The sequence below is a fragment of the Molossus molossus genome, unplaced genomic scaffold (assembly GCF_014108415.1).
Source record: "Molossus molossus isolate mMolMol1 unplaced genomic scaffold, mMolMol1.p scaffold_m16_p_10, whole genome shotgun sequence".
NCBI lineage: Eukaryota > Metazoa > Chordata > Mammalia > Chiroptera > Molossidae > Molossus > Molossus molossus.
The window spans coordinates 32189015-32261103 of NW_023425345.1; the positions used below are offsets into that span (position 1 = coordinate 32189015).

Consider the following 72089-nt stretch of genomic DNA (forward strand, 5'->3'; position numbering starts at 1 on the left):
TAAGGTTGTGGGTTTGATATCTGGACAGGGTACATATAACAAGCAACCAATAAATGCATAAATAAGTGGAACAACAAATTGACATTTCTCTCTCTCTCTTTTTCTCAAATCAATAAGTAAAAAAAAATAATAGTCATATGGTAATCTAATATTCTTTCTTTTATATCATTTCTTTTTTTCACATTGATGTTTTCTGCTGACATAGAATAAACTGCACATAGTTAAGGGATATGTGGTGTGCAGAATCCTCTGAAGCCTCCCAAGGCTTCTACACCTGTATATGCCCTGAACAGTTCCCTCTGTTATGGGCTGAATGTCTCTGCACAAAATCCGTGTGTTGAAGTTCTAACCCGTAATATGATCATATTTGGAGAAGGGGCCTTGGGGAGTAATTAGGATTTGATTACATTGTGAAGATGGGGCCCTCATGACAGGGTTAGTGGCCTTGTAAGAAGAGGAAGAGAGCAGATGGAAAGACTGTGTGAGGACATAGCAAGGACTGGCCATCTGTAAGCCAGGAAGAGAGCTCTCACTAGGAACCAAATCAGCTTATGTCTTGATCTTAGACTTCCAGCCTTCAGAACTGTGAGAGAATAAGTTCCTGTTGTTTAAGCCATATAACCTATGGTATTTTGTTACGGTAGCTCAGCTAAGACATCCTCCCTTGAGGGTGGGTGGAACCTGTGAATACAGTGGAAGCGTCTCTCCTGTGATGAGGTTATCTTGTATACGTTTTGATCAAAGAGACTGGAGAGATCCTTCTGCTTTGAAGAAGTAAGCTTCCATGTTGTAAAAGGGCCACATGACTACTACACCTCGAACCTGAAAGCAGCCTCAAGTTGCTAAGCGAATCCCCGGCTGACCACTGGCACAATAGCAGGGATCTTAGTCCTACAACCACAAGACGCTGAGTTTTAAGACATGGAGTCTCAGATGACATCGCAGTCCTGGTTGACGCCTTGATTCCAGCCTGATGAGCGCCTCACCTAGTTAACCTGTGTTTGGACTCCTGAAGCCTCAGCAATGGTAAGATGTTACATTTAGGTTGTATTAAGACACTAAGTTTGGCCCTGGCCGGTTTGGCTCAGCGGTTAGAGTGTCGGCCTGCGGTCCGGAGAGACCGGGGTTCGGTTCCCGCTAAGGGCACGTACCTCGGTTGCAGTTTGTCCCCGGCCCTGGTTGGTCGTGCAGGTGGCAGCCACTCGATGTGTCCCTTCACGTCTATGTTTCTCTCTCTCTCTCTCTTCCTCTCTCTCCCTCCCACTCTATCTGTACAAAAAATGGAAAAATATCCTTGGGTGAGGATAAAAAAAAAAAAAGACACTAAGTTTGTGATAATTTGTTTTGTTATGCAGCAATAGAAAATTAATGCAGAAAACACTTTGATAAATTTTGACATATGTACACAGGAAATCATAAACAAAATCCAGATAATGAACATATTTATCATCCCCTTACATTCCCTATACCATTTTGTAATCTATCTCTCCAATCCCATCTCAGCTTCTTCTATTCTCAGGCAAGCCCTGATATGCTTTCTGTTATTATAAATTAGTTTGTATTTTCTGATAGAAAACACTTTTTAATAATAGGATCATAAGTATGTATTTTTGTTGGTTTGGATAATTTCACTCAGCATAATTACTTTGTGATTTATCTATGTTATATTGTATAATAATCATTCAATTTTATGGCAGAGTAGTTTTAATATGTATTTACCACAATTGGTTCATCCATTCAAATGTCGATGCATATTTGAGTTGTTTCTAGTTCGTAGCTATTACACTTAAGATGCTATGAACACTATGTACATGTTTCTGTTTTGACATATGCTGTCACAGAACAAATTCACCATGTTTTTGACTTAATATGAATTAGATCTTATAAACTTGCCTTAGTAAGTACATACAAGTTTACCAAAATGCATAGATACCTAAAACCTTGCTGATCTATTTTTTTCCCCCAGGAATTGTGGATAATAAGCAATACTTAGGCTGATTTCTACTATCTTTAGTAATGCATACTAATGCACATGCACATTCACACAATACTTACAGACATACCTAAGTTATCATTTGCACAATTTTTTCCCCACTAATTCTACATTCTATGATAGCTTTGTTCAGAACAAATAGCAATTACATTTTAAAAAAACTAATACTCATATTTTTTATTTATTTACTTTTCTTTATTGATTTTAAAGAGAGAGGAAGGGAGAGGGAGAGAGAGATAGAAACATTGATGAGAGAGAACATTGATTGGCCACCTCATGCATGCCCCCCACTGAGGATGGAGTCCACAACCCAGGCATGTGCCCTGACCAGGAATTGAACCAGCAACCTCTTGGTTCATGGGTTGATACTCAACCCCTGGGCTAATACTCATATTTTTAAATAAATCTGTTTTTGGTGTCTTTATAGGTTTGAAGTAATCATGCGGCATGTATTTCTACTTGTCTTGACACACACACACAAAAACAAAATATTGATATATTTGCATTCTTCTTTTTTTTTTATCCTCATTCGAGGACATTTTCCCATTTTTTGTTCAGATAGAGTGGGAGGGAGAGAGAGAGAGAGAGAGAGAGAGAGAGAGAGAGAGAGAGAGAGAGATGTGAAGGGACACATCGAGTGGCTGCCACTCACACAACCCAACCAGGGCCGGGGACAAACTGCAATGGAGGTACATGCCCTTAGCAGGAACCAAACCCAGGTCTCTCAGGACTGCAGGCGGATACTCTAACCACTGAACCAGACCGGCCAGGGCATCTGTATTATTCTTAAATTCTAGCAATCAGACTATGTAATTTAAAAACTAGAGAAAATATTAAAAAGGTGGGAGGATCTAGGAATATGTGCCTAGTTCTCTGTGGGGAAAAGTTGTCTTTAACTTCCAAAATGCTTTTCTCTTCCAGGAAGAACATTTCTAAGAAGACATGACATTCTGCACTACTGGAATCATTACCAACTGCTGTGATGTTCGGGGGGGGGGGTCTTTTCCCCTCTAGATCAGGACAAATGTTTTGAAATTTGCACTAGCAGAATTGCAGAGTGCTTCAACACATGAAGACTGAGCCAGATGGCCTGGGTTTGAATCCCAGCTGCATTGCTTGACCACTAGATTTGTGATCACTATGCTTTGTTTTTTCATTTATAAAATCAGTACCAGAAGAGTGCTTATCTCATGGGGATGTGCGAAGGATTAAAGATCTTTATACATATGAAGTGTTAGAAAAGTGCTTGGCTCAATAAATATTGAACATTGTTATTGATTAAATAAATTAATATATTAAATTAGTATTTATCACACAGTTCATCTTCTAGATCTCATTTTTGTTATTAACCTGATAGTCCTTAGTGTTTTAGATCTAAAAATGCCTTTAGGAATAATCTATTTCAACAGTCTCAGTTAAACATCAGGAAGGAAAGGTTGAGGAAGGTCAAATTATTTGTGCTAATTGTCCAGCTAGCTAGTAATAAAGCTAGGATTTTAACCAATGTTTTTTTTAAATCTGTATTGTTTGAGGAGCATTGAATAGTTTAATTATAATTGGGCCTACCAGCAAAAGGAAATACAAATTTAAAGTAGGCACTCAGAAGTCTTAAGGGTAATGCATGTTTCACTAAATAGAACTTTCTACTTTTCCCCCCATTTTCTGTCTTCCATGTTACTCAGGGCATTGTATTAGTTATTCATTTTGCTGGTTATGGATGCTTTGAAATGCATTTTTAGTTTTTTGCATAGTTTTTATTTGTTACTGATTGCTGCTAGTGCTCAGAAGAGCAGACATCAGAGCCTGGCTAAAGGACTTTCTTTCTTAGGTCTGAGATGCCATACCAAGAGTCCTCAGCTTCTCTTGCTTTTCTCAGAAAAAGAAATGCTAGCCAAAGACATTGTAATCAGACAGGTTAATGGAGCACGAAGTGGAGAGAACTATTTTATTTAATGAAATCAAAAGAGACAAAATGGCTATTTTAGACTTCAAAATGCAGGCATACTTTGTTTTATTGTGCTTCGCAGGTGTTGCGTTTTTCACAAATTGAAGACGAGACCCTCCACCAGCAAAACGATTACCACTTGCTTCATTGCAATACTCACTTGATTGCAGTGGTCTGGACTGAACCCGCAGTATCCTGGAGGTACGGCTCTATGGATTTCTCATTTGTGCCCATTAAGCCTGTGGATAAAATATTCATAGAACAGCTTTAATGTTGCTCTACAAATGTCTCTGTCCTAGGAGGAGCAGCTATTCTCAAACAAGACCAAAAAAGAGAGAGAAAAGAGCAGAAATGGTATGCTGCACTATTCTTTTTAAAAAGTCTTGATTTTGCCCTGGCCAGTTTGGCTCAGCACTTAGAGCGTCGGCCTGTGGTCCAGAGAGACCTGGGTTCAGTTCCCGCTAAGGGCACGTACCTCGGTTGCAGTTTGTCCCTGGCCCTGTTGGGTTGTGCGGGTGGCAGCCAGTCGATGTGTCCCTTTCACGTCGATGTTTCTCTCTCTCTCTTTCTCTCTCTTCTTCCCACTCTATCTGAACAAAAAGTGGAAAAATGTTCTTGGGTGAGGATAAAAAAAAAAAGTCTTGATTTTGTGTTAGAGAAAGAGAGAGAGAAACAGAGAGAGAGAGAGAGAGCGCCCAAGTCTAAGCCTCCATTTTCTGGAAAAATGAATTAAGTGCTAAAAATTCAATAAAAATTTATTACCAGTTTATTAGGTGTCAGGCCCTTTACTAGGCATTCAGGATACAGCGATGACTAAGACAACATGTCATAGCCAGGAGGTCTTGGGATCAGGATTCAACTCAGCTCAGCTAACTCTAGAGTGTGCTCCCTTCCACTGCCTCTTAAAATCTTCCTCTACATGAAACTATCATTCATTATTTTTTCATTAACAGTGAGGGATAAAACTGTGTGGATGCTTCCACAACAACATTTATCATAAAAGTAACAAACAGTGGTATCTTGAGATTGCATCTTCAATTATTCAAAATATCTCGGCAAAACTTGGAAATGATGTTAAAATGTGTTGTTTTATTAGTTGTGTCTCAGTTTCTACACTATCTTTCTAATGGGCAATTCAGTGTACTGATTTTTTATTTTTATGATATTAGATAGATCTTTCCAAGCACTTATTTGGAAAGCACTTAACTATTCTTGGCCCAAGCTGGATCCCAGCTCCTTCTTACTGGAGCAAACTGCTTAAGAGCATGGGATTGGAATGGGTGGCCGTCTGTCCAGCTGGTGCTTGGATGTCTCATCTCTGACAAGTGACTTATTTCTGTTACACCTCAATTTTTTTCATCTGTATAATATTATATATCTCATAGAGATATCATTTACCTCAAATTATTATTTACCTTATAAACAAAGTACTGTTTAACTGAAGCTTGACCTTAGATTGCATTCAATCAATGTCAGGTACTGTTATAAAATGAGGGGGCAGGCCAGGAGGTTTCTAGGTCTAATGTTGTAGAATCTGTGTCCCCAGAGACCAATAGGCTTTCACCCAGTGGTCTGTAAGGTATCTTATACTATTTATTCATTTATTTTTAAAAACTATTTCTTCTTTACTGATTTTAAAGAACACAGAAGGGAGAAGGAGAGAGATAAAAACATCAGTGAGAGAGAACATCAATTGACCACCTCCTGCATGCCCCCCACTGGGGATTTGGCCCACAATGTGGGCATGTGCCCTGACCAGGAATCAAACCAGTGACCTCTTGGTGCATGGGTCGACTCAACCACTGAGCCACATCGGGCAGTCTATCTCATACTATTTAGACTTTTATGAATTCAGCTGGAATCTCCTATGTTGGAACATTTTGAATATTAGTTTTGAATGTCTTCTCAGCCTGCTTAAGACCAATTGTGTCATTATGCTTTCACTGTCTTCTTGTTGCAAGATAATAAAAGTAAAAACTTGGTGAGATTAAGTATAAGATGCCATTTCCCCAAGATAATTATCAGAAGAGCTAGAGTTCTGGTCTCCAACCCTTCACGCAATACTCTTCCTGGCACATTGCATTGCTTCATTATAAAAAGATCCAGTGAGAACAAGTCATTTCTGTAGTACACTCAAGACATGTATGGGAGCCCTGGCCAGTTTGGCTCAGCGGTTGAGCGTCGACCTGTGGACCAGAGAGTCCTGGGTTCAGTTCCCGCTAGTGTCGACCTGCGGACCAGAGAGTCCCGGGTTCGGTTCCCACTAGGGGCACATACTACAAAAAATAAAAAATAAAAAAACATGTATGTGAGAGGCTCCCATAAGTCTCTCTGGTGTGAGTCTCTCTGGTGTGTAACAATGGGATAATAAAACTCAGGGTTTGGAACCCACTTTGAGTCTTCTCTTCTCTCCAGACCTTTGTGATTTAGAATGTCCATATGTCAAAAAATCTCAGGCTGATTCAGGAAGACCTCCTTTAAGTTGGAGGTTGCTAGTGATCTCTTATTTATTTGTTTCCTCTTATTTTTTTCTCGACTAAGATTTTTCACAGGACTTCATATAATTTTTCCAGCTTTTCTGGTATAAACCATCTGCGGTCATTTCGCAGAGTCTTTCTAGGTCATGGGAAAGTTTTGTCTTTCCTGCACAGCACATATACAAGTCCTGCTCACCACAGCCACTTTCAGTAGTAAATAGTTCCACTTATCTCTAAGGAATTTAGATGTACTCACAATGCCAGACTGATTGCCTTGTGAAAAGTTTTTTACAAGGTTTGTACATTTAAATAACTCATTTGTCAGTTTTTAAGATGAGTTTTTGCCTCTTTCTCAAAGAAACAGGCTCTTATAGAAACTCTCAGAAAATGAAAGTTTTCACATGCTCTTTCTGATATGTTAGGAGTATATTTGTTAGTGTTCCAGACACCTTACATCTTTAGAATAACCATCAAAGGGTAGAGAATAGGAAGTATGTTGTCAGACATTTGTCGGCATCGTCTCTTGGTTATGTCATGTCCAGGCCTAACTGTTTCTTCTCAGGTCGTCATCACTTACTTTTTCTCATTAGAGAAATTCTTATCATCCTTCAAGACCCAGCCCTGGCACCCTCCCTTGACTACTGTAATCCACAAAGGCTCTAAATTTCAAAATACAAATTATTCTCTATTTTGATTTTGAACATAACCTGTCATATATATTTGAATTTCCTTTTATGTACAAGGTTGTATGGAATGAAACTATTAGCTCCTTGAGGGCAGGAGGACCATCTCATATAATTCTGCTGACGTCCAGACATATGTCTGGTGGCTGCAAACATGTTACTTTAAATAATAGTTTCTAAAAATAGGAATATTTACCCCTTGTGGATATTCTGGGCATGCCAAGATAATAAAGCAAATCTGAAATGATAAAAAAAAAATTGCATGTAGTATATTTGTCTTTCTTTTGTTTTTCTGTGAAATGTGTATGTAAACAAACTAGGATCATATTATATATTGTTTTGATACTTGTTTTTTTAATAACTCATCATGAATTTTCTGTTATGAATATTATCCAAATGCACAATCTTGTTAACCATCATTTATATAATCATTTACCTATTGGACATTTAAGTTGTTTCAGTTTTCATTTGATTTTTTGAAATGTTTTCATAAAACATTTCATCTTATGAAATGTTTTCATAAAATAAAATGTTTTCATAGTGCTTGCTCACTTCATTTTTGCAGCTCTAGGCATTATCGTTGTGTATACATATCTATTAAAAATTATAGCAAAGATTTTCATATTATTTTAATTACATCCTTTGTTTATTAGGGAGATCAGCAATTTCCTGAGTTTAAAGGACATTTAAATTCTTTCATTTGTAAACTGTCTACTTGTGATTCTCCCAAATTTTATTTGGTGTGTGACATGTTGTTCTTAGGTTCATAAGAAATCATTATATGTTAAGAACATTATCTAAATCCATACATACTGTGAATAGTTTTACAATTTAGTGTTTATCTTTTAATTTTGATAATGGCATTTTTTGATAGTACTTGCAAATAATCAAATTTAATCATTTTTTCTTTGTGAGTTTTTCCATATAAAGCATTGAAAATATTTACTTTTTCTCTTAACTTTGATTTTTCTGCTTTGAATTTTTAATATTTAACTTTATAATTAGCTTGAAATTACTTGCTTTTTTCTATCTCAAATAATTGCTCAATTTCCCAGAACCATTTATTGAATAGTTTTTTAAAAAATGTATTTTACAGTTTCTTAGTTATTGTATATTTTTTACTGATTATACATTTTCTTACTGATCACACGTTAATCATACATCAATTTCTTATATAACTGTATTTTGGGGGCTCCCTACTATATTCCATTGGTCTGTTCATTCTTGTTCTAGTTCCACAGTTTTGATAAATATAACTGTATAACAAATGTTAACTTCTGGTAAGATAAAATTTTCATGTTACTATTTTGTTCTTTATAAAAATTCATTAGTTGTTCTTACCCATCTGATCTTTAGAATTACTTGCCAAGTTAAAAATATCTGTGGGACTTGCCCTGGCTGGTTTTGCTTAGTGGTTAGAGCATCGACCTGCGGTCCAGAGAGACCCGGGTTCAGTTCCCGCTAAGGGCACGTACCTTGGTTGCAGTTTGTCCCCGGCCCTGGCTGTGTTGTGTGGGTGGCAGCCACTCGATGTGTCCCTTTCACGTCGATGTTTCTCTCTCTCTCTCTCTTCCTCTCTCTCTCTCCCACTCTATCTGAACAAAAAATGGAAAAATGTCCTCGGGTGAGGATAAAAAAAGTATCTGGAATTTTACATAGAATTGAACTAAGCTTTAGCATTATTTGAGATGCCCCACAGAACACTTCATAGCATTCAGTATGTTCCTTTTTTTCAAGTCGGACTAACATTCCTCCCAAGCTGGAAGATAACTAACTAACCACAGGCTGCACCTTAGTCTAAGGGTATAAGAACTAGAGTGTTTGTTAGTATATCTGCAAAGCACATTTTATAAAGAGATTTTCCGAAGCAGCTCTCATAGTTCTTATTTTACTTATCTGCAGCTTTTCCTTAGAACACTGACATGTGTTTTTTTTCTCATCAGTAAATCTCAACCAGTTATTTTAATTCAGAGATTTTTATTTTTTGCACATTAGTGGCCCCCGTTAAGCCAATGTTTATTAAAATATTGAAATAAATATCTCAAACAACTTTTCTATTAAAATGAGGTTTAAAAATTTACCATGGGAAAATTGCCTTAAAAGCTTGTTGTAACACTGTAATGATAAACAACAAAAAATAGTTTTTATTCATCTAAACCTCCTTATCTGTCTATTGTTTTTGGGTTCCATTCAGTTTTTCTTTGTCTCAAATGCATGTGTCCTTGTTTCCGGTGGGAATTCTTGCTAAGTGAGATGTGTCTTTCTCTTCCTTTGGGATTTGAACTATCCCAGAAACATCTTTCCTCTTGTTTTCCCATAAATTCTGCTCCTCAGATGACAGTGTTCGTGTTTGGTTTCACAAACATCTGAATGAAATGCGTTTGTTTTCCTTTAGAAATATCTATTGTAAACTGAGTGCACTTTTGTTTGTAGAAAAGTTCAAGGTGATAATTCAAGGCCTAGATAGACAGATAATTTTATGTTCATGGTAAGTGCAAGAAGAGTAGCCTTATTTTCCAAAACTGTCCTTAAGAACAATATCTTAAGATGAGAAAGAAATTCAATTAGTTTGAATAATTCTATGCATTTATTCATTTGGCTTTTTATCAATAATTTTGAAGCAAAGACTTTCTATTATTAAGAAGGGAAATTAACCCCTTATCTGATATATCATTGGCAATGATGTTCTCCCATACAGTGGGTTGCCTTTCCATTTTGATGATTGTTTTTCACTGATACATCACCTAAGGCAACAGAAACAAAGGAAAAAATGAACACATGGGACTACATCAAACTAAAAAGCTTCTGCACAGCAAAAGAAACAATCATCAAAATGGAAAGGCAACCCACTGTATGGGAGAACATTATTGCCAATGATATATCAGATAAGGGGTTAATTTCCAATATATAGAGAGTGCTCATACAACTCAACAAAAGGAAGACAAAGAACCCAATTAAAAAATGGGCAGAGGAGCTGAATAGACACCTCTCTAAACAGGACATACAAATGGCTAAGAGACATATGAAGAAATGCTCAACATCACTAATCATCAGAGAGATGCAAATTAAAACAACAATGAGGTATCACCTCACACCTATCAGAATGGCCACCATCAACAAATCATCAAACAACAAGTGTTGGCGAGGGTGTGGAGAAAAGGGGACTCTAATACACTGCTGGTGGGAATGCAGCCACTGTGGAAAACAATATGGTGTTACCTCAAAAAATTAAAAATTGAACTTCCATTTGACCCAGTGATCCCGCTTCTAGGAATATACCCTAAGAAGCCTGAAACACCAATCAGAAAGAATATATGTACCCCCATGTTCATAGCAGCACTATTTACAATAGCTAAGATCTGGAAACAGCCCAAGTGTCCATCAGTAGAAGAATGGATAAAAAAGCAGTGGTACATGTACACAATGGAGTACTATGCAGCGGTAAGAAAGAAAGATCTCTTATCCTTTGAGACGACATGGAGGGACCTGGAAAGTATTATCCTAAGTGAAATAAGCCAAGCGGAAAAAGACAAATACCACATGATCTCACTTATATACGGAATATAATGAACATAACAGTCTGAAGAATACGGTAGACCCAGAAACATGGGAGTAAGGCACAGACTCACATCCGTCAGAAGAGGGGGTGGGGGGGGGGTGGGAAGAGATAAACCACAGAACTTATATGCATGAATACATAACCAATAGACATGGACAACAAAGCCGGGGACGGGGCGGGTGTGGGGTGGGGAGGGGGTGCCAATGGGGTAAAAAAGGAGAAACATCTGTAACAAAAAATAAATAAATAAATAAATAAATAGGAAAAAAAAAAGAAGGGAATTTTTCTTAATACTTATTCTATGTTCTTATCAGAATAATAATCTAGTAACAAATAAAAATATTTCAGTGTTGGTGACTGTGGATAATTGTACGGTGTTGATTTGCAGAAGCATTTTATGTTTTAGGAACTCATTATTGTCTTGGAAAATTTTTACATTTTTTTATGACAATTAGAAAAATAAAAATCTTGACATCTCATAATAACTTCTATCAGAAACACAAGGAGGATGCTTTTAAGACATAATTTAGAAGTACGGAGATGAGATCAAATTACTTCAGTAAGAAACCATTTTGTTTTAGTTTCAGGACAAGCTGTAAAATTTAAAACTTTTATGCTAGTTTAAAATTTAACTTGAGTAAATTACAGACCCTGACATTTTAATTTGAATACGTCTTTGGAAGCAACACTACCATCAGTGACACTGGAAACATGGTAGTAGGACGGATTGCTGAGAAGCATATAATTTTCCTTTATTTTGACCTAAAAACTTTAGACTTTCATGGCAGTGGGGTGCTGATGGTATTTAGAGAAATAGTCCACTCGAAATCTCTATATAAGAATCCATGTGAACTCCTACTCATGATGCATATTTGAAAGCCTGAGATATGTACATCTTCTATGGTATATTACAGCAGAAATAATAACCTTTTTTCTTTAGAGTGTGAACAACTTCCCTCAGATGAATGAATTGCTATTCTGAATACTTACTTTTAATATTACTTTATTTTAAAATATTAAACATGGATTAGATTATTTCAAGTTTGATTCATACTTAATCAATTTTTGTTTTTTAAGAAAATATTATTCTTCCCAGACAAGAAAGTGTTTATCACCACCAACATTATAAAAAATGTTAAAGGGATTCCTTCTTCTTTTTTTTTTTTTTAATCCTCACCCAAGGATATGTTTTTATTTATCTTCAAATAGAGTGGAAGGGAGAGAGAGGGACAGAGAGGGACAGAGAGAGAGAAAAAACATCCACGTGAGAGGGACACATTGACTGGTTGCCTCCAGTATGACCCTGACCAGGGCCGGGGATAAACTGCAACTGAGGTACATGCTGTTGGCCGAAATTGAACCTGTGACTCATTAGTCCGTGGGCCAACGCTCTACCCTTGAGCCAAACTGGCCAGGATAAAGGGACTTCTTTAAGAAGAAATAAGAAAGTTAAAAAATATGAATAATAAAATGGCAATAACTACACACCTATCAACAATTACTTTAAGTGTAAATGGATTAAATGCTCTAATCAAAAGACATAGCGTGGTGGAATGGATAAGGAAACAAAACCCTTCCATATGCCGTCTACAGAAGGCTCACTTCAGATCAAAAGACACACACCGACTGAAAGTAAAGGGATGGGATGACATAGTTCATGAAAATGGGAATGAAAAAGAGAAAAGCTGGGTTAGCAATGTTTATACCAGACAAAATAGACTTCACAACAAAGGTTATAACAAGAGACAAATAAGGACCCAGCAATTCCACTTCTGCATATTTATCCGAAGAAACCAAAACATTTGAAAAGACACATACATCCATTTGTTCACTGAGGCATTATTTACAATAACCAAGATATGGAAGCAACCTTAGTGGCCTTCAATAGATGAATGGATAAAGAAGTGGTACAAATATACAATGGAATATGACTCAGCCATAAAAAAGGATGAAATCTTGTCACCTGCAACAACATGGATAGACCTAGAGGGCATTGTGCTGTGCGAAATAAGTCAGAGAAAGAAAAATGCCATATGATTTCACTTATATGTGAAATCTAAAAAGCAAAATGATAATGATATGCCTAACCACAAAACATAAATAATTGATTATATAGTTTTATAAAGAAAATGATCAAAGACCACTAACTGTTTTTTTTCTTTTTTTCAACATTTCCATAGTAGACACTGCTGAAAATTCTACCCAAACATGAAGAATTACCTCTTAAATGATGAAAATATTGTCAGTTTGGTACTGATCTACCCATGGCAGAATATCACAGAAAAAGATGCAACAAACAAACAAAAGAATTATGCAACATTGAATCATTAAATATTTTTCCTCTTTAAAATGTTAACTGATTACTTACTATTAAACAGAACTTTTTTTGCCAACAAGGAGATGGCACTCTACATGGTAGACTCAGGAAACAGACAGGTACCATACGAGGCAGGTGTTGACAAACCATGACTCACAGACCAAATTTGGCCCCCTGGGTATTTGTGTAAATATGGTTTTACAAGAGCACAATCCTGCCCATTCTTTTGTATGTTATCTGTGGCTGCTTTTGCACTTACAAGGACAGCATTAAGTAGTGTGGCAGAGATGAGACCTTTGGCTCCCAAAGCCTAAAATATTTACTATCTGGCCTTTTACTGAACAATTGGTTGACATTTGATACAACGTGTTGGTGGCAATAAGTGATTTTAAAAAGGCAGAATACATTTTCATATAGAGTGATAAGGAAAGAGGTGTGTGAGAAGGTAATAGTACTTCCTGCTGAGTAGACCTGAAAAAGGCAAGGAAGACAGCCCTGCAGATGTGAGAGAAAAGAATCCATACAGAGAGAACAGGAAGTGCAGATGAAGTGGGAGTGTGCTTGTCAGAGCTGAGGAACAGTGAGGAGGCGGTGAGGCCAGAGTAAGGGGGAGAGGGTAAGAGGGGCTGGCAGAGACAGCAACGGGGAGGTAATGCAAGGCCTTGTCGATTCATAATAGTGATTTTGCTTTTAATCTAAGTGACACTGGGGCACTGGAAGAATGACATGATATGTCTTATATTTTAAAAGGCAATGTCGACTGTATGTGGAGGGTAAACTGGACGGGAACAGAGGTGGTAGCAGTAAATTCACTTAGGAGGCGAAATTGTGACAGTCCAGGTGGGTGACAATGGTGGATCAAACCAGGGTGATGGTGGTAGGGGAAGTAAACAGTTAGTGGATTTAAAGTACATATTTAAAGAGTAGTCAGCAGGATTTGCTGATGGACTGAGTGTGATGTGTGAGAACAAAGGACAGCTAAGAATGACTCTAAGGTTTTTTTGTTCCAAGCAAATGAGAGAAATAAAATGCAATTTTCTGAGATGGGGTCCACTAAAGGAATAGCAGGCTGTGTTGGAAAGAATCAAGAGTCATTTATTTATATCTTTTCATAGCTCTTATTTTTAGTTTAATAAATCAAGGGGTAGAGTTTTTTTTAACTCATCTTTATTGTTGAATGTATTATAGATGTTTCTCCCTTTTCCCCCCATTGGCCCCCTCTTCCTCAGTCTCGTTCTCCTCCTGCCTTCCCCACACTATTGTCAGTGTCCATTGGTTATGCATATATGCAAATAAGTTTTTTGGTTTATCTCATCCCGTCCTCCCTCCCCCCCTTCCCTTTGAGGTTCATCAGTCTAACAACCAATTTGTACTTCTTAATTCCTTCACCTTTTTCACCCATCTGGCAAGCAACAGAAAGTTCTCTGTATCTATGAGTCTGTTTCTGTTCTGCTGCTCATTTTGTTTGTAGATTCAATTGTTGATAGATATATATTAATTGCCATTTTATTGTTTATATTTTTGTTCTTCTTCACCTTCAAGATGACCCTTCAACATTTCATGTAATACTAGTTTGGTGGTGATGAATTCCTTTAGCTTTTTCTTGTCTGGGAAACTCTTGATATGTCCATTGATTCTAAATGATAGCTTTGCAGGATAGAGTAATCTTGGTTGTAGGTCATTGCTTTTCATCACCTTGAATATCTCTTGCCACTTCTTTCTGGCCTGAAAAGTTTCTTTTGAGAAATCAGCTGACAGTCTTATGGGAGCTCCTTTGTAGGTAACAAACTGCTTTTCTCTCGCTGCTTTTAAGATTCTCTCTTTGCATTTACCTCTGGCATTTTGATGATGATATCTCTTGGTGTGGACCTCTTTGAGTTCAACTTGTTTGGGACTCTCTGTGCTTCTTGGTCTTGTATGTGTTTCCTTCACCAAGTTAGGGAAGTTTTCTGTCATTATTGTTTCAAATAGGTTTTCAGTTTCTTGCTCTCTCTCTTCTCCTTCAGGCACCCCTATAATGCAAATGTTGGCCGGCTTGAAGTTGTCCCAGAGGCTCCTTATACTATCCTCAATTTTTTGGATTTTTTTTTCTTTTCGCTATTCTGGTTGGGTGTTTTCTGCTTCCTTATATTCGAACTTGATGGTTGACTTCTTGGCTTTACCTACTCTACTATTCTACTCTACTATTTACCTACTCCCTGTAAATTATTCTTTATTTCAGTTAGTGCATCCTTAATTTCTGACTAGTCCTTTTTTATGTTGTTGATGTTCTCACGAAGTTCCTTGGAAGTCTCCTTAAGTTCCTTGAAGGTCTCACTAAGTCCCTTGAATGTCTCACCAAGTTTTTTTAGCAACCTTATAACCTGTTTTCTGAACTCTGCATCTGATTGATTGCTTATCTCCATTTTGTTTAGTTCTTTTCCTGAAGTTTTGTTCTTTTTTTTCATTTGGAACATGTTTCTTTGTCTCCTCATTTTGGCTGCTTCTCTGTGATTGTTTCTATGTATTAGGCAGAGTTGCAATGTCTCCTAGGCTTTGTAGGGTGGCTTACTGTTATAGGTATCTTGTAAGATCCAGTGGCACAGTCTCCCTAATCACCCCAGCTGGACCCTTGAGGTACACCCCTAGTGTGGACTGTACACCATTCTGTTGTATTTGAGCCTTGATTGCTGTTGGCACATCAATGGGAGGGATTTACTCAGGCTGATCAGCTGCAAGGACTGGCTGTGCTCACTAGCCACTGGCCACTGACTACCTTGGAGGATCAGCTGTGTGGGGGCCCACCACACAGAGCATGACTTACGTCATCAGGGCTCTGGTACCCACTGAGTCCACGTATTGAATATATCACTTGTGGAGGTAGTTGGGTGGTGGTGTTTCAATATGATCTGAAGATGTTCACTGGGTGTGCTGGCTCTGGGCAAGATCAGCCACTGCCTGTGTTCTATCTGGGACCACCCAGCATAAGCTACAAAGTGATCTTCTGATGGCTGCTTCTTGTGCTGGGCTTGGAGGTGTCCAGGAAAAGCCAAGTTATGAACCAAGGCTGGCTACTTCTAGTGCCAGGCCTGGGCCACTTAACAAGAGGTATGGGGCTCGCTGAGCCAAGATGCTGCTTGTTTGAGAGATTTTAGGAAACTCTCAGGCAGGATCCAAGACAGGCCAATGCTACGGTAAAGCCTTTGGAAACAGCTTGGGTAGGCCCGAAAGTTGGGTGGGGTGGGGCCTCATGGAATCACCAGGGCTGGGCCAACAGTGTGAGCCTGGTTGCTGGAGTCCCAGATAAGGCAATGTCTGCTGACCTGGGGAAGGGCTCACCAAAGGAACATCAGCCTCTGCCAGCACATCTGTCCAGGAGAAAGCCGCCCCTCCAGCCCTCGTCCTGAGGCCAAACAGCTCAGTTCTTCCCTGTATGTCTCTGGCGTCCCTCAAGCTGCCTCCCCTCTGAGCTCAGAGGGAGTTAGTTCAATAAGTCCATGCACGGGCCCTTTAAGAGGAGCTGCCTGGGGCTTCCCCAGCTGCAGCCTCCCTTAGCCTCAGTTCCCACTGGTTTTATAGCCAAAAGTTATGGGGACTTTTCTTACTGGCACTGGGGCCCTGAGCTGGGCACCTGGTGTGGGATGAGGACCCCTCACTCCTCAGGGAGGACCTTCCCAGGTGAGGTGTCCCTCCTGATTTTTATCTGCCACACGTGGGTGTGGGACCAGCCCCTCCACATCACTGCCCCTCCTACCAGTCTCTGTGTTTTCTTCTTTGATTTCATAGTTGTAGGACTCCCATTCAGCTCGATGTCAGGAGGTTCTGAATGATGGTTGTTCCGTAGTTTAATTGTAATTTTGATGTGGTTGTGGGAGGAGGTGATAGCACATTTACCTACACTGCCATCTTGATGGGAAGTCTAGATTTTTTTAATAGAAAAAAAGAGTGAAAACCTCAGAAGCAATTCCTAGAGCAGTAGCTGCTAACTCATATCTCACACCATAGCTTCTACTCAGCTTCAAGACTCTTTACTTGCATCTCTGCCTCATCTTCTCTTCATCAGCTTCTTCTGACCGTTGCCCTCATGAGTCAGCTGCAACAAGGTAGCCCTCATGGATGACATTCACAGGTGCCAAGAGTCTGTTTTTGAATACACAGATTTTGAGATGGCTATTAGCATCAAAGTAATCATATTGCAGAGATAGCTAGATATCTGAGGTGAGTTCAGTGAAGTAGCCTAGGCTGATGACAAAACATTGGGAATCATTTTGGCACAGAGATGGCAAACCATGTGCCTGATAGTGATGACTTGGGAGTAAGTGTAGAAAGAGAGAAAGTGTAGATATGCAAGGATTCAAAAATTTCATGTGTAAGATGGTGAAGAAGAACTGAAAGTATGCCACTGAAAAGGTAAGAAGGAAACCAAAAGAATGTGCTGTCCTAGAAGCCAAGTGGAAAAGGTTATTTTAGAGGGAAGAAGTCCTCAAATGTTGGCAGGTCAAGATAAAGATCGAGACCTTCAGATTTAGAAATGTGAAGGTCATTGGGATAATGTAAAAAGCTGCTTCAGAATAAGAATGATAGCCCAATTAGAGTGGGTTCAAGAGAAAAAATGGGATATTCAGGGAAATAATGTAACTAGAACAAATGGAAAGACTGAGAATGGGAAACACCTGTGATAAGTTTTTTGGTAATGTCAGTCAGAAACTAGAAAGTTGCTAGAGGGAGAAATGGGGTCAAGGTAAGATTATTTTTATTTTTTAATAAATTAATTTATTTTTGTTACAGATGTTTCTTTCTTTTCTTCCATTAACACACTGCTCCCATCCCCTCCTTCATAGTATTGTTGTCTATGTTCTTTGGTGATGCATGTATGCATATAATTTCTCTCCTTTATTTTTTTCCTTACTCCCCCACCCCTCTCTGAGATTTGTCAGTCTGAACCATACTTTTATGTCTCTGAGTATATTTTTTTCATCAGCCTTTTTTGTTCATTATATTCCACAAATAAGTGAGATGATGTGATATTTGTCTTTCTCTGATCGGCTTATTTCACTTAGCATAATACTCCCTAAGTCCCTCCATGTCATCTCAAAGGATAAGAGATCTTTCTTCCTTATAGCTGCATAATGTTCCATTGTGTATATGTACCACAGCTTTTTTATTTATTCATCTATTGATGGGCACGTGGGCTGTTTCCAGATCTTAGCTATTGTAAATAGTGCTGCTATGAACTTGGGGGTGCGTATATTCTTTCTGATTGGTGTTACAGCCTTCTTAGGATATATTCCTAGAAGTGGGATCACTGGGTCAAATGGCAGTTCAATATTTATTTATTTATTTAATTTATTTATTTTAATCCTCACGCAAGGACATTTTTGCATTTATCTTCAGATAGAGCGGGAGGGAGACAAGGAAGAAGAAAGAGAGAAACATTGATGTGAGAGAGGCACATCGAGTGGTTGCCACCCACACGGCCCCAACCGGGGCCTGGGACAAACTGTAACTGAGGCACATCCCCTTAGTGGGAACCGAACCCAGGACTCTCTGGTCCGTGGGCCGACGCTCTGACCACTGAGCAAAACCTGCCAGGGCAAATTTTTAACTTTTTGAGAAAACTCCACATTGTTTTCCATAGTGGCTGCACCAGTCTGCATTTCCACCAGCAGTGTACTAGAGTCCTCTTTCCTCCACACTCTCGCCAACACTTGTTGTTTGATGATTTGTGATGGCAGCCACTCTGGCAGGTGTAAAGTGATACGTCATAGTTGTTTTAATTTGCATCTCTCTGATGATTAGTGATGTTGAGCATTTTTTCATATGTCTCTTGGCCATTTGTATGTCCCGTTTGGAGAGGTGTCTATTCAGCTCCTCTGCCCATTTTTAAATTGAATTATTTGTCTTCCTTTTGTTAAGTTGTATGAGTACTCTATATATTTTGGAAATTAACCCCTTATCGGATGTATCATTGGCAGTTATGTTCTCCCATACAATGGGTTCCCTTTCCATTTTGATGCTTGTTTCTTTTGCTGTGCAGAACTTTTTGGTTTGATGTAGTCTCATGTATTAATTTTTTCCTTTGTTTCTCTTGCCCTAGGTGATGTATCAGTGAAAATTCTGCTGCGTGTGATGTCTGAGATTTTTTTGCCTACATTTTCTTCTAGGATTTTTATGATTTCATGAATGACATTTAAGTCTTTTATCCATTTTGAGTTTATTCTTGTGTATGGTGTAAGTTGGTGGTCTAGTTTCACTTTTTTTTTGCATGTAGCTGTCCAATTTTCCCAATAACATTTATTAAAGAGACTGTCTTTACTCCATTGTATGCTTTTGCTACCTTTGTCAAATATTAGTTGAGCATAATGTCTCAGGTCAACTTCTGGGTTCTATGCTCTGTTCTATTTATCTATATGCCTGTTTTTGTGCCAGTACCAGGCTGTTTTGATTACAATGGCTTTGTAGTATAACCTGATATCCAGTACTGTGATCCCTCCTACTTTGTTCTTCTTTTTCAAGATGGCTATTCGGGGTCTTCTTTGGTTTCATATAAACTTTTAAAGTATGTGTTCTAGTTCTGTGAAATATGTCGTTGGTATTTTAATGGGGATTGCATTGAATCTATAGATTGCTTTGGGTACTATGGGCATTTTAATGATGTTAATTCTTCCAATCCATGAACAAGATATATGCTTCCACTTTTTCTTTTCATTTCTTTTTTTTTAATCCTCACCTGAGGATATTTCTCCATTTATCTTCAGATAGAAGGGGGTGGGGTGGGTGGGGAGGAGCAACATCTATGTGAGAGAGGCACATCGATTGGTTGCCTTCATCACAACACTGACCAGGGCCAGGGACCGAACTGCAACTGAGGTATGTGCCTTTGAAAGGAATCAAACCTGCAACTCTTTGGTCTGCAGACAAATGCTCCAGCCCCTGAGCCAATCCGGCAAGGGCTGCTTCCACTTTTTCATATCTTCCTCTAATTTTTTTTTCAATGTCCTGTAGTTTTCTGTGAACATGTACTTTACTTCTTTGGTTAAGTTTATTCCTAAGTATCTTAATTTCTTTCTTTGTAATAGTAAAAGGGATTGTTCTTTTTTTTCTTAGTTTCTCTTTTTGTGTGTTCACTATTGGTGTATAAAAATGCCAATGATTTCTGGATGTTGATTTTGTATCCTGCTACTTTGCCTAATTCATTTATTAAATCTAGTAGTTTTTTGATGAAGTCTTTAGGGTTTTCTATGTACAATATAATGTCATCTGTGAATAATGAGTTTCACTTCTTTCCAGTTTGGATCCCTTTTACTTTTCTTCTTGTCTGATTGCTGTAGCTAAAATTTTCAGTACTATGTTGAATAAGAGTAGCAAAAATGAACATCCTTATCTTGTTCCTGTTCTTAAGGGAAATGCTTTTAGTTTTTGCCCATTGAATATGATGCTGGTTGTAGGTTTGTCATATATGACCTTTATTATGTTGAGGTGTGATCCTTCTATTCCCACTTTGCTGAGAGTTTTTATAAAAAATGGGTGCTGACCCTGGCTGGTTTGGCTCAGCGGTTAGAGCGATGGCCCGTGGACCAGAGTCCCAGGTTCAGTTCCTGCTAAGGGCATGTCCCTCTTTTGCAGTTTGTCCCCAGTGCCGGTTGGGGTTGTGTGGGTGGCAGTCACTCAATGTGTCTCTCTCACATTGTTGTTCCTCTCTCTCTCTCTCCCTCCTGCTCTATCTGAAGATAAATGCAAAAAAAAAAAAAAAAAAGGGTGCTGGATTTTGTCAAATGCTTTTTCAGCATCTATTGATATGATCATTTGGTTTTTATCTTTTATTTTGTGTACATGGTGTGTCACATTTACTGATTTATGAATATTGTCCCAGCCTTGCATTCCTGGGATAAATCTCATTTGGTCATGATGTCCACTTTTTAAAATATATTGCTTGATCCAATTTGCTAAGATTTTGGCATCTATGTTCATTAGGATTTTTTAAAAATAGGAACTATTATTACACTATGTTTGTATGCTTATGGAAACAATCTCTAAAAATGAGGGACATTACCAAATCAGGTCCTCAAGTAAGTGAGTGGGGTAGAATTTAGTATGTAAGTGAAAGAGGTGGTCATACTTAAGAGCACAGAAGGTCCATCCACAGAATAGGAGGAAAGATCAATATATATGAGCCTATAAAAAGATGGATGGTAGGTTTTGTGGTAGACCCATTTGGATGTTTTTTTTTGCAATTTGATACATGTCTTCAGCAGAATATGAGTCTAGGTCACCAGTTCAAAGTGAGGAGCTAGGAAAAAGGCTGAGTGGATGAATTAGGAAAATGAGTAGAATTACCTGACAACACGAAAGACATGCTTGAGGTTAATGTGTATTTCACTACATTGGACTTTTGCCGTAGGACTACTATGGAGGGAAAAAAGAAGGATAGTGTGTGTAAAGAAGTCATGATACTGATTAATTCTAGAATCTAAGGTAGGTAAGAACAAAGTGAGAATATGAGGTGGTTAAGGGACAGTGAAGAGGTAGATTAACTGGAGATTCAAAGAAAGGTCCAAATAGAGTTGAATAATTGTTAGAGTCAGGGACAAAAATAAATGATCTTAAAATATAAGATGTGGTTTTTGGAGATATATACTTGAAATTGAGCTTGGGAAATGCTGTAATTATTGGTAAAATATATGAGGGGGTATGATTTTACCAGAAGTGACTTAAGCAGTATAAAGAACAACTACAGTTCAAAGAAGGAAACCAGAATCAGAAAAGACAAGACTGACAAACCTCAGAAGAGGGGAACAGGGGAAGGGAAGAAATAAACCACAGATTATGTATGCATAATCATAGATATAGACAACAATGCTGAGAGCGGTGCGGGGGTTTCGGGAGAGAGAACATGAGAAACATCTGTAATAATAAAAAGACATTAAAAAAAAAGACAAAATTGTTTTTTGTCTACCTACATATGAAAAATACCAACTGTGGCAGTAATTGTTTTGAGGTGACCATTGCTAATATCTTCAAGGAATGGGGTCCTGGAGATCCACAGATGACTGCAATGAGAAAGGTAGTAATATCGTCCTATGACATGAACTGGGAGTTTTGTAGATCCAGCCCAGAGAAGACTAAAAAATTTGTAAAACAAAATCCCCAATTTTGTTGCACATTAGAATCACGTGGGAGCTTTAAACCCTGTGGATTCTCTAATTGTGGCTCATACCAATGTAATCGGAATATTTGGAGCAGGAATACAACATGAATATGTCGTTCCAGATGCCTAGGTAATTTCATCGTCAGCAAAGTTTGGCAATCACTGCAGAAGAGTCAACCCTATGTAATATATTTGGTGAGAATTAAAGTAGGACAAATTGATCTTGGCTGAAAGCAGATCAACTCTGAAAACATCTCTATGTAAATGGAGAGCAGGAAATGAAAACATCGAGAACAATAACAGAAACAGCTGTTGGAAATCAGCCGGAAATGGTGAGATTATTATGATAAGAAAGTTGACAATTTGAGAATTTGAGAGGGTGCTCTCGTTGAGATTATTAGTTTTAATATTCATCAGGCCTTGTGCCAAATACTTAAATTTATCCTTAGGGTCCTCATTTATAAAAGGGGAAAAAGTATACCTTGCAGCATTGACAGAATATGAATGTCTGAGCTTCCTTAATAAACACAAATTCCTCCTAATTTATTAATGCTGTGGTATTTGGCAAATTCATTGAAAACGTTTTTGTATCTTTTTCATAAATTATTGCTTATGTAATGTTCCTTTGTTATATAACTTTTTATGTACTTTTAATATATATATAATTTGTTATATATAATTTGTAATATGTGTTGTGTGTGTATGTATGTCTGTATCTGTCCATTTGTCTATCTACCAAATAAGATCACATGACAATAAACCATCTGCACTGTGCACACAAGAATTTCTCCAGGCTGAAATAGTTTCACTGCTCTTTACTCGAAGTCATAGTGTGATTAAACATGACTGTAGCAGACTCCTTGTCTTCTCTTGTGGTGTGACAGGATTGTCAGTGGTATTTCTAAAGAAAAGAGAGAGGAAAGAATTCACTTGTTTTCCAGCTTTACCCTATGTTTAATGGTCAAAATCAATGTGTAGTGAGTCAGGATGGGACAAAGTTGTAGTTGTATTGATTTTTACTTAATCTCTCTGAATCTCCTTTTAGGGCTATTGAGATAATGCATGTGCCAGTTGCATAAATTAGTAACTGGCCCATGGTGAGGGTTAGTATGTGTTTAATAAATGGTCACTGTCCCTATTTATCATTTAGAACCATTTTAATTGGGGCCATTTACAAAGTCAGTATTACTATTAGAAGAATTAAAAGTAATGTGTGAAAATAGAAAAATTTATTAGTATTAGAAAAATTAGTATTTTATGATTTTGACAATTTGACACCTTGTTTATTCAGGACATAAAGATTGCAAAAACAGTTATTTAATTTCCTCTGATAAAACACCTGGCAGGAAGTTGAAAAAAAATGGACAAGATGGATTGCTCCAAAAGGGCTAGAAGTTATTTAAGACATGAACACCACTGTCTAAAGACCTATCTAGGGAAGTGGTATTATTTTTTTTTTTTGAGCCAATGACCTATTGTTCTTTCTTACAATGTGCTGACTGTGATCTTTGCTCGATAGGAATCCCAGTGAGCCAGTTTTGCAGGACTCCAAAAACAGCCTTCCAGGGGTGATGGGCCAACGGCAACATACTGCAATCCTCGCAGGAAATCCACTGCTTTTATGGGTGATACAGGCTCTCCAAAAGTATCTTTAAAAGCATGGTGTTATTTCACATGAAGCTATTGAACTGTCCACATAAGAAAGAGACCTTTACTCCAAAGGTCTCTTTGGTCCCTTTCACTTTGATTTTTCGGGCTATTAAAAACATATATAAATTCACTTTGAAATTCTCAAGTCTCGTCAAGGGCCCAGAAATTTTCACATCAGCTGACAAAAACCCAATTAAGCAGTCTCTTGGCACAGTTCTCTAAGACCTAACACATTTCTCTGGGACATGAATTAAACAGACCCTCTCAGGAGTTTAAATAGTTTATTTGGGGGGTAGTCAACATGAGCCTGAGAAATGTTATGTTGATCTGGGGGGAAATGTGATTTAATGCCTTTTCTTACTTTTTCTTAAATTACCAAAACATTACATTTCGCAAAATTACTTGATATGCACCGATGTGAACATATTCTTGGTAGATTAATGTATTGCCATTGTCAGAAAATGATAATAATTATTTTTTAAATCATGCAGAAAGGAGAAATCTAAGTTATGTTTTTGACTCTTTTAAACAATTTTTGATTGATTTGAGAGAGGGAGAGAAAGAAAAAGAGAGAGAGAAAAGCATCAATTTGTTGCTCCACTTTACTTATGATTCATTGCTTGTTTCTTCCCTGTGCCCTGACCAGAGATCCAACCCGCAACTTTAGTGTATTGGGACAACATTAACCAACTGACTGACTTGGCCTCTTCTTTTTAAGACCTAAAAACTTACATATGCTTATCCTTTGTGCTATTCCAAGTCTATAGTTTCTCACTAATTTACTAATGGTATAATCCTTGGCAAATAACATTGTGAGCATGTTAATCTTTTTGGAGTAACTGTAAAGACTGAATAAAATAATGTGGGGAAAATGCATAGGACTCAATAGTTACTCCAATAAACATGTACTCTTCTAATGGGCCATGACTAGAATGCTGCAGGCACCTTGCTGAATCAGTTTGCTCAGTTATTTAATATATGGTCTCTGCATCCCATTTCTTTTTTCAAAAAGCAGGAAAGAACCTGTCTGCTGTAGATGAGCTCTCCCTCTAGATTTCTGCTCATCTAATGATGGGAACCTTTTCGAATCCATTGTGTATTGCAGGCTGAGGTGCCTGAGAAACAAACTCCAAGGTGAAGATCAGGGAGATTTTAGATGTTCTTAGAGTCGATGTTTGTGAAGAGATAGTAAGGAAGCAAGACTGAGTATAGGAAAATTTAAACTTCAAGGCAGTTTCAGCAGAAGCCTCAGCCAACCCCATGGGAAGTTCTATAGGACACTTCACAGCCACCCTGAGCTGAGCTGAGAGAGATCAGGCTTTCTAGTGTCATGCCAACAGTCTTTGGATATAGGCACCCTCAAAGAGAACTTGACTTGGACAAAATTACTCTCTTGAGTTGAGGCACGATTTGAAGGAGACTGACTCTAGAATCTGTCTACCGGTAGCAAGGGTAATAAGACCTTTATCATTGCAAGAGGATCGAGTGACATACCGTAGCATTCACTAGGGTCTGGGCCTGTGCCAAGAGGGTTAGGAAAGCGTGGAATGCTTCCAAGGAGCAAGCAGTGTGACTGACAGCAGGTGCCATGACTGTGCTAAAGTGAGCAGGTGTGCTTCCTTATGGACATACGTTTATTCTGATGCAAGCAAGCACCAACAGATATTTATCCATCTGCGTAATCAACAATGATGAAATAGACGAAGATTTAATATTTATGTGTGAAAGGACAAAGCACTTGTGAGTAATGGACAGAGTACTACCACTGAATAGGTACTCAGCCAATATTTCTTTTTTTTTTTATCCTCACCAGAGGACATTTTTTGATATTTTGTTCAGATAGAGTGGAAGGGGGAGAGAGAGAGAAACATCGACGTGAAAGGGACACATCGAGTGGCTGCCACCCACACGACCCAACCAGGAATGGGAACAAACTGCAACCAAGATACGTACCCTTAGCGGAAACCGAACGGGGGTCTCTCTGGACAGCAGGCTGATGCTCTAACCGCTGAGCCAAACCAGCCAGGGCAATATTTCTTGAATACAGAATTCAAGTGAGGGAGAAGTTGCTGAGGTCACACTGTTACTGAAGGTGACATTGAGGAGTTGATGGGTCTTCTAGCCAGGGAAGCCTTGGGGAGGAAGCAGTAGCTACAATAAAAAGGGCTAATCTCAGGTATATTTTTGGATATATACTTGACCTAGAAGTTCAAAACAAGAATGTAAATTTGAGAGGACTAAGATTGAAGGGATCATGAGGAAGGTCTTCTGAACATTTAAATGGCAAAAGAAGAGAAGTACTGGGGAGTGACTGGTTGAAGCACTTTGGCCATGAGATTGTGAGGGATGTATCTGGGTATCATAGGCCGAGTAAGGCATGTAGAAGTTAAATGAACAGTCATAATAATGGTGAATGAGCAGAAGTTATAGGCAGAAAGAATTTTGAGATTGTTTGAGGAGGCATAATTGCATTTTTCCTACTTGGAAAATAAAGAATATACATAAGGCTTTAATTGTTTAGGGTTCTATTCGGTTAGCATGTAGCTATGAAGATGGAGTTTTGAAAAGAAATGTATTCCTCTCCCTTTTTTTCCCTAACGACACCAGGATAAAAAGCGACAGATTTGGAAATGGCTCTGGAGAGCACTGATTCTCCACCCTTCTGCTTTGCCAGTGAGAAGGGCAAGGTGCAGAGACAGTAGCTCGTCGCTCGGGCAGCAGCGGAACAGTACAAGTGAGGGCCTCTGACTCCTTCACCGTTTCTCTCAGGTGGCAAAGGCGAGAATGTGCGTCATTTACAAAATCAGACTGTGGTACCACATCTACAAAGAGATATTAAAAAACTAAATAGGTGCAAATATTTAATGCTAACCCTATTCCACTATAATATGTATTGAGGCTGTACCCTGGGTTCTAATGAGAACCATCTGATGGGCTTCTTAAAACCTGTATTTCAAAGTATATTTTCTTTTGGTTAGTTCTCACCCGAGGATATTTTTTCATTGATTTTCAGAGTGGAAAGGAGAGAGGGAGAGTAAGAAAAAGAAGGGAGAGAGAGAAACATCGAGTGAGAGGGACACATTGACTGGTTGCCTCCTGCCTGCCAGGGCTGAGGATCCAAGCTGCAACCCAGGTACATGCCCTCGACCAGGAATCAAACCCGTGACCTTTCTGTTTATTGGCTGATGCTCTAACCACTGAGCCAAATCTGCCAAGGCTCAAAGTAGATTTTCTGAAGTTCCATAAGTGATTCTGAAGCTGAAAAGAATGGTTTAGAATGTAACTATCTCAACAAATCAAAATGCAAAAGTAATAAATCAGTGATATACTCACAAGAAAAATTACATTATGCATGTAAAAACCAAGTAGAATGTGTTTTATATGTATGTTTGTGCATTCTCTAAAATCCTTGGCTTGCATGAAGTTATTTGCAGAAATCCTGGCTCTACTGGGACATTTTCCAGACAGACATGGATTGGCTCAGGGCCCCTCTGCACTGCTTCTACAGGAGACTAGAGAGGGCAAATGTTTACAACGGTGCCAATGTAAAATATTACATTTACCAAATATTTAAAATAGCATATTTATGCAAAAACAGCATGTACTGAGAACAACCCAGTTGTTGGTGAATGTTTAAAGATGTGTAAGGTTTTCCCATATTTTTATATTTGGCAGGTAACATGAGTTAATGTTCCCATATAAACAAATGCACATTCAGATTAGGATAACGTGAGGATGTTTTAATACAGATTCTGTTTACATAGGTGTGAGCAGGGTGCAGAGGAACCACTACAGCCAGCAGAGCTGTTACCATTCTTCATCCCAAAGGAATGTGGGAAGTTACTAGGATGGGGACGAAGATCATAGAGAGGAGCAGTGACCTTAGGTCAAGGGATACAACCTTTAAGGTGCCCCCAAAGGGAAGGGGCTACAGGGGAATATATACTCTGACCTCACTCTCCTCGCTCCCTCCAGTCTCCTGTCACAGCTCTCCATTGTCCAAAACCAGCAAGAAGTCCGAGTTCAGGGGTGTGGGGGGGTGCAGGGAGTGAATCCAGGGAACACAGGGAAGGTATGAGGGGAAGAAGCTGAGGCCTTCAAAAGGTTCGTATCTATTGATAACACCAGTGATTGTTGCATCAGACATTTACTCAGTGTTTACTGTGTGTTAGGCTCTGTTCCTAGTCATTGAGAACACAAAGATGAATCACATCGAGTCTCTTAAGTAAGAAACTCACAGGTTAGATGGACAGGATCACAGATCAATGAAAGAGTAAAAATTACAAGTAGTGGGAGGTGAAAATGCCAAATAAATGACAAAACATTGATTAATCCTCACCTGAGGATATTTGTTTCCCCATTGATTTTTAGAGAGAGTGGAAGGGAGGGAGAGAGAGAGCTGGAGAGATCGATTGGTTGCTTCTTGCATGCATCCCAACCAGGGCGAACCTGCAACTCAGGCACGTGCCCTTGACCAGGAATCAAACTCGTGTCCTTTGGTGTGCAGGTCAACTCTCTAACCACTCAGCCACACTGGTCAGGGCAATGACAAAACTCTTGAAGAACAATTTCAGTAACTCCTTTTAAAGACTATCTTCCTCCAAAGATTCCCTAAAGATAACAGGAAATCCACTTCCAAGAAGAACCTGGAATCTGATGGGTGAGCAGGGAGAAAAACAATATCAGGATATGACATCAAGACCCTATAACAAGGAATGAAGTTGATAAAAGTGTCCAATAAAAGAAATGCTGAAGCAATATGGATATTCCCCTAAATCTAGGAAAAACTGTGTGTTTATGTGTATAGAGTAGGATGTGCACTTATGTGGGGGTGTCAGGATGCAAGACGGACAGGAGAAAAGTATTTACAGCCAACTTAAATTCTGTGTCAAATGTCATCAAGGAGGATTTCTTTAGGGAAATTCCATGTGTAACTCAGCTGCCAGTGGGGCCTTCCTTGTTCCTTCTGTTAGATTGTACAGTACATCTTTTCCTCCACGTCAGTCTGTATCCGGAACTCAGCTCCTTCACCAGTTTCTGCGCACGCGCGCGTGCACACACACACACACACACACACACACAAATCTAATCACATCACTTTCTTGAGAAAGCCATTTACAAAAATCTTGTCATACCTTTGATAAACGCTACAGAAAATGCTATAAAGGTGGTGCGGAGGAATGTAAAAACGTTCCCACAATAGCAATCAGCCACAATTCACCTTCCTTCCCCTTCTTTCTCCTCATTTCTTTCTTACCTCTTTTTTTTCTTCCTGATTCCTCCCAGCCACTTTAATTATTTTCTTCTACCATTGTTAATCTTGTAAAAAATAATGGTTCTCAAATATTAGCATTATCATAATCACCTAGAGGATTTGTTAAAACATAGATTTCAGGAGTCTGAGAGTTCTGATTTCTAACAAGTTCCCAGATGATGCTGATGCTACTGGTCTGGGGACCACACATTAAGTATCATGCTTTAGGGTATAACACAACATATCTGTGATGAACATTTTAATTTTCAAGTGATTTCATTTCTCTATTGATGTCATAAGGACAGGTGTAGATGGAAGGTGTTTCAGAACAACAGCTTTAGTAACTTTGGGAAAGAATGTCTTTTTTCACTAGATTGAATTGAGTTGTCTACTGCGGCTATCCTGAAAATATTGCATCAAGGTATGTGTCCTTCTCTAACTGAAACTTACATAAAACCAAATGATAACATATTCCTTGACTTAGTTTGTTATATGAGAATCGAGAGAAGATAACAATGGACTGGAGACCATTACACAGTATTTAATATTACTCTGCCAATTACTAGTACTGACTACTATTTTATATAAATCATGTGTATACTTTTATTTAAACAAAAAGCCTGAAAGCTAGTGTTGAACATAGCAAAAGGCACCAAAAATGGCTTCAGTGTTCAATATACACTTTTATTTACTATACTTTATTTAACAAGTATTTGTCAATTCCTTATATGTGTAAATCATGTACATGTCCTGGAAGGAAACACAAAATTTACAGGCGAAACAAACATGTACACAGAAAACAAAGAGAGTGAACAACTATAGGAAGGAAAACATTGCATTTATACAGATGAGGAGATAGCTGACTCAGGGTACCCAGCTGAACCTTGATTCTGCAGTTTGTGCAGCATTCAAGTCTTTCATGGATGGTAAGCTTAAATTTTCATAACTGTAAAACAAGGATCATATTACCCTCACTCCTGGGGTACCAATGATTTTAAATGAGGCGCTGTATGTGGCACCCTTCCTTTACAACCTGGCACATGGTGACAGCTGCTAAATTAGAAACTTAGAGTTTTAGTTGTTGAGATGTGTCCCAGGGAAGCAAAACAATGAACACCTCCAGAATGTCTGTAAAAAGGGATCACGGTGTGATGCAGGAATAAGTGATAGGCTAACCCAAAGCTCATTACAGTCTCTCAAATTATTAGAGTTGTATACATGAGCAAATTCTTTCCAGCCTCCTTTTAGCCCGGCACTGTTCACACCACTAAAATTTAGACTCAAGTGTTCATGTGAGCCAATGAGAGTGAACTGCAACTCAGCAAGTGTAAGCAGAAGACGGTTAGTAGGCTTGTGGTAACCGGAGCGCAGCAAACTGCTGGGCTTTCCTCTCCATCGTGTTCTCTTCCTTGTGAAATGCAGCTGCTTCTCCTGATTCAATTCACTGAATTGACTATAGAACCTGTTTTCTGACTTTTACTTGATATTGTAAAAAATAGGTGCTATGTTTACTTGATGTTGTGGACTGGGAGTGTAGATGACTGGTTTGTGCCCATCACCACGATGAAAGGGCAGCACCATCATTGTGGACCTTGTAGAACTAGTGTTGTGAACTGCACTGAACCAAAGGGACTGGCAGGAGTGCCCTGTTCCAGAGCTCATGGGCTCTCAGAGCTGCTGGCAGTGGGGGAGCGAAAGGAGTTCATTGTTGAGGCCAGACGTTTGGTCTGAAGAGGACAGAGTCAAAGACATACTAAGTGGGCAGAACAGGACCAGGAGCTCAGGGGATCCACTTCAAGTAAATGCTACAGCAGCCTTGAGTGGCTGCGGTGGCACCTGGTGCTGAGAAACCACATGACTTCCACGGCAAAAGCGTCTGCTTCCCTGTCCTTTGTTAAAAGAGATAACATATTAATTGGCTTCTACAACTCACTTTCAAAACAATATCCTTAGCCCTTATTTCTCATTTCTACCCTCTGTTGTCACCTCATCTCACCAGCCAGAGCAGAACTACCATGAAGCTAATGAAAAAAAAAGTTAATTGATTTTTAGAGAGAGATTTGTTGTCCCTTTTATTTATGTGTTCATTGGTTGACTCTGGTACGTGTCCTGACCAACTGGGAATCGAACCCGCATTCTTGGCATATGGAGACAATACTCTAACCAACTGAGCTACCCAGTCAGGGCTGAGGCCAATGAAATTTAAGTTTCTGTGATTCATATGTACATGGATCTCATCAAAATCACAGTACTTAATTTTGTATTAAATATACATTTTATGTTAAAGAGGACCTCAACTTATATAAGCTTCCAGACCTACAAAACCTGCATCGACTTCTGCCCTTTTTATTGAATGGCTCCTATATAAAAAATTTGGTTCTCATGGAGTTCCCCTTAATTCTCACACTTTATTTTTTAAAAATCATAAATAAAACAAATATTTTTCTTTCACTGGGATTTCACTATAGATAATTCTAAACCATGTCATATGTTAGTTCTATTTTTCATTATATTTTTCTAGTGTGGTAAACTTGGACAATGTGGAAACTTGATAATTACCACATTATTTAAATAAATATGGTGTTAGATAATATTGCTCACTCACTCTTATGGAGCGTTTATTAAGGTCCCTGTCTTTTGCATTTATATACATTAATTAGTTTAATTCTCAGGACAACTCTGTGCATTATCCACATTTTACAGGTGAGAAAACAAAGGTCCAAGTGATACTGTTGTAATAAGCTGGTTATTATTTAACAGGAAAGGAGTAAAGGGAAAGACCAGATAATATAGGCATGCCATTTGTACAGCTTTGCCAGAAAGCTGTTAAGTTAACACTCTTCAGATCTATTGATGGGAGAAGGGACTGGGCAAAGGCAATTTAGATGCATGCCCAGTAAGGTCTGAGTGACGTGGGAATGTGTTTACCTGTCAGTCTCACCTGGGAGCAAGTCAGTGACCAGAATAGGCGTGGCTACTGCAAGCACGCCAACCTGAATAACTAATCTAGACGAAGGAAGTTCCCTTTCTCCTCTCTTGGCCTTCTCTCTTATTGTCTGAACTCTGGCTTGTGGGGCTCCCGTGCCCTGCATTTGCCCATATGGCTTACGGCCATGTGGGATCCATACAATGGACTAATGGACTGCATGTAGCCTGGACCCAGCTACAATGTGCATAAGAAACTCTGGACACTGGCCCTGCTTCTAGCTCTGCTGAATCCACAGTTGCTCCTTTTCCAGGCTGGGTTGAGGGACATGGGACTTTTCAACCCCAGGAATATAACTCCACACAAATAAAGCTTTTACCAGATTACATTCTCCTGTGTGAGTCAAAAAATTTATTTTCTGAAGATATGGCAAGAGCCACCCCACCCCGACGAGCATCAGGGAAATCCGGCCCATTTGTTTCTCTGGCAACACACAGATGTTATATGTTAGTCAAAGCCTAAATATCACCAATTTCTACCAGGGTAAAGACAAAAAATTTGTGCACTGTATCCCAGTATAGGCTTCTAATCTCAAAGTTGACTACTTATTAAGGCTTTTAATATTCTTTGAAATGGTGACAACACAAAAAACATTTGTGTTTCTTGGTTTTCTGGTTTCTTGAGCCAGGGTGAAATTTACATCCATATGATTGCACATAAAAATTTACACTAAGAGGAAAAAGAAAATCATCTTACTGTCTTACTATTCCTATTCATAAAACAAGAAGAGTGTTCATGAAGGCAAGAAGAATGAGACACAAGGCATGATTTGCTTTTCATTACATCATGCAATAAAATGTTTTATAAATACTGCTGATAAAAATATGCATTCCCTTGATTGCTAAATATCGACAATCTGCTTTAAAATTTAGTCAGCGGTAATTTTGGACAGGATTAATAACATGCATTGACAATCTTTATGACAATTATTTTTGCTATCTCTTAATTTTTTATTGCTAAGAAAGTAAATCAACACCAAAAGTCATGCCTGTGAAATTCACACCATTTTCTTAGCTGTTGTGATTTATGATTTGGTTGTTTGTGTGTCTGGCTTAAATTGTGAGTCCAATGGCCAGGATGCTATTCTCTGGATGTGTTGCCTAATGCTAAGCGTACTGTTGGCTCTCAGCAAACAATAAATTATTTTAGTCATAAGCCCTAACATTCTTGTCTAGACAGTCTTCCATGTGGTGCAGTTATTCTTTTTTCATCTCTTTGTCAATAATAGCAGAATGAATTTTGAGGTTTATATGCAGGTTTTAAAACACTACAGCTTCTTAAAATAACCAAGTATGAACCATTCTGGGCACCATATTGTATAACAAAAAACATTTTAGAAAAATCTCTAATTAGTTTAGAGGGTTGCAATAGTCTTTCTTTTTTAAATTTCACTTTTCACATACAGTTTATATTCCATATTATTTTGTATTAGTTTCAAATGTACAGTGAAGTGGTTAGATGATCATATACTTTATGAAGTGTTCCCCCTTATATTTCTAGTACCCACCTTGCACCATACATAGTTCTCATAATATTATTGACCTGTGCTGTACTTTACTTCCCCATAACTATTTTGTAACTACCAATTTGTACTTTTTAATCCCTTTGCCTCTTCCACCCAGTCCGCCAAACCCCCTCCCCTCTAAGAGTCATTTTTATACCAACCAGGTTTTAAAGCATAGAGGTATAGAAATCTGGGGATAAGCAGTTGCTGCCTCTCCCTATTAATTCTGTTCAATGATTAATGCTGGGGCTACCCCCAAGTCACTATCTTCTGTTGTTTAAAAAGTACTCAGTTTCATTAAAAGCCACACCAATCAGTTTTATGCAAACTTTGGATTTCAGAATTATTGATTTGTTTTTCCAAAGACAGGGAACTCTGTTACTAGTAACTTCTTTATTCCTATATGTTGAAGTGTATGTAAAAAGAACTATGAGATGTAAACATGTAATTCATTAAAACACAGCTATCATTTATGTCTGTTACTGTCAAACAAGATATGGCAACTTTAAGAGGAACAGGATTATGCATGCCAGTCATATAAAGCATGGTGCTGACCACTTAAAGATCATCCAACTCAGCTACATAGAGTATAAGTCCTCACTTAATGTCATTGATAGGTTCTGTGACTCTCAGCAGAAGTGATTTATAATGAAACCAATTTTAACACAGGCTAACTGATATAAACACAGGTTAAACTCCTAAGGCATCTCATCAGTGTCATAATGAAACAACATTATTCGAGGACCTGCTGTACTATTTATTAGAATTCAGCTCATACCCTCAGTTATCTTCTGGGTTCCTGTCTATGTTTTACTTTCATTTTTCCTTGTCTTCTTAAATTGATGATGTGGCTTTCAAAATAGAAATATATTGAAACAACTTGAAACTGATTTTGTGACATACATTCTGATTAGTTCAGTTCTTGAGAAGACTTGGATAACATTACTTGGTAGCTCCCATTGCTCATAGCAGTGATTTTCAATAAAATGCTGCCTGAATCCCCAGGTATGTAAAATGACATCTGGTTACTCAAAGTAAGTTGATTGGCCCACTCATTTGACCTCCACTTGGACGTTGCAGTAGTGGATCAATATGTTTCTTTTGAAAACTACTGTCTTAGTGGATGAATTCTCAACTCCATTATCTAGACCCTACCTACTTAATCTCTCTTCCCACTTCTCCCTTGTTGTTTTTTATGCTCCTACAATACGAATATTGTAATTTTGGGGACCTATTGTGATATTTCATGTTGTAATTCATTTACACAAGCTATTCTTATAGACTAGAATGCCTGCCCCTCTTTTTTATTGTTTCCTCTCTCCCAGCTTTGACATCTCTCTCTGAAGCCTATCCTGATTTCCCCAGGAATACATAGAGGTACCTGTATTTATGGTTCCATAGTAGTTCACTTAGTAGTTACTGCACAATTCTGTACTTGTAGATTGTATGGATGCTCACCCTGGAGGTTATACATTCATAACCTCCAGTAAGTTAGCTCCGTATCTTTTGATTTTACCTCTGGTCCTTCTCTCTCTGTGGTTGATCACTAACCACATAGTTAGTAAACAAATTAATTAAAAAATTTTTTGACCCCAATTAAAAATTTGTTTATTTAATATAGTTATAGTTGTATGCTTTCTAGGTTGTAGTTTTCCAACTTGGCCCCAACTGAAAATATTGTTCATGAAATCTGATGTGAAAGAAAAGGCTCTACTGAATAGAAGCTGCTATGACAGTAGAACTATGGGTAGACTATTTTCTATCAGTGCCAGAATTGCTGATCCAAATGCATACATTTATGATTTGGGGAGTAAACATCCCAGGGAAAAATGTTTTTGGCACTTCCTTGCTCATTTGGCTCCAGAAGTCAGTTCCCTTAATTCACTGAGTAAATTATCATTCTATTTTAACATGAAAGTCTTGATTTGAACTTCAGCAGAGGGCAAAAAAGATAAACAGCCAAGATAGGTCATGTGAGGACAGCAAACTTGGCTGAATATTTCTCCTTCTCTGGAGTTTGATCAATATCTGTAGGTGAAAATAACTCTTATTGGGTCATTGAAATGTTTATGAGCTAGTTTCAAGTTTTCTACTTTTCCAACTTCCTGGAATTATAAAGATTTAGTAATTATCTAATAGTGGTTTTTAAAAATAGAATATGGATTTTTAAAAAATGACTTACTTGGAAATTACACAAGCCATGATCTCTATCTTCACAAGCATGTAAAAAAATATCGATTCCATAGCACAGTCACTTAAGAACTATCAAATTTTACTCATAGAATTAGTTTGTTGGTTTTCTTCCACATTCCTTCCTTGATGCCAGAAAAACCCCACTTGGCTCCAGTAATTCCAAATTATTCCAGCAACTTCTTAAGGTTGATAAATATCACACTAAAAAACTCTAAAGGCTAAGAGGGATAATAATTAATAAATTATAGCTCATATATTATAACAATTGTTTGTTATGAGTTATATCTTAATTATCTTTTTAATCTAACATTTTCAAAATGATTGTCCTGTAAAGTAAAGGCTTTTACAGGACTTTTAGCTCCTAGTAAACAAAATAACTTAGAATTATCATTAAAATAAAACACTTGGCATCATAATTAATCTCTACATAGTGTCCATATATTACCACATACGATCTTACAATAATTCTGTGAAGTAATATTACTTCAATGCTCCAGATATTGCAAAACCTATGTTTACATTTTATAATTGTCCTTAGAAAGTTACTTAATTACTTCTTTGGTTGAATTTGTAAGGAATTCTAGAATCTATGGTTTTATTAGTCTTGAGATGCTCTCAGCCATTATCTTTTCAAATATTGCTTTTGATCACTTTCTCTTTCCTCTCTCTCGAGAACTCCCAATACAAATATTGTTACTTGTTAAACTCTTACTTTATCCTCCATGTCTAATATCTTCTGTTTCAGGCTTTCCTTTCATTTGTCTTTTTGTACTTCATTATGGATGTATGGATATTTTTCTTCTGATCACTCTCTCTGTTCAGTAATTTTCTGCCTTTTCTCACCTGCTGCTATATACTCATTTGTTGTGTTACTCACTGGGTTCTAAACTGCTATTGTATCTGTCCATTTCCATGTCAGAAGAAAATTTTAATCTTGTTTCCTTGAATTGAATGAGTCGAGTCATTCTTCAGTATCCTTGGAGATTTTATTCCAGGAAATCCTGTGGATACCAAAATTTGTGAATGCTCAAGTCTGTTATATAAAATTGCATAGTATTTGCATATAACCTATGCACATATAATCTACACACATGTATTTGGTAGTTATTTTCAAAAAAATTGAAATTTGATTGATTTCATTGATTTTTTAAATTGTTTTTCTATTCTCTATTTCATTTATCTCTGCTATAATTTTATTATTTCCTTCCTTCTGCCAATTTTGAGTTTAGTATGTTCTCCTTTTTCTAGTTTTTTGAGGTTTAAAGTTAGGTTGTTGATTTTAGATCTTGTTTTTAATGTTGTAGCCATGAAGGTCCTTCTTGGCACTGCTTTTGCTGCATATTATAGGTTTTGGTGTATTGTTATGTTTTCATTTTCACTTGTCTCAAGGTATTTCTATTTTCCTTTGATTTCTTTTTTGACCTATTGGCTGTTCAAGAATGTGTTGTTTAATTTCCACAAATATGTAGAAATTTCAGTTTTCCTTCTACTATTAGTTTTATAATTTTATTCCATTGTTTTCAAAACAGACACTTTGTATGATTTCAATCTTGAATTTGTTGAGACTTGATTTGGCCAGACATATCTGTCCTGAAGAATATCCCATGTGCACTTGAGAAGAATGTATATTCTGCTGCTGTTGGGTAAGATTTTTTATATATATGATCTATAGAATTGTTAAAGTTTTCTATTTCCTCATTTATTTTTTTGCCTGTTACTGAAAATGGGAACTTTAAGCCTTTTATAGTTATTGTGTTGTTGTTTATTACTCCTTTAATTCTGTCATAGTTTGCTTCATATACATAATTTAGGATCTCTGAGGTTTGGTGCATAAATATGATAGTTATTATATCTTCATAGTGAATTGACCCTTTTATTGTTGTTCTATAATGTCCTACTTTGTCTCTTGTAAAAGTATATTTTGTCTAATATTAGTATGGCCACCCCTTTGCTCTTTTGCTTGCCATGTTTTATGTAACATATTTTCTCATCCTTTTACTTTCAATTTGAGTCTGTCCTTAGGTCTAAAGTAAGTCTCTTGTAGACAGCATCTTGAATCCTGTTTTTTAAATCCATTCAGCCAATCTGTGTCTTCTGATTTATATTTAAACATTTTACATTATTATATATTTATTTTTATTTACTGATAGGGAAGGACTTACTATTGCTATTTTGTTGTCTGCATGACTTGTAGTAGTTTGTTGTTGTTTTTTGTCCCTCCTTTCTTTTTTTACTTTCTTTGCTTTTGTTATTTTTTGAAGTTACATGCCTTGATTCTCTTATCAGTTTCTTTTTGTGTTTTTACATAGATAGTTTCTTTGTGATTACAATTGAAAAGACATAAAATATTTTAATGTTTTAAAATTCTATTTTAAATCAATAACAAATTAACTTCAATTGTATACAAAAATTCCTACTCTTTTATAGCTCCACTCCCTGGCTTTGTTACTGATGTGACAAATTACATACTAATATATTGTATACCCATAAATATAATTTTTATATTTATAGTTATTTTTCTATATATCTTTTTCCATTTAAATTGTATGCACCCAAATTGCCAAAATACAGATTCCTATATTTGTCCACATACTTACTTTTACAGAGAACTTTATATTTTTTTATGGTGTCATGTCGTTATCTAACAATCTGTGTTTCAACTTGAAGGCCTCCCTTTAGCATTTCTTGTAAAGCAGTTCTAGTGGTAAGGACTTCCTTCAACATTTGTTTTCGTGGGAAAATCTTAATTAATAAAACTTTTGAAATACAGTTTTTATGGATAGAGTATTCTTGGATGACAGGTTTTTTGTTGTTGTTTTCATATATCATTTCCTTGATTTCTTTTGGTTGTCTACATTCTCCTCTAGCTCATTTGAACATTGTTTTGGCAGTTATTTTACATTCTTTGACAGGTGGCTCATAGATCTGCATTTCTTTAGAGTCACTTTCTGGAGATTTATTTTGCCTCATTAATTGAACCATGTTTTCCTATTTCTTTATATGCCTGTATTCTTTGCTGAGATTTGGACCTTTGAAAAAAATAGACCCCTCTCTTATTTTGTATACTGGATTCCTACAAGAGAATACCTTCACCAGTCAACCTGGATAGACACATCAGGATCTCAAACATTTTTTTATCTCATGCTCATGTAGGCATTTGCATGTGAAACTCCAGCTCTAATGTGCCTATGTGTTAGCCTGAGTCAGGAGAGACAGAAATGTCCCCGAGGTAGCCCTCAGATAAGCCAGGTCCATGGGTGAATAGTCCATTTATTTGTTTCTGTCCAAAGGAAGAAACCACATTATGGGGACTTCCTCCCAGTTATGCTGAGCTGGTATTATGCCACACAGAGGGTGGTGCATGGACTGATGTGCAAATCTCACAAAAATTTATACCCATTTTTAATGGAATCCCTTCTTGATTTTACATTGCTATAGCTTCTAAATGGGTATCTAGAGTTCTCACAGAAGTATTTTACTCAGTGCATTGTTAACTCGATGTCTTTATGAAGAAAGGGCCTGGAGCTTCCTAGTCTGCCACCTTGCTTATGTCATTATATGAGATTATATTTTGTAAAGTGAATGACCATCCTCATTTTATTTGTTTTGTAAATTCCTATTTTTATGTTAATTTTTTATAAAATTGAATACACTACCCTGCGAATCTCATTGCCTCCTGCTCTTTGTCTCTCTCTGGAGCATCTACACCTGTATCAATAGTAGCGTTTTAGCATAGTACTTTCTCGGTACAATTTTCTGCTGTCTTTACATATTGTAAACTACAGGTAAACTTGCTAGCCAATATCTTCTATATCAAGCTGTATGTTCTACCCATTTAGGAAATCTTCTCTTGCATTAAAGTTACAACTGCAAAATATGTTTTTAAACAATTGCTTAAATGCAAACTTTTCTTATTGATCTTTTGATTTTCAAAGTTTATGAAAGTCAGTCTGCTCTGTTCTACTATTACTTTATAAGTAGATATAAACATGACTTAAGTGATAGATTTCTGTTTAGGTCCTTTTCAAACTTATTTGGTATCTCAGCTACTAGTTAGCAAATCATAGGACATTGAATGGTTTGCCCAGACCCTGAAAGAATTTGGGTAGCTTACTAAAGAAGCTATTTTTATAACATACTGTTTTTATTGGTGCCTAACATTAATAAACGCTGAATGCCGTGTATGTAAAAATGAAATAGGATAACACTTACTTTTGAAAAAACTGTTCTACCAAGAAAACATCAGCCCCCTCCAATGTAGTGGGGAGGTGTTGCACTTTTTGCCTGGGTAAATTACTTCACTTTTTTTTTTATCATGAGAGAATGGAATTTCTACTTGTTTTTGTCCCCCTAGTTATTATTCCAGCCAGAACTTTTTTTTTCCAAGACAAGTAAATTTTCCAGGAGAATGGAACACTAGATTATCCTTTTCCTATTTAGGTTTGGGGGTGTATGTTTGTTTAGAGTTGTATCTGGGGTGTCTGAAGACTAATCAGGGAGGTTACTCTGTGAATCTGGGCATAAAGCACTGGGGTTGCCCCTCATTCTCCATTTTCTCTTTGTCACTTCTGCCCTATCCCTGACACCAGCTGCAGCAGCAAGGCTGGCCTGCTTCCCTGTCAGAGCGCTTTGCACAGGTTGCAGTTCTTCAGCTTAGGCTGCCCCAGCTGACACCACGTTGCGTCATCTTGAGATTTTCACTATGGAATCTGTTCTCATACAAGCTGCAAGCTGCTGTTTCCAGACAAGCTGTTGCAGTCTTAATGTATCTTTAATTAGCGTCCTGGTCGAAATGATTTTTGCATGACCCCAGATGGAGGACAAGACTGAATTTGCAGAGACTAACATTTGAAAGGCTGGCTCAAGAAATGGAGTGAGCCCTGGCCAGTTTGGCTCAGTGGTTAGAGCGTCGGCCTGAGGTCCGGAGAGACCTGGGTTCGGTTTCCGCTAAGGGCACGTACTTCGGTTGCAGTTTGTCCCTGGCCCTGGTTGGTCGTGCGGGTGGCAGCCACTCAATGTGCCCCTTCACATCGATGTTTCTCTCTCTTTCTCCCTTCCTCTCCCTCCCTCCCACTCTATCTGTAAAAAATGGAGAAATATCCTCTAGTGAGGATTAAAAAAAAAAAAGAAAAGAAATGGAGTGACCATTTACAATATGTACATTCAATGGCTTGGTGGGTGTGCTCTAGGTAAGATAGTAACTTGGTCTATTTTGTTTTCACTATTTTCTTATTCACCTTTCTCCCTTTTTCTTTTCTCATCTAGTCTTTTCCTCCCTCTCCCCTACTCTCCAGACACAAGAACTTCTGGGGATGGTGAGATCACAGCTTATATCCTTGTGTTTTATAACCCACCTACTAGGCCTTTTAAGGAGGTGAAACCAGATGCTTCAAAATTATCTTCTCTCTATGGTGTTTCCCTTCTAGCTACAAAGCTCCTTTTCTGCAGTTTTTTTTCCTCAGCTAGGGAGTCAAAGAAAAAAAAGTTAAAAAATGAACTGATCCAACCTGAAATCAAGTTCTTTGATTTGCAAATCATTTTATTGTCATGTAATCAACTAACTTTGTTTGTGGGTATCAATGTAAAAATACGCTTGTTACTTCTATGTGTATTAATCATGACATCTAATTTTGCACACTTATTTTTTACTGTTTCTTTTAAATAAAAGTGACTAATTTTGTTGTAAAAAAAGTAATTAATTCAGAAAATTGTGTTAATGACTGAGACAGCACAAGGCACTACCACCAAAGGGATACATGCACATTAGAAGTGTGTGTGAGAGAGGCTTGGTTCCTAACCAAAGGTGTGAATGGCAAAGGCCTGTTTAGCTGTTACTATGTTGAGGAGGGAGATGAAGAAGAAAGGTATCCTAGAGTGTTAACAGGTTCACATTTACGGAAGGTCAATGGAAACTGCTTCCTGCCCGTTCCTGGTGCCCATGTTTTTTGCAGTAGGCTTACCTCTCACATTCTTCATACCCATGCAGTGTCCACAGGACCACCTGAGCTCCCTTTTTACTTTGTGGGGGGTTGTTACCTCTATCACATCTGGGTTGCTGAAAGTAAAAGCAAATGCAGTAACGTAGGTACATTGAGCAGTTCTCAACTGTGATTTGGAACTGGTGGTGGGGGTGAGTTGGGAGAGAAAAGGTTAAAATTTCTCAGTTTTTTAACCTCTATTTTGTTAGAAATTTGTTAATGAAGTGAATGCTATGATGCTAGCTGAGTAGAGGCTGTAATGTTTGTCTTTCTAGGCAGGTTCTAGAATAAGACTCCACAGTGTAAGAAACTTCCCTTGGGCCTCAGATGAAAACAAGGTCACTTTCCCAGGGGAGTAACCCATGGAGCAAGCGTTTAAAATAAACAAACTGCCTGGCTCTGGCTTGAAATGAGCAGTAGTTATCGAGATTTACTGCAACTGACTTTGAACCTCATCCAAACGTTGTAATAATGCAAACTTCTTATTAACTAAAATGGAGTCTCTTTTGGCAGATACACTTTTTTAGCCTCTTTTCCCAGATTCTGGAAGACTCAGTTGCCCTCTTACCCCCACAAGGGTTACTAAACATCGTAACAGGAGAAGCAAGTACTTTCTGGAAGCTTTGTATAAATGGTCTGATTTCAATGCTCATAAAACAAAGGATCACAAATAATATGCAAAATCAGCACAGCCTTTCAAGCAGGTTAAAAATATATACAGCCATTCTGTTACAATCAAGCCATATTACATGCATGATGTAAATAGTGTAATATATGTAATTGTGATAAGTATGGTGTGATTTTAACATTTCTGCCTTCTCCCCCAAACAACTATATTTTGCAATGGAAAAGGCAGTATACTAGGAACCAGACTTATTGATTTGATCATCTCCTAAAAAACTTGACCTTTAGGATGCTTATCTACAAAATGAGGAGAGTTGCCTTATATAACCTCATAGTTTCCTTTTGATCTTAACATTAAAAGAATCTATAATTTTTTATTCTCTGAAAATGAGAAGTAATTTAGCTTTTCTAAAGAGCCTTGGCTCTCCTATGCTTGCTAGAAGGTATTTAAATATAAGTATATAAAAATGAAGGTGTGATTTAGGCTTAGATTCCAAAGTCATCAAATAATTACGGCTTTGGAAGCTGATGCTTTAGAGGAATGACTAGACACAAGATAGAGATATGAAGTAAAGATGGAATGTGGGAGGATACAGATGAAATGGAACCAGTACTTGGATCAGTGTCAGGGTCCTGGATTACAGATTGATGGTGTGGGGAAGGCTTTCGAAAGTGCACATGCAAGAGAATGCTTAGGGGGACCTTCTCTTTTCCCAGAACTGGCAACTGAGGCTCAACCTGGGGGTCAAAGAGTGCTACATACCTTCATGTCTTTTTGAGTGAGGGAATCTAATAGCCTCTTCACTCCCCTGTTCCCACCATTTATAAAAGATGACAACTCTGCCTCCTACCATCAGCCATGGCCTCAAACCTTCCTGCACATTCTGTGCCTGTATAAGAAGATTACAGGAGGAGGCATAATGGTTAAAGTCAGGTGTCATCGGCTTTGTGGGAATTCTGTGGCTTTTCCTCCCATTCTCTATGAGATAGGGCTCCAAAAGAATCATTCATACAGTTTAGAGGTACCTGCAAAATATAAGGACTGCCATCTCATTCTCTAAATGGATGTTGACTAAACTGTAAATCCTACATGTCTTCTCAGTGTGGAGTGGGTGGGTGGCTTTCTGACAAAGCTTTACTTGTGTCTCCTGGAACTTGAAAGGACTATATAAATATGAAGTCTAGTCATTTAGAGAAGTCTGAAGGTATGAGGCATGCTGGAAATGATTGTGACAACAGAGTGAAGATACTGTGCTATAATGTCCCTGGGAAAATGGGGGCAGCCTCTCACCCCAGACAGATTCTCTGTGGCCTTTGAAGGATGCTGAAGAGGACTTCAGTTGTTTCTGAGGTTCTAAGTGAAGAAGAGAGGATAAAGAGTGGTACAGGAAGAAGGGATGGTCCAGACTTACCCAAAAGAAACACTAGTAGGTTGACTCAAAGATGGCCATCAATGATTTCAGCTTTCTAGTATTTATACCTTGTGACTCTCTTCTAACCAATAGAATATAGCAAAATGATGGAATGTCACTTCCAGGATTTTGTTACTAAGATTGTAATTTACATCTTTCTTGATGACTCTCTTCATTGCCTTCCTGGTTTGAATGCTTTGATGAAACATGCTTCCAAGTTAAGAGTCCCATGTGACAGGGAACTAAGGGTGGTCACTAGTCAACAATCAGCTGAGAGCATCAGTCCAAGATGTCACAAGGATCTGGATTCTGCCCCCAACACATGAGCTCGAAGCAAATCCTTTCTCAATCAAGGTTCAGATGAGACTCATTTAAGCCTCATGGGAGACCTTGAAGCAGAGGACCTAACTAAGGCATGCCTGGACTTCTAAACCTCAGAAACTGTGAGCTAATAAAGTTAATATTGTTTTAAGACATTAAATTTATGGTAATTTGTTACCACAGCAATAGCAATAGATAATATAGAGATAGAGGAGGCGTGGGCACTGGCAAAGGATGAATGAAGAGTGGGAAGCCCCTCACTGAGGGGGATGCTCAGTAACATAATGGTGAAGCTAAAATCACCCAAAGAAAAATACACACACATCACATTGGTGGAGACCATGCCATTGGGAACATGGAAACATACTGGGTAGCATTTACATATGGAAACATACTGGGCACCAGTTACATAAGATATTTTTCTACCATCTCTCTTATTCCCTCTTGTCTCCCTAATACAAGTGATATCAAAAAGGAAGAGGAAGGAGGTGTTCCAAAGATAAGACATTCCTCCATGGCGAGGGAGGGGAAGAGGATGAAAATAGCAGACCACATCCATCAACTCATTTGTGGTGGAAGAGGGTATAGGTCGATAAATGGTGATGGGGGGGAAAATTAAAAAAAGAAAAAAAATGAAGTCTTCAAAAATATATATTATTTGCAAATTTTAAGAACCAAAACACTGCATTATATTTTCAGAAGAGGTATTTTTAATTAGCCCTTATAAAGTCAGTGCTTTAAGCTCTGGCCAGTTTGGCTCAGTGGTTAGAGTGCTGGCCTGCAGACCAAAGGTTCATGGATTTGATTCCCAGTCAAGGGCACCTACCTGGGTTGCAGGTTCAATCACCAGCCCTGGTCAGGGTTGTGCAGGAGCAACCAATTGATCTCTCTCTCTCTCTCTCTCTCTCCCCTAAATAACATAACATAACATAACATAACATAACATAACATAACATAACATAACATAACATAACATAACATAACATAACATAACATAACATAACGTCAGTGCTTCAAAAATTCTCCTATTCCATCCATGCCTGGATGGAACAGACTTTTCTTGCCCCTTGTCTTTCTAAAGTTTAACCAATCCTCTTCCTGCCTCTATTTAGCATTATTTCCTCTCTTCTCTGGCAGTAATATCCATTTCTGTGGTCTCAACTGAGTTGTCTATGTAGATGTCTCCCGGACGGCACACACACACACACACACACACACACGTATGCTCCTCATCCGGAATCTTAAATGATGAGAAAACCCAACAGCATAAATCATAGTTCTTTGATCCCAAGTCATCTCTTGCCTACTCCTCAATAAATACTTTTCCAAATTTCATAATTTTTTTTCTCTTACAATGTTTTGTGCATCTGTTTCTTTACACTCTTCTTATTCTAATCCCAACTAAACTGCCATTACCTGTTACGTAGGCTACTACAATTACCTCCAATCTGAACTTCATGCCTCTCCTTTCTATGAACCATCCAATATATTGTTAATGAAATAGTTTTAATACAGTGAAATTGTGATCATATCCTTGGCTTTAAAAGCTCAAAGACTTTCTTTTGTCTCCAAATGAATTCATACTACCTATCCCAACACTCAAAGCCTCCTGTTAGATGAACCTAATCAACTTTGAAAATTCATTTCTCTGCTTTTTCTCACGTATTTCTTCCATAAGACTTCATCTTTCCTCTTCTTGTTTTTCTCTAGCAAGTCTATCTTTTTCATTTTGCTCACAGTTACCAGATAGATACAAGATAGGTGTGTTGAAGTCAAAACACAAAGAGCCTTGACTATCATGTTTGAGGAGTGTAGACTTTTTCCAAAAGTCAATGGAAAATAATTAAAGCCTTTTGAAAAATCTGTTAATATGTATGTACCATTTCAGTAAAAAGTATATTTAAATTTGATTTTACATGTAACTATTTTATCCTGTACTTTCTCAATGTTTATTCAATACAAACTGAAGTAATCCAATAATATGTGAAAATCCAGCCTTAATATTTTTATGTTTTCTCAAGCGATTAAAATAAACATTGTGCAAAGTAACAGTCTCATTTAATTACCCCAGAGGATATTAGAGTTGGTGAAGGAGTATCATATAGATACTATATCATATAATATAGACAAGAAACTCTTCCTGAAAACTGTGACAATTGCAAAAGAGTACTAATGAAGTCATAAATAATCTAAAATAAAATGACCTCCAATGTGATATTTTGATCTGACGTTAAAGACTGATTAAGGATTTCATAAACTTGAATATGTGCAGTAAATTATTAAAGGGGTGTAATTAGAGTCACTTCCTTCAGAGATCTGTGAGGAAATTCCCATCACCATTGATGAGAATTGTGCATAGAGATCATGGGAAGAGCATGGCCCTTTGGTTTCCTCTTAAACAGCCTGTAGAATTTGTTATAGTTATTTTAATGCACTGGTCCTTGGAGACACTAATTTCAGTTCTGCCCCTACCTTCAACATGCTAAAAATGACAAAAGTTGGGGGTGGGAACCCCAAGAGATATAGATATCTTTTCATTTTTTCTTCTTTATCTATAATTGATTTACTATCAAAAAGGAAACTTCTTTCTCCAAAACACCAAATCTTTAAACAACAACCAAAAATTATTCCAACTAATGGTTGGGGAGAAATGCTGCCCCATGTTTACTAAGTGACTAACAACTTCTCTGGGAAGTAGACTCTTTAGGAACTGAGGTCTTTTCTTTGTTACTGTGGTCAGAGACACTGACATGTCAGAACACCTGGGCACGTGTATTTAAAAGTGTCTGGAGGCAAAGGCAACAGGATTTTTCCTCAGAGAAAGTCTTGAGCCATGTGGAAGAGGATAAAGAATTATAAAATGAATCTGTGGTATCGGGAGAAGGTAAATCAGGGAACAAAAACAGAAAGTTCTGAGGATGAACAGTGTCCTAGTCTCTTACCCAGCTTCCTGGAAAGCTGTATGTGCAACAGCTCTGGGTCTTACAGTCTTCCCTATTCCTACTCAGTAGCTAGGAATAGACCTTGATTTTGACTTTGAGATGAAAGTGTGTCTTCTGCATTTGGCAAAAACTTTCTCTCTTTATATTTTCCATTTCAGATTACTTGGGAGAAGAATCAGCACCCACATTGCTTATGAAGTTCTGCTTCTTCTTAAAGAAAAGAAACATACCTAGTTATTTTTTCCAGATGGTGCATGTTAAACATAGCAGATGTTTAATATATATTACTGAACGAACAAATAAATGATAGACATGCAAAACTAAAAATTATCTTCTGTGTTTAAAATGTTTCCCTTTACATGTTGTTGTATTTTACACATTGCACTATTTGCAACAAGCAAATGGCAGGTGTCAGGGAATCAGAAAACGCAACCAGAGTGGGAAGATGAAAGGTCTCTTCTGCAGAGTTTTTAAGAGATCAGATTAATATTACAAAGCTCTTTTTCTCTGCCCTAGAAAACAAATGTAATGCATTGAATTAGTCACTTACTAAGAATACAATTAATTTCAAGGCAGTCCCTCATTTCAAGTTTTTGTACTGAGCAAATGAATGAAACACTTTTGAGCCCTTTACACACATTAACTCAATCTTTACAATTTATGAGATAGGTACTATAATCATTCTGACTTCATGTATGGGGAAACTGACATGCAAAGAAATAAATGTCGGCTCCTTCTATGAAGCACGCCCATGCCTTTTCCCACCTCCTTCCCCAGGTGTATTTTCCTTGCCTCTCTCTCTCTCTTTCCTAAGCTCCAGGGGTCTTCCTTTGCCTCTGTAACTTGTTTCCTGGGCCCATTTCTTCTACAGCTTACTTTTTCTGCCTCTGTGACTTTCTAAACAAACATTCTCTTACAAGTTGAGTCTTGACTCTGAATTCCTTCTTAACCAGAAAAAAAAAAAGTAAGAAATTAATTAAATTTGTCAAGAACTCACAGATGCTAAGTGTTGAAATTGAAATGTAAACTGAGTGAGTCTGGCTGCAGAGTCTATTTTCTAAACCACTAACTATACTATACTTTTCATGAGATAGCACTTGAGCAGAGACAATAAAGACAGGAGAGTCTGACATCCACCTCTGTAGTCACTGTTGGGCAAAGTTTTATTAAGACAGATTTTTCCTTGGCAACCTATATAGAAGTGTTTCAATATTTTAAGAATTGATACAGCTGCATTCGCATATACTGAGTGATGAGCACCCAGCGCAGACTAAGGAAGAAGTGGCAGAGGTAGAGAGAATAGGTCATACTCTGGATATATATAGCTAGACCTAATAGATTTTGCTAATGGTTGGCATGTGAGGTGTGAAAGAAAGGTGTCATGTATGACTCCCAGGTTTTGGCCTGAGTGATTGGAAGAAAGGCTGGTAAGAGGAAGACGGTTTATTACTAAAAATGAAGCATTTGATTGTAGACACAGTCAGTTTTAACTACTTATTAGGTATCCAAGTGAAGCTTCAAGTACTTGTTTTGATGTATGTCTGAAGTTCCAAGGAGTGGGTAGAAGTATTCAGAAAAGATGAACTCATTAACTTGATAAATAATTTCCATTCCTCAAGTTAGAATCACGTCTTTTGTTTAAGATAGAATTTGACTATTATGTTTGTATACCCTGCAATTTCAATGTCCATAATGAAGTAAGAGACACTCAAAATTAAAAATTTGTATTAAAAGCTACTCAAGAGCTCAGCTTTCTGATGTTTACTCATGTGGAATATAAGAATTAAGAATAAACCCAGAGTATATTAGCCTAGTATTTTTCTTTGTGCCCTTACACTTCCCTTGAAGATGCAGGAGCTGAGGATGATTAAATACAGCTTTGAAAGAAAATCTCATTTTAGCAATTGGGATAAAACTAAATCTTTAAATGCCAGGCCTGAATTCAGATATTACTGGGAAGGGGGTGTAGTTTTAAGATGGGAGGTAGGAAAGTCAAAGAATAAAGTTACCGGATTCCCATGACACATCAGGCTAGACAGAAAAGCCTAGAGAACACCTTAAAGCTTGTAATGGAGTGAAATCAAAATGAAACAAAAAGTGTAGTTTTCTTAGGACAAAATCTTGAGGAGAGGGAACCTGAGAGAGCAAGACCTCAGCAGTGTCATCACTGGATATCTCTTTCACGTCTCAAAAATGTGTTGTTGTTTTTTTCCTTGAGCTTTAACCAGGGATAATTTTGTGAAAGAGGAATCACAAAGCCACAGAGAATACAAAGAAAGTATTTTAATAAAATATTCAATACAGCATTTCCCTGTGGGGGTTCTTAAGAAGTGAGAAGATGAAGGAGATGACTGTCAGTGTTGGAAGTCCAGTCTTAAAATGAGACAGGAATGTTCTTAGCTTTTCTCCTAAGCTCCTTGCCCAGCTCTGCCAATAGGTTGCCAGCGGAACCAGGAAACCTCTGGAGGTCACTGTGAAGGACTAAGTGGACGAACAGAAGCTGCTGAGAAGCAGAGAGAGCTAAGCAGTTGTTGCCTCGTGCTCTTTCCCAGGTGCAGTATCATGGAAAAGGCAACATATTGGTTGATATACAATAGATGTTAGTACAATTTTGTTTCTTCCCCCTCTTATTCTACTTGTATTTCCAGAGTGAACAATAGAAACTGAGAGATCCGTGGTTTCACCCACTAAGCACTTCAAATATCATCATTCCTTAGCCACCTTTTGCATTCATGGTCCTATTAATGTCCTAGTAATTACATTACTATTAATGTAATTGTGTTTCAAATGGAGAGAAATGAAAGCATACTATTTTCTAAACATAACTTAAGCATTTCACTGCAAATACTACACATATGAAACAAGTGTAAGCCATGAATCCTCTGCCTTGTGTGTTACAGTTTTATTGATAAAGTGCTGTTGTTGGAATATGAATATCATTTATAGTGCATTAAGATGTACAGTCTGATAGTGCCCTGCATAAAGCGTCAACATTTGATAAAAAAAACTTTCTTGCTGTCATGATTCTGGTGCACTTTGGTTTCCTTCTGGAGTCATAAATTGCACCTTTGGCACGATGAGGGACGAGTTGTTTCTACGAATAGAGTTGTTCCTTCTCATAGAATTATTTCTTCTCATGGAATTGCGCTTCCTCAGAGAATTCTGATGGGACAGTTCACTCTTCTGGAGGGTCTGAATAAGGATGGAAGGTTTCTCATCCAGCTCTCGGGCACTGCACCTTGGAGCAGCTACTTTAACAGTGTTGCCAAATTTGGAGTAATCCACAGAATACACTCCTTCCTCCTCAGTTACAATAGACACAAAGCGATGGCCCCATTGGATCTCCTCCGCAATGTAGGAGGTTCTTGCTTGCGTGGTAATGCCGGTAGTTTCGACTACTCCTTCTAGAATCACTATGACCTCCAGGTCTTGGCTGGCGAGGTCAGTAGCTGAGATATCATACAAGGGGCTGCGCTTGTCAATCACATGGCAGACGATTAAAGGGGCCACTAGAAAAATGTTGTTACTCTCAATCGGGTTATCAACAGGGATATCCAGTTGGTGAATAGGTACCACCTCCCCTTCAGGGGTAGTTGTTTTCTTGACCACCTGGATGCGCACGGAGGCACTAATGATCATGCTTTTCCTTAAGTCACCCACTCGGAACATAAAGCACAGCTTGCCATTTCGGACAGCAATCACAGCATGGCGACTGAAAATCAAAGTTTCTGCCCTTCTGTGAGCCTGAGCTGTTTTCATGAAAATGCAGCCCAACATGACCGCATTGATGATCAACCCCACGATATTCTGAAGAATCAAAACTGTGATGGCCAGAGGGCATTCCTCAGTCATCATTCTCCCTCCAAATCCAATTGTCACTTGAACCTCAATGGAGAAGAGAAAAGCAGAGGCAAAAGACCTGCAAGAAAATAATGTCAGAAAATGTCATCAGATCAAATTTTGAATAATGAAATAACATGCCAAGCTACTTTTTTTTTTTCAATGTCAAAAACAATATTTTTCTAGGATAAAATGTCCAAGCTGAATTTGTTATTTTTTTCCTCCAAAGGCCATTACATGCCTTTGGGAAGACTAGCCAACTTAACTTGTCAAATGCCTCATTCTAAACACAAGCACTTGTGTTCTCTCTCATTTGTGCATGCATCTACTCCAGACTTCTAGGATACGGCACTATTCATGTTTTCTAGGTCATGTAATAAGGGCCTGCTTGTGTGAAAGCTTTACAATAATAAATATACATATTTATGTTTATAGGCATATTTTATTTTGTGAAATAGTTTACTTTCACAAAGGCATATTTTACTTGATGAAAATTTCTACCAGGGCCCGACCAGTGTGGCTCAGTGGATGGAGTGTAGGCCCATGGACTTGGGAGGTCCTGGTTTGATTCCCTGTCAGGAGCGTGCAGGAGGCGGCCAATTGATGTTTCTCTCACGTCGATGTTTCTATCTCTCTCTCCTTCCCTCTCTCTCTAAAAAAATCAATAAAAACACATTAAAAACATTTTTCTACCAAGTAGATGTTTATTATTTATTGCATGTCTGTGTTTAAGTGACTTGAGTCCTAAAGAAGGTACTGAGTAATAAGTGTACTTATCATTCATAAACTTTAACTTATATTCATTAGCTAACACTTATTTTGTACCTCATATACAGAAAACACAGTGCTAAAATGCGTATGAAACACTAGTATTTTTAATGAAAAAGAATGTTTTGCCATGCGAAAGGAAAAATGTTTTCTTGCCGATTTTCTTATTTTGTTCTGTAAGTGATCTAGAGAATGCTGAAGCTATTAGAGGAAGAATTTGGAGTAGAGATGAATAAATGACTGTACCAAGATCATACAATTAATAAGAATTTAAATCCTCTCAGTTCTGGCCTAGTGTTCTAAAGGGGGCAGAGGGAGGGATCAACAAGTGTCAGACAGGGTTTTCTTGAGGATCTTTTGCAAATTTCGTATTTCTTCTGTATCTCTGAATTAAACATTGATTTGGAAAGTTCAAGGTGGACCTGGGTAAAAGCTCTCAGGCAATTCTGATTTATCCCCCTGGTTGAGAAGCACCAAATTTCATTACTCTTATCATAAATTTATTTACTCAACTACATATCCATTACTGCTGTGTCTTCTTAATAGAAATGACATTAGTCCTGTATTTCCCTCAACCCCAATTTCAAAGTTCTCTAATTTTATAGAAAATAAGCCACCTGTCAAAGTATTATCTCTCTGCTACTGCCACTCACAAAGAGTGAGAAAAATGTTCAAACCTTTGAATACTGAGTACACACACTGCATTTTGGTGGGACACCATGAAGAGGAAGCAAACATACACAGATACTTTAGCTTAGCTTTTAAGTGGAATATGCAAATTACCCTTTCACCCTTTTTGTTGCTAAAAAGATTCATGGAAAACCATAATAGTTGCTTTTTGCACTAACTGCACACAAAATATGTTATATGATCCAAAAAGATGGCAACATAGAAGAATGGACCCCAAAGAAGGGGCATGGACATAAAGTTGATTTCTAATAGTGTATACACACTTTGGGGAGAAGTCTAATGCTGACCATCTTTAAATGTTTGGTTATAATGTCTTGAGAGGCTATTCAGGGTCTAATTATGTATACTATTTATTTTATGAAATAATTTAATTCTAAACATTGTATGGTGCAAGACCCAGCCTTTTATGGACACCTGTCATTCTAAACAACCTTAAGAGATGTAAGTGTTTAGCGGCTTGTTTGTTCTACTACAGAGGAAGTTACGTTGATTAATAGAGGAAATATGTTGATTTATTTTCTGACTCACATTAGAGAGTTATCCCATATAAAAGGGAAAGTGAGCCATTCTAAAATGGGAATGATAAAATATTATTTAGACATACTTGTGAGTATTCATCACAATAAGCTGTTTCCAACTATGACGATACTGTGAGACAATGAACTTATGAAAGAAAGAAAATGCAAAGAATTATAAATGTTATTAGTCATCTTTTAAACCCTCTTTGAGAGAGAATAGAAATTTTTCTGTTACTATATTTTGGGGAAAAATATTTTGTTATGTATAGTTTGTTATGATTAAACTGTATGTTGAGATTAAAGTGTAAATAGCAGAACATTAAAATAAAACTTGTAAGATTTTTAACCTTAAAGATGTCAATTTTTTTTAGATAAAAAAGGGCAATTTAAAAGGCTAAAATTGTTATGCTGATAAAATCAGCTATCTCACTGTATTTTGACAACATTTCTCATACTGAACTAAACATTCACACCAGCAGGAATGCATCAGGGGAATAACCATGCTTTAGAACACATCTTGTTGAAAAATAGGAGCTAGCAGTAAAACAGCTTTTCACAACCAGTGCACTCTACAAAGTTATTTTTTTTTAAATAATTGAAAGAATATCACTTTTGATGACCCTCCCCCAAATGCTTAATGACTCTTTCCCCCCCATAGGAAATGCCAATATATTTGTCTTATAAATAAAACCTATAATTTTTTTCAAGGTTTATCATTTTCATTTCATCTTTCATAAGTGTCTACTGCATATTTATTAAAAATGTATCTTAATATTAAAATTATTCACCAATATAATGCCAATAAATTTCTCAAAGAGAAATATAGATAATGAATTTTAACCTACAGATACCTGACAAACACAATATTTTCATTGTTTCCTTTATATCTGATGTACTGATGATCTCCTATATTTTTCATCTTCATTTTCTTTGAAACAAGTTTGTGACAAGTTTAAGACAAGAAAATAACGACTTGATGGTAAAGGCAATGGATCAATTCCATGTAGTTTTTTCCCCCCTCAAAATTCAAGCTGAAATATGTGGCATATAATCTCTACACACAAATCACTCCTTGGCATGCTGGCACTGCGGATACTTAGGAAATGGGAGGATGCACAAGTTCTAGGTTTCTACTTCTTGCAGTGGTATGCTAATTTCACAGGATTTCAGGGTCAGGAAAGGTCTCATTCTTTAGCTTCCTGGTAGAATGATGCTTGCTCACGTTGCTTTGCTTGATGCATATGTGAATTTTAAATATTATTCATAAAATGTCCTGGGAGAGTTGCTAGTATTATTACTAGTGTTTCCCTTCGGGGTGAACATTTTTGAAATTGATAGAAATGTTATCTTTCCATCTTCCAACAACAACAAAAATTAAGAGACAAATCATCCCAAGTATGAGAGCAGAATCACTGAAATTCAGTTCTCTGTACTTATCTTTGAAATACTAATAAGAGAAAGAAGCAAAAGCTAGGCAGTCTAAAAAGTGTCTTGTTCCTATCCTATTAAAATGTTTTATCCTATTAAAATTTTTGAAGAAAACCACAACATAAAGTCACTTCTACATAAACTCTTCCATGAAAAATGTGGACTAATTTCCATTAAAAATTATTTTTTTGTAGTTCTGAATCTTAGCATAACTTTTAATTTTGGAATCCAATACAAGTAATCAGCTATTTAAAATATTCTTGTTAAAGAGGGACTTAACATTTATTTCATTTTATGTATTTTAAATCTAGGACACCTCTCCACCAGTGTTTTCTCATTACTTCTGAAAATGTCATGGGTAAGAGAAGTCATGGAAATATATTACTAGCATTTGCACAATATATTCTGCCGATCAAAGATGTCTACTTGTGAACATTGGAAATATGGACAGCAGCTTTTTCATACTGAAAACTAAATGTGTGCCTTTTTTTTTTTTTTTGAGTAAGGCACTCTGTGGAATCCTTTGAGCCACAACCATTTTTTAAATAACTGGTTATAAGATTTTCGAGGTTAGCCCATGGGATTGAAACTTTACATTTTCAGATATGCCTCATCCATAAAGCTGCATTAAAAAACGATTTTTAAAATATGTTAGATTAGCGTTTGCTGTTGTTGTTCCTGAAGGTACTAAAGCAAACACTTTATTTCACTCGTAATAAAATGGAGTGATAAGAGAACACTTTAATATTTTTATCTGAACTGTTTTCGACCCCTGCTTCATCCCACTGCATTCTTACCTGACATTAGTCACGCATACAGTGGACTCCAAACCACTTTTCTCCGTTCCATTTTTCTCCATGTAAGCATAGATATCCCCATGGGCAAAGGCCACCAGCCACCACATGATGGCGAAGAGCAGCCAACTGCAGAGAAACGACATGGTAAAGATGACCAGCGTGTGGCGCCATTTCAGGTCTACCAAGGTAGTGAAGATGTCCTGAAGGAATCGGCCTTGCTCACGGATGTTCTTGTGCGCCAGATTGCAGGCCCCGCTCTTGGCAATGAAGCGGGCTTTCGGGAGGCGGTCTCGGATGCGCGGCTTGCGCAGGTTCTCCGCCGCGATGTGCGCCAGCACATACTCCTCTGGGATGATGCTCTTTCTGGCCAACATCGTCCCTCACCATAGCCAGCCTATCCACCTGTCTCTGATCTGCCTCCCCTTCTCTGGAGACCCGTCTTCCTGCACAAGGAAAACGATGATTAATCACCCCCATCCCCCGTTTTCTCACCTCTTCAGTCCTTGCTTTTAGGGTTATGTCTATACATTCCAGGTGACATGCAAAGCTAACGGCAGAATTTTATGAATATAAACACGAATTCGGCTTGCGCTTCAGTTCTGGGATCCCAGAGAAATTATTTGCTTTGAACCAGAACTGTTTCAATTGTCCTTATCATTATGAACATATATGGGTATAGCCTTACTTCTACAAAACACTTACTGTAAACAGCAGACTCAAAGATAATTCTCCGAGATGAACCGCGTCTGTAGATTAGTGCAAGCATGCAAGCACGTGGCGGCGTCTACGATGAAAATTAAGACCAGCTGGGCATCGCGATCTATTTACTAAAGTATTTACATGATACAGCAGTATAAAAAGTTGAGAGAGAAATTTTTTCCTTCGTTATTTTTAGACGTAGGCAAAGAAGGGGCCGTGGCCTCTTGCGCTGTATAAATAACGTTTAGTGTAATTCGACAAAATAATAAGCAGAGTCCTGTAACATGAAAATTATGCACAAGTATTTTAAGTTTGAAAGAAGTATGAGTTGCACTTAAAAATACCTCCCACTGGAACTCAAAATATTCTAAATTGAAAACTTCTTTGCAACGAAGGAAGCAAACATACAAGTTGCAGGCAAAACCCAGAAAATAGCCCGCGGGCTGCAGATAGAGTTAAAAGAGCGTACCCCAGAAGTCCCTTCAACACTGAAAACCTCTGCTGTGTTTTGCATTTTAAATCTTTGCGGAGATGCAGACTGCCTCCCCGTCCACTCCCCAGAAGGAGCGTTGAAACTTACAGACCGGACAGCTGGTGCGGCGCCCGCACCTCCCCGCCTACCGCGGCTGACTGTGGGCAGGTCCCTCGCGCTCCCATCCCAGCGCGCGGGAGCCGGGATCTCCCGAGGAACAGATCCTGGGGCCGCGAGTCCTAGGAAGAAAAGTTAAAATAATAAAAGGTGCAATTGAATCTGAACAAGGAACGGGCTGGAGGAAGGGGGATGGGGGTAGATCTTCCTCTCCCCCTGCTCAGCTCTACTCCCTTGGCCTCTGCCGTGGGAGGAGGAGGGGCTGGGGGGAGAGGAGCTCCGGGATGATGCTCCACAAATCAGCCTCCCATTTCAGGCTTTGACGCGCGCCAGACCTCTGAGGCCGCCGAGGTTGCCGAGTGGGGGCTGGAGAAGTAATGCGGCGGTCCGGGTGGGGGTGGGGGGCGCATCCCGGGTAGGCAGGGAGCCGGCCAGAGGGAGGGGCAAAGGTGGGAGGGCGGGACGTGCAGACTAGCTCATTTTCCAGTAGCTGTGACCCCTGCCGTCAGCTTGACACGCTCATCTTTAAAAGGCTCCCTGCTCAGGGGAGAGAACTTTATGAGTGTAAGTTCACTGACGTAAAGAGATTTTTTATTTTTGTAACTTGGTAAATAACTGGACTACTTAAGATTGACTAAAACCAGATATAGAGATAAGAAAAATAGTCTTTTGAGGCTTTCAAGCTGTGGGCACACATATATATTTATATTAAATTTCAGTCTAGTAAGGATGATACAGGTGGAAGATGTTCTGAAAACCATCATGGCAAACTGTTTTTTTCACCCGCCAAATCATCTAGTTCTCAGGAAATCACACACACACACCCTAAGTTGAAGAAAGAAAGAAAAAAAGAAGTGTCTTCCAAGGAGAAATTTTACCCCAAACAAGGACCGCTGTGAACACTTTAGAACGCAAATGATCATTCTTCAGTGCATGGTTGCTTTCTGAAACATTGCAGCGTCTCCGTATTGCCGATGAGCAATTGCACAGAAGAAAGGTTATACAGTAAATATCTTTCTATAGCATTTTGAAAAGGAGCCAGCAAAGACAAATGGCTTTCTCCACAGGTCAAACCTCCTGGTTTGGCACTTGTCTTAATGGAAACTTTAATTCTTGGAAATTTCATGTATTTTCCAAGACTCAGGGCAGAAAGTGTATGGAGCATAAACAATGTGTTCATTTAGTTATCAAAAGACCTAAAATTAGTCTTTAATGAAGGCAAAGAACAACTTTTTCCCCCTGGTGGATAGATCTTCTTAACCCCTTCAAGCGTGGGGATCCTGTTCTGATAATGGTTGCTCTCCTCTCTACTCTTGTTAACTTTCACAGTAAATTATGTGGTGGTTTTACTACAAGTGTGTGGGGATTGATTTGTATAGTTAATCCCCTCATTCTGTTTTATAATTGAATGTGGTACTACATATAGCCCTATTATTTTAACTCGGTTAACATTCATTGAACATCTGTTTTGTGAAGGTTTTTGTTAGGTTTATATATATCATAGTTTCTGTTCTTAGGAGGCAGACGTTTATAGTAAAATGAGACAAAACTTTGACAATAAACTCTAATACAAGCTAGAATGTGATTAGAAAGAAGAGCCATGAAAATCTAAATGAGAGATATTGAGACTAAAGAGACTAAGAAAAGCTTCATGGATTATTTTGCACTTGATCTAGTCTTTGAAGGACCAGATACATTTGTGGTATAGAGAAAAGCAGAGAAAATACATTCCAAAGAGAGGGAACATCATGAAAAAAGGTAGAGAATATTGACAAGAATGGTCCATGTTTAAGTAACAAACCAATTTAATCTGCATTGATGAAGCGAAGTCAGCTAGATAGCAGGAGTTTTGAGTCCAGTTCTCCCTGAGCAGTTTCTGTCACTCCCTCTCTCAACACACGATGGGTCATTCATGTACTTGTCCTTTCACCTCCATACACACAACCCATGAAATTAAGGGCTGCTGAAGAGCAGGCTGTGACTTGCTTATCTTTATATCACAATCTTCTAGCACAGCTGAAATTACAGAGGGGTTCAAAGAATCCTTTTTTTGTTTTTGTTTTTATCCTCACCAGAGGACATTTTTTGATAGTTTGTTCAGATAGAGTGGGAGGGGGGGAGATAGAGAAAGAGAAACATGGAAGTGAAAGGGACACATCGAGTGGCTGCCACCCACACGACCCAGCCAGGGCCGGGGACAAACTGCAACCGAGGTAAGTGCCCCTAGCGGGAACCGAGCCCGGGTCTCTCCAGACCGCAGGCTGAGGCTCTAATCCTCTAATCGCTGAGCCAAACCAGCCAGGGCCAAAGAATCCTTTTAAATCAATGAATGGGAAGATAAGGTTGAAAAGTATGTTGGGACCTTGAAAAAATGCACACAAACCTTAAATGCTTAATAAAGGAGTCTCGACAGTCTTCAGTAGGTAGTGTTAAGCCATAGAAAGATTTGGATTAGAGAAAACACAGTAAGTACCTGCTTTTGGAGACTGATTAGGAAGCAAAGACTATGATGGTGTTGCCCCTCCCTTCAGGCTCCAAAATTATGCGATTGGCAGGCAGAAGGATACACTGGAAACTACTGTACTAATTAGAGAAGGAATGAAGTGTTTGTATACACATGTACACACACACACATAGATAAAAAAGAAATGTTATATATAGTCAATATTGGGAGAGGGAAAAGTCAAAGGTGAATGTGGATATTTATTGGGTGACAAGATAATAGGAAAACTAAAGTGAGAAGAGATGAACTGCTGAGGAGATTTGCAACAAATAAATCCATATCTGAATTCTATGAAAATTCTCTTCTTTTGCTATAATGCATACTCAAGACTCAGTATTTTTTCTAATAAGATATATTCTCCCAAGTATGCCTTTTTAAGTCATTTGGATTTGTTATGAAGTGACAAGCTACATCATACTTTTTATTAGTACTTTACGTTGATTAATTCAATATAAGGGCACTAATATATATATAATAAAGGTCAAATTTTAAGATACAGATAAAATAAATTTTGACAATAGAAGGCCTAAAAAGAAATAATCATATAGAAAAGGTATAAATGTGTACTATAAAAATATTACAGGATTTTCTTTTTTTATTCCCTTCCTAACATTTTATTAAACCAACCCTTTATGTCTTTTTCCAGTAACTAGTTTTTCTGCACCAGGTGGAAGCTGCCTAAGCACATGCTGTTCGTGGTTACCACCACACCCCCAGGATCTGGACTAGTTTCTAGTTCCAAAGAGTGGGTCCCCAATAAATACTTGTCAAATGAAGGAAAGAAGCAATAGTGCTCCCAAAACAGTGGTTCCTCTTTCCTGCATTTACTTTAATTCTCATCTCTCATCTCTCTTCCCTTTATGGTTTTGCAATCATTTCTCACAGTCCACACAGGTAACCTGAAGTTTGGAGATCTCTTTGAAGTCTATGGCCTTACCTGTCTCCAAAGATGCCTTTTTCATCACCTGTCTCTTCTCTTTTTACCTTATTGTTTTCCTCCCTTCAAACTCTCCACTTCCTCCTTCCTCAGCAAATCCCCTAAACCTCTCCAGGTCAGCAATCCTTAAACTTGCTTGGATTTACTGGCTATGTTTCTCTTTATAACTTGATTTTGAGTTTAATAGAAACATATCTGTAACCCTCAAAGGTCTTTGTGGACAAACAGCAGCTGCTCAAAAATATTAATTATTGATTGATCTAGGTCCTCCCCATTGGGCCCTCCCTCTTTTCATGGTATGGTCCAATAGTGAACATTTAAATTTTCCTCTAAAAAATTTGTGGAGGAAATCAATTAATCTTTCAAGAATTCATATACTACTTCAGGCTTATTTTATTGGCTTACTTATTTAATTACTATTTTGCTGTCATTCACTAAAATACATGCATTTTCTTAACTGTTCTACAATTCTGATTGTTCTTTTAGGAGTGAAGATTTACTTGCTCACTACCCCTAGGGGAGACCAGTAATAAGTTTAGAACAGAGTAAACTTTTAAAATTTTAGGATTTTCTTGACTATTTCGAAATCTGGTAGAATCTGTTTATGTTGCATACCAGAGAAATTTATACAATTGGAAAGCAATTCAAGAATATCTGTTCACTTGTAAGTAAATATCTGTTAGGTTCCTTTTAGACCCTATGAATATTTTATTTGTGGATAAAGAAGTGTTTTCCAGTCTCATTCTCCAAAGAAACCAAGTTTGTCAGGGACCTTCAAAAATTGGAAGAAGTATTAGGTTGATGCTTTACCCGATTGTGTGCTGCTGTGATTGGCAAATACAAATTAGTAAAGTCCTTGAAAGTAAACTTGAGATAAAGGGTGAAGTCCTTGCCTATGATGAACTTGCCTTTGATTCGACTTGTGAATTTTGAACTCTTAGATTTCCTGAGCCATATTGGACATAAGAATTTGGTTAATCTTCAAAATGACAATGGAAACGATTCATGTTAGCAGCCCAAATAAAGGTTGGTCTATTTACTTGGTATGCTGCTTTATTAGTGTCCTCATATAAACCACATATTGGAACATATTGCTTTGGAATCATCTTAATAAAAGTGTTACATAAACTAGTAATCAAAACAGCATGTTATAAACTCACTTTTTTGGAGTTATCATGAAGTGGGAATGACAATGTAACTCTTCGTACTTATCTGTTCCAGTGAGTTCAGAGAAGATATCTTTTTAAGGTATATAATTATTTATGTGCAAAAGGCTTCACTCTCCTTTAAATTAGGTGACCCCATTTTTTGAAGGCTATCCATCAGAACCATTCATGAAAAAGACTTCCATCCAGCTTGCATGCTCAATTCTTCAATATTAGGCCTGCTCACAGGTATGAATCAGCAAGTCAGGAAGGGGACATTCATAACGATCACCACTTTTTAATACACATCTAGTGAACCAAACAAAGTCCCTGCTCCAGTGCATTCTTAGGGAGGAAGCTGTTAGCAAGCAGTTGGACAACTGATACATTATATAATTACCAATGATGTTAAGATTTAAAAAGAGAATAAGGCAGGGTAAGGATTGAAAGTAACTTGGGCCAGAGATCAGTAATGTTACATGGAGTTGAGAAAAGGCCTCTTTTAAAAGGTGACATTTGGACGAAGAATTAGCCAGGTGATGAGCTGGGGAAAGAGTGGTTTAGGTAACTCAAGAGCAAGTGTAAAGTCTCTGAGGCAGGAAATAGCTTGGTGTGTGTGAAGAACAGTTACAAGTGCGATATGCCAGTCAGATGGAGAAGAGGAAAAGCAGGAGATGAGAGAGGAAAAGTGGGAAGTGTATGCACATGTACCCAGTGAATGAAGACCGAGTGCCTGCATATACCAGGCTATGAAAAACACTGAACTAATCCATGAGGCAGCTGTATGTTCAGTTATTTTCATTGTACATAACAGTCAATCAAAGTATAACTAAATGACTTACCTAAAATCAAATACCATGTAGGTGAAAAGTTACAACAAACTCAAAATATCTGATCCCAAATCCTATGCTTTTCTCTCTGAAAAATACCTCAAAAGAATGATTGTTAATCTATGGTCCAGCTACATGAGAAACACCTGGCAGCATTATTTGAGGCTCCTCCAGACTTTTATTGAGCAAGGATACAATAAGATAGAAAATCTTTGGCCCCTGAATTAAAATCTCTTTAAAGATAAGGTATAAATACTTGTAATAAAATGAAGCCCGTTTAAAAGTTCTCTCTTCAATTGCTTTTGCCCATCCAGGTATAATGAGCTCATAGAATTGTTACCAGGACACGATGACACAATTCCTATAAGTGCTTAGGATAGAGACCGTTCTGTGCTCAGTACTGGAAAAATGTCAGTTCTTCATACATTAGGGCGGGTTTTGGCTTGGTGATGGTCAACAAGATCTCAGAGCTGGGTGTGGAGGTGAGAAGGGGAGAAGATATAGATTCCCAGACTCCTTTATAATTTAACTATCTTTCTTAATCTAAGACTAAGAAAATAAAACATAATATCACTTTATAGATGTGAGTATTATTTTTGAAACCTCACCAACCTTCAGAGTGCTAACCAACACTTTCACTGGCATCTCCTCAACTCTGGAATTTAATCAATACACTGGGAACTGAACTGGAGCCAGCTGAGATACTGGTCATAAAAATAACGACGCAGGAAATCAACAAGTCTGTTTTATTGAAATAGTGTCTCCAAGAGAAAAGTGGTTTCTTCGGTCAAGTAGAGTGTACCTATCGTAATTATTTTCTGCCAGTGGGCTACAAAATGCTAGTACTAAATAAAACTGAGAGGGTCTTTTTCAAGACAAGATGAGGAATAACAGTGGTCAGTGTTCATTTTTCCAGTCCTTGAAAGTATGCCTTGATATTCTTGTGCCAAAGAAAGGCAAGTTCTCATGAGCCTGGGCTCCGTCTTGCTATAGAAACTCTTCACAGGCTTTTCTGAAGCCCTTCAGAGCAATTCCCAACAACGTCCTAATCTATTACTAAGCTTTCACGTCACTATGCTTTGAAAAATCAGTGACTCACGCGGTGCTTGGAAAGAGAAACTTGACATTTTCCAGAACTCTCTGTAGGGTGACTCCTTATTGCTACCTTTCAAAAATGCCAGCTGCAGAAGGGATTATAGAGGTTGGAAGTTTTAAAGTGATATTTAGACTCATAGGTCCCAATGATCATTTGCCAGATTTTTTTTTTTTTGGCTGTTAAATGACTTAGATTTTCCTTTAGGTAAAAATTATCTGTGCCAGAAAAGCTTTCATAAGGTCATTTTTCTAAACACGTTCATACTAGAGTTAAATATTTGCTATTTGTTGCTAATTTAAAATGTTAATTTACCTCATTTATTGTTAGAATAGATGGGGTAATAAAATAATCTCCTCTCTATAAACCAGAAGAATTTTATTATGCATTTGAGTTGCTCTTTTTTTTAAAAAACTGAGGTAGCATGAAAGATACATGAAATATATAGAACCTTTTGTTCAAGTTCACAGAGAGTTTTAGAGCCAGAAAGATATGGGATCAATGACCAGTTCTGCCATTTACTTGCTTGGTGGCTTTGAACAATATACTTAATTACTTTCAGACTCACTCTCCAAATCTGTAAAATGGAGATGCAACTCTCAGAGTTGTAGAGATTAAGTGAGGTGAGTATGTAGAAGTTTTAGCACAGACCAATGACACTTAAAACATCATATTTTCTAAAACAGTTATAACTTTGTCCACAACTTTCTAAACTAGTAGTTAATAAATTTATTTTTTAATACTTTGAAATATTCTTATCCTGCATTTGTTAGTATTTTTGGATCAATAGTAAATAATAATGGTGATAACAAGTGTGCTTTTCTTCTTAGTGATTTTGAGAAAATACTTCCAGAATATGTAATTTACATGGTTATTATTTTAAAGTAGTGTGCTTTTTCTACTTTTCTATTTTTTTAATCAATGATGGATGATGGCCCTGGCCGGTTTGGCTCAGCGGTTAGAGCGTCCGCCTGCGGTCCGGAGAGACCCGGGTTCGGTTCCCGCTAAGGGCATGTACCTTGGTTGCAGTTTGTCCCCGGCCCTGGTTGGTCGTGCGGGTGGCAGCCACTCGATGTGTCCCTTTCACATCGATGTTTCCCTCTCTCTCTCTTCCTCTCTCTCCCTCCCACTCTGTCTGTACAAAAATGGAAAAATGTCCTCGGGTGAGGATAAAAAAAAAAAAAAAAAAAAAGATGGATGATGAATTACATAAAATGCTTTTTTAGCATATATCAAAATAATCTTTTTTTCCCTTTTTTCTTAGCCAATTTAATGTGGTGAATTAAGTTACTAGATTTTTTTTAAATGTTGAATTTATTGTTACATTCCTGAGATGAACTCCATTTGGTCATAGTGAATTATTATTTTCATATAATGCTGGATTGCTTTTGCTCATATTTATTTAAGAGTTTTGCATAAATATTTATAAGTGAGATTGGTCTGTATAAACCTTTCTACATTATCTGTGTCTGATTTTGGATAAATGTTATGAGTCTTTGTGAAAAGAATTGATGCATATTCTTTCTCTATGCATTGGAATACTTCAAATAGAATATGGGTCAGTTTACTCCTTGAAAATGCAATAATTTTGAAATCATCTGAGTGAAATTTTTTAGGAATAGTTCCTGCCACTTTGAATTCTCTTCATTCTATTTGCCCTTCTGGGATCTGTATTTCAGACCTTATAATACTATCTCCTTATTTTATTTCTAATAATTCTTCATGTTTTCTATCGGCTGGTTCTGCACTGCTCTCTAGGTACATTCTAGATCTGCTTCCAATGAAAAGAATTCTCTCATCACCTAAGCTTAATTGCTGTTTAATCTGTCCATTGAATTTTTAATCTTAGTAACTTTTTTTACATTCTATAAGTTATTTTTCTGATTTTAAATTAGCTCTTTTTCCACTTTTAAAAAACTTGTGTATGCAATTATGTAACTACCACATAAATCACAGATTACGATATAAACTATGGTTATCACCCTAGATTATTTCTTCCTGGCCCTTTTCAGACTATAATTGCTCCTTACCAGAGCTAACTTTATTATGATTCATTTCATCATCAGTTTGTCTGCTTGTTATTGAACTTTGGATGCATGGAGTCATCTATTGGGTACTCTTTAGTGTTTGCCTCTTTCACTCAACACAGTATCTGTGAGATTTGGCCAGGTTGTTTTCTATTTCAGTAATAGTATTTCATTATGTGAACGAGCCATCATTTATTTATCCATCCTCCTATTGATGGGCACTTGGATTGTGTGTGTGTGTGTAGTATTACAAATTAAGCTGTTATGAACATTTCTGTACAAGTTTTTGTGCACATGAGCATTCATTTCTCTTGGATACACTCCCCGGAATGGAATTGTTGAGTCCTGCTGGAGCAAGACACATGGTGTTGGTAGAAACTGCCAGTTTTCCATCCTTGTAGTGCCATCTACACTCCCTTTAGCAGTGTATGAGAATTCCAGCTTCACCAACACTTGGTATTGTCAGTTTTTATAGTTTTAGTCATTTTAGTGGGTAGGTACCTCTTTTATTTGCATTCCTAATGAAGAATAACGTTGAGCACACTTTCACATGCTTGTTGACACACATATATTTTAAAATCTCTTCTAGATTGTTTTATTATTTCTAGTTCTTGTGCTAATATTCTTATTTGTTGTGTCTCTTGATTCCAATTATGGTGGTTCATTCTCTCATGTGGTTTTAATTTTGAATGTGAGTAAATCTTACTTGTTTTCCTCCCCAGGAGACGTAGGTTGTACCCAATTAAACTGACTGAATTTGCATTTGCCCTTTCCAGAACCCCAGGGATATCAATATTCTGAAACTATTTTATATGTTATCTCAGCTTGAATATATCACTTCACCATTGTAAAATTGGAATCATATCAAAAATATTTTAAGAGAAAAAAAAGCTTATTTGTGACTTTAAGAAAACCTTATATAATACTATTAATATGTGGTATATGTAGTGCATTGACAATACTAATATTTTATATAAGAATGTGCTTTTTAAACCAAAAAATCATTTTACCATCATTTAATTTGAGATTCACAAAAACTTAGTGAGGTCAGTAGGATTATTAGTCTGCCTTTTTGTTTTCCTTTTTTCTAAATGAGGAAGTGGAAACAGACTAAATAATAAATCCAAGACCTTACATCCAATATATGATAGAACCAAGACTAGAACTTAGGACTAATTTCTGCCCAGATCCTTTTTCAGTATATTGTACATAGACTCACGTGTGTGTTACATACTGTGAGCCGACCCCGACTCCTGACGACCCTATGAATGAGAGGCATCTCAGTGTCCTGTCCTGGATAGCCCTGCTCAGCTCCTATACACTCATGCCTATGGCTTCTTTTATGGGAGTCAGTCTATATCACATTTGGTCTTCCTCTTTTTCCTGCTGCCTTCAATTTTCCCCAGCATTATTGTCTCTCCCCCCCTTCACCAAAACCCAATCTTCTCATGATGTGCCTGATGTAGGACAGCTTTACCTTCAGTTCCGTCATTTTTTAAAAAATATGTTTTTATTGACTTTTTTTAGAGAGAGAGATAGAAACACTGATGTGAGAGAAAAACATCGATAGGCTGCCTCCTGCATGCCCCTTCCTGGGGATTGAGCCCACAACCCAGGCATGTGCCCTGATCAGGAATCGAACAGGGATCTACCTCTCAGTCCATGGGATGATGCTCAATCCACTGAGCCACACCAGCCAGACAAGTTCTGTCATTTTTGCTTCCAGGGACTTTTCAGGCTTCATTTACTCTAGGACCACCGTTCGTCTTTCTGGCAGTCCAGGATATCTGTAGAACTCTCCTCCAACAATATGTTTCAAATGAATGATTTTTTTCTGCCTTCTGAGACTCACATCATTATTATTTATTGTATATCACATATCATATAACTTATTTATTCCCAAGAGAAGTTAACTGACTCACTAATTTATCATTAGTCTAGCACTGCACATGGCTACAAGTGTAGGTCTTGGAGTCAGATTGCCTGAGTTTATATCTCAGTTCTATTAAAACTTGGGCAGGTTAGACTCAGACATCAATGTAAAAATGGGGAAAACAATGCTTACCTCATAGAATTTTGTCAAGATTAAATAGGATTATACTTCTAAGGCTTATATCATATCTGGTCAATATATATTAGCTATTATTATCCTTTCATCAACTTTTTAGTGAGATGGTTTCTGCAATATGCATTCTACTGATGTCTGAATTAATTTCACATTGCTCCTTTCTTCTGTTCCCCAGTGGTTTTGTTTCTCTCATGTTGCTTGATATAAGATGGCACTAAACATTAAAGAGATGATATGATATTTACATCATAAATTATTATGTCATCACTTTGCTTTATTGGCACATGTAAATAATCTTTATTAAAATATCATTTAAGCCAAGAATTTGCCATGAAATACTAGGCTTGCTAAATTTTTCCTACACTTCTGGCCAGAAACCTTGATGTCGAATGTTTCCAATATAATTTGACTACTTTTAATATATGCTAGACGTTGTCAAGTGGGAATGAAGAAGAGAAACTCCTATTTTCAGGTGAATACTTGTCACCCCAAATCACTTCCTTTTACCACCTTCTCTTTCCTATTTGCCAAGGACACTGAAAATTCAGTGCCTGGGCAACTGCTTGGCACTTGTAAATACCTGAGAGTGATAGTCACTGGGAGAAACTGGTTCCTCTATGTAAAGTTTGCTTGTAATTACTGTATGTATTAGAGATCCTAAAATGGGTGGGATAGTGCAATTCTAGGTGGGTGTTACTGTTTGTTTTGAATGGGTGGTTGTGAGAAAGTGTCTCATAGGCTCTGTGTTATGCAGTCATTCCCACAGGGAAATAAAACTTGGGCTTAAAAAGTCAATATTTTGGAGATAATTACATATGGCAGGAGATTTTGTTGTGTTTTCTTGTTTAAAAGAAAATTACATCCTTCTTTGGACTTTCCCTCTCTCTGGAGCAAAGGTAGGGCGTGGAAACATGTGAAGAATGTCCAAGGGGTTTAGTCAACCAGCCCAATTTAGTGCTCTTGTGACTGAAGAATGGTCGACGTCCTTCTGATTTTTCCCCCCTAAAGGAAAAGAAACAGTAGCCAGCCCAGTCTCCTCACTCTTTTTCTGGAACTACTAGTTGTGATTTGGGTTTGTATTCTGGCTTTCATGTCACTCACCAGACTGTGTTAAGTTTTCCTCAGTATAAGACATCATTTCCAATTGGCACAAACTATCTGGCCACAGCTTTTAAGGCCAGAGGTCAATCCCTGACCAAAAGTGAAGTGATGCAAAGTTGTCCCCTCACTCATAAGACAAAAAAGATGACCTGGAAAAATTGGATTCCTGGTTTGATACTTTAAAATAGACAATCTGAGGAGTGGAGACAGTTAGTGATGGGTCCAGGCATTAGAGGATTTCATCTGTGATCAGAGTGGTTCATAAAGGTTACAAGCAGAAAGACAGAGAAGTGGACAGAGGAATGGAATGGCACAGAGGACAGAAGGAAGTTGAGAACCCTGAGCCAGAGAAATGGAACTGAAGGAGTGAACTGTCCCTGGACAGGTCCCTGGACCGAGTCCAGTCCTCACTTTTCCTGAGACCCGATAATTGCGCTTTTCCTAGATTCTAGTGCAGTGGTACCCTTTCAATATTATCCCCATCTCTCCTCTCTTCCCCTGGTGTTTAAAGTGCCGTCTCTGGGGTCAGACAGAATTTAAATCAATGATTTGGGGGTAATTTGTTTCACTCCAACCTTGTTTTTCTTACCTGTAAAATAAGTACAATTAATATATTTTAGATTTTTATATTATTTTTAATGCACTTAAAGGTTTTTACTGCCCTGACAACCTCCTTGAATCACACCTTATTACTCAAAGGTGAACACAAAGCAGATGTTCAACAAAGTATCAATCAAGATGAAATCAACAAAGTTTAATTTCATGTAGCATCCTTTAGTAGGGAAACAGCTCACTACTTTTCTTGACAACCATTATCATCCCCTAGTTGAACTAAAAAGAGCCTGCTCATGGTGACCCAGCAATGAGTTGCTGTTATCTTAAAAACTGATAGAAAAAGTGGGTTGGACCTCATATCACTGGAAATACATTTTATGGTCTACCCAGGACTGAAACTTCTTCCTAAGATGACAACAGGTCTAGAGGATGCACTTACAAATTATTGTGATTGTAAGACTCTTTCTCTGTATGCCACCCATTTTAAGCACCTGTATTTGATGTCTCTCTACATTGTGTCAATATGTGATATAAAGACTCATAACACTATACTCTTTAAGGCAGCAAGTTAAGATAAAATGTGAATGTGTACACATGTGTGTGTGTGTTGGGGAGCACACAGATACACTAAGGGGTTAGAGGATAGATTATAACTTGTGAAAGAGGGTTAGCAGTGCCTTTTGATGGATTAAAACAGCTGAGGATTTAGTTTACACCTATACTCAAAGGACCAAGGAACATTTAGGTATCTGAAAGAAAGAGATTAAGAATTTTTAAAAATTGCTCTTTACTTAGCTAGTGTTGGAACAAAGTCCCAACTACGATGAGCTAAAGATATGGAAGAGCTGGTCTAAATCCACTTGGCTCTAATAATATTAAAGGTCAGTCGTCTTTCACTTAATAACTGATCTTCTGTATAAATAGTATAGTATAGCCCGTTCTAAGAGAAAAATGAGAATATGTCAGCATTAAGCAGTGCTGCAGTTGCTGCAAATGACCAAGGTATTTTTTTATGCAGTGAGAAGATTAAGTGATAAAAGTAATAGTCTGAAAACAAACCTCTTTGTCATTAATATGTAGTGTATAACTGGAGATGGTCTGTGATGGTTGGTGGCACTAAGGTCACAGAAGGCATCCTTCTTATAGCTAATTAACATAGCCAATTATGGACCCTTGATCTCTGTAATTTGGAAAGAGGGCATGGATGACCACAGTGTGAATAGCTAAGAGAAATTTGCTACTTCCCACATAAAGGAAATAATTCAAATCCTATGTAGTAGATGTGTAGATGAATATATCAATGATTATGGCAATACTTGCAGACAAAAAAAAATGTGAAGGTGGAATAATCATCCCAGATAATTTACCTTCTTTCTACATTGTGAAACACTAATATGGAACCTACCCAAACTGGTCACATTTATAGACTATGAACATTTGGAAATATAAATTCAAATTCAGTAGAATATGTGCAAATGATTCAATAGCTCATTCAAATGAGGGGAAAAGAAGCTTTGCATCTTTGTGAAAACATTTCCCCTAGATCACATTATTTCTGATTGTGATCAAAATAGCATTCAGAGTCCCTGTTTCTATCTTCTCAGTTGAGATTCAGTTCATTTAACTATGTTTCCTTTGCGCTGGAACTAAGGCAGTTTATGCAATGACATTGAGAGGCTTGTTTTAGCAATTTAGGGTATGGGGACCTCAAGAATGATAGGAAGCATCACCTTCAGTATTTTATGGCTCCGTGTTATGCAATAAAGAGATACCAGGGTAGTAACTCAGGTAGATCAGTGATTCCTAAACTTGGCTAACTAGAAAATTTATCTGGCACTTGCCAGAAGTAGATACTACCCTTTCATTGCAATTTGAGACAGGCAACTCTAACTAATGCTTGAGGAAACCTGTCGTAAATGATGTGTCGTTACTAAAGAAAAAATTAAATCTAAGTGTCAGGGTTCATCCTCTTGGCTACTGTGTGTTATGCTGTGAGGCAAAGACTAAAAGATGGCATTTAACTTTGGATAATGGGTCAATAAATGAATGCTCATAGAACTATAAATCACAGAAATCCAAAGAATGTAGTACAGAGTAAGTGATAAAAGATAGATTGGAAGACAACCACAGAACTGATCAACAAACCTTGGTGAAAAGTCCAGACATCCGGTTATTTATTTAAAGATGTAATAAAATTTATTGATATAGCCATTCCACTTAATTAAAACTTCCATGAAGCCTACATATAAAATAACGAAGTGCATGACAGTGGCAAATGTGAAACAAAATTGTCAAAACAAGGGTAGGTATTGTCTCAGCAACTGCTGTTGATTTATATATATTAATCAGTCCTTGTTGATACCCAATGGTATTATAAGCAAGAGAATAATTATCCTCTTTAATCAAGAAAACAAACAAAAAATTTATTATATAATACCAAGCCAATATATTATCACAATAGAATAAGCACAACACAGAAAGTGAAGATAATAACCCATAGTTCCGGGCACATAGCTAGTTGTGAAAACAATCTGTGTATCAATTAACTATGTCTGTTAGAGCCTACTATGGGCCAGGTACTTGTGTTACATACCAAGGGCACAAAAACAAGTGAGACATGGTCCCAGGTCTCAAGTATGAGTTACTTAGAAGGGTCTTTTGGTATCTAATATAGATCTAAATTCACTTTTAAATGGGTGATGACTAGAAGCATAAAGGTCGAGAGAATACTTTTCTCTCAATTATATCAGTAATCTTGTTATTTTCATATAAAGCTTTATGCATTTATTGCTTTTAACCAATATTAAGGAATGACAATTTATAAAATTTATTTGGTTAATTAAATGTAAAATTTGTGAGTGTAAAATTTGATTTGGTTAAGGCTGTTTTTTTTTTTTTTATAGATATATACCTATTTAGTAAAAAGTTATTTCAAGATGAGTTTTTTCTATATTCAACTGATCATACATATATAACATAGTAAATGATTAAACAATTTTGAAAATCATCCCTGACTTTATTCAGTCAATTTACTTTTGTAAATAAACACTTTCTCAACTTAGGTGATTAAAAGTTATGAAGGAACCAGAGACCACTAGGGTGAAAGAATGGAAAACATGATTCTCAGTGTAAATATGCTTCTACTGACATTACTTGTATGCAGTGTAATTTACAAATATTATAAGGGCTTACTTCTATGGCTAACTCCCCATTTCTCTGAGAGAATGAGGTATAACAAACATCAGGTAAATTCAGCCTTATAAAACACTGCACACCAGAAATACTTAGAAGAGATTGGTGGAATTCTTAGAAAGTATTTTCAAGATCAAATTAATAGTTACTGCTTCTATTCTGCTTACCTTTCTGGGAACAATAAGAGGATTTTTCTCCAAATGAAGTTTTGTATACATCAAAAAATGGTGACAATGTAAGCTAAATATCATAGAACACTTTTGTTCATCCTGTGGAACTTAATTTAGGTAAGTATCAGGCCTCTATATTCAGGTGAACCCTAGTCACATACTCTAGATAATTAT

General features: G+C 37.6%; 1 protein-coding gene across 1 annotated transcript; it reads right to left on the reverse strand.

The window, feature by feature from the left end:
- Positions 1-49283: 49283 nt before the first annotated feature.
- On the reverse strand, positions 49284-55763 carry KCNJ8 (potassium inwardly rectifying channel subfamily J member 8). The gene is made up of 3 exons (XM_036252321.1): positions 55709-55763; positions 55007-55449; positions 49284-50884 (listed from the first exon to the last, which is right to left on the reverse strand). Exons 2-3 carry the CDS (start codon positions 55378-55380, stop codon positions 49984-49986), a joined length of 1275 nt encoding a protein of 424 aa, XP_036108214.1. The 5' UTR covers positions 55381-55449; positions 55709-55763; the 3' UTR covers positions 49284-49983.
- Positions 55764-72089: the final 16326 nt, after the last annotated feature.

Coding starts and splice junctions, on each gene's coding strand:
- KCNJ8 (XM_036252321.1), bottom strand. CDS start 55,380: ATGTTGGCCAGAAAGAGCATCATCCCAGAGGAGTATGTGCTGGCGCAC. Junction 50,885..55,006: donor GTATGCGTGACTAATGTCAG/GTAAGAATGCAG, acceptor ATTTTCTTGCAG/GTCTTTTGCCTCTGCTTTTC.